The sequence below is a fragment of the Schistocerca americana genome, chromosome 3 (genome assembly GCF_021461395.2).
Source record: "Schistocerca americana isolate TAMUIC-IGC-003095 chromosome 3, iqSchAmer2.1, whole genome shotgun sequence".
Taxonomy (NCBI): domain Eukaryota; kingdom Metazoa; phylum Arthropoda; class Insecta; order Orthoptera; family Acrididae; genus Schistocerca; species Schistocerca americana.
Window position 1 is genome coordinate 961,937,191 of NC_060121.1, and position 68,164 is coordinate 962,005,354.

The 68,164-nt window shown below is 43.6% G+C and overlaps 1 non-coding gene across 1 annotated transcript; it reads left to right on the plus strand.

Annotated features, from left to right (window-relative positions):
• The first annotated feature begins 18,268 nt into the window (after positions 1-18,268).
• Positions 18,269-18,340, plus strand: Trnac-gca. Its single transcript has one exon. It is a non-coding gene; the product is annotated as a tRNA-Cys (tRNA).
• Positions 18,341-68,164: the final 49,824 nt, after the last annotated feature.

The window sequence follows — 68,164 nt, forward strand, 5'->3', positions numbered from 1 at the left end:
CTCCGGTTTTCCCACAGACCATGTTTCACTACCGTACAATGCTGCGCTCCAAACGTACATTCTCAGAATTTTCTTCCTCAGGTTAAGGCCTATGTTTGATACTAGAAGACTTCTCTTGGGCAGGAATGCCCTTTTTGCCAGTGCTAGTCTGCATTTTGATGTCCTCCTTGGTCCGTCCGTCATTGTTTATTTCGCTGCCTAGGTAGCAGAATTTCTTAACTTCATCTACCATGTGACCATCAATGCTGATATTAAGTTTCTCGCTGTTCTCATTTCTGCTATTTCTTATTACTTTCGTCTTTCTCCTTTTTCCTCTCAATCCATATACTATACTTACTAGACTTTCATTCCATTCAGCAGATCATGTAATTCTTATTCATTTTCACTCAGAATAGCAATAACATCAGCGAATCGTACCACTGACATCCTTCCGCCCTGAATTTTAATTCCACTCCTGAACTTTTCTTTTATTTCCATCATTGATTCTTCAGTGTACAGATTGAACAGTACAGGCGAAAGATTCTATCCCTGTCTTACACACTTTTTAATCCGAGCGCATCGTTATTTATTGTCCACTCTTATTATTCCCTCTTGGCTCTTGTACATATTGTATATTACCCCCTCTCCCGATAGCTTGCATCTATTTTATCAGAATTTCGAACATCTTGTACCATTTTGCATTGTCTAACGCTTTTCCAGCTCGAGAAATCCTATGAACGGGTCTTGATTTTTCTTTAATTTTGCTTTCATTATCAACCGCAACGTCAGAATTGCCGATTACTCTCTGTAAAACTGACTTGGGATTCCAACTAGACCTGGCGAATTACGTATTTTCGATTGTTTCAGTTGCTTGTCAACGCCAGGGATGTTTATTTGTATATCCTCAATACTCGTGTTTGTGGGGCGCTCAAACGACGATATGTCTATACGATCCACTTGCGTAAATGTTTTTATGAACGCGAAACGAACTTCAGTCTTCCTTGTGTTGTCTTTTGTGGTCACAATAGAGTGGCCTTCGAAGGCTTATCTCACGCCTAGTGATTTTATTAGGGCCAGAATTTTCTAGAACTCTTGCCAAAACCTTTAGCTAAAATATGACGGTCGAAATTGCATGCTTCGCACATGAGTCTTTTGACGGACTAATTTTTGCGTACCGACATTTGTGCGTTTTGAACCGTGAGTGCAACATTCGCTGTATTCTCACCATTTTCCGAATTTTGTTATTAAACAGTGGGTCTTTCCGTCCTTCATCCAGTTACGCGACACATAATTCTCCAAAGTGCGATTTACAGTGAGTTTAGACTTTGCAGATACTTACTCTGCTTCCACCATACTTAAACTAAATGACATCAGTTATTGTCTAAGTAGGACGCCAATAACGACTTATCTGCTCTTTCCTGAGTAAAAACCCTCCTAGTTTTCTTGATGGTTGGTTAACTTGATTATGATACCGTGATCACTACTCTCTTTCTCTGTATTGAAAGTGCTAAAGTGTCAGGACTGTTTGTATCTACTCGCTTTAAAATACATCCATTCCACGCGGGTTCTCGCACTAGTTGCTCAAGACAGTTTTCGGACAAAGTGTTCAGAATTTATTCGCAACACCCTCTGTACCACCTGATACGAATCCATAGCCGACCTAGGCTCTATCAGGTAGCTTAAAAGTCACGTCTAACTAAGACTGCGTGATATTTCCAAGTTACTAAGCTTAAGACTTTCTTTGAATGATTCTAAAACTGTTACAGCAGTATCGGGTTAACGGTGAAAATATCCGGTGATTAATTTGTGTTCGCCTAGACCGGATACACGCGTCCAGATAACTTCGTAATCAGACTCGATTTCGGCGTTGATAGATCTAATATTTATGTCGGTTACAATTATCACTCACTCTCCTATGATGACTAACCTGTATTTTCGACATATGTTCCTTGCTTTGTTACAGATATTCGGAGCTTTCTACTTCGGGTTCCATAGAGCTCTTTGTTGCAACGCTTCCTAATGATAGTTGAATGTGCTCGTCCTCCGACTTTGGTTGACATACGTAACTGTTTAACTGCGCAGGTCATATCCATTTTTAAGAAAAACTGTTGAAGGGATGCACGTAATTGTAAGTTTATATCGCTGACGTCAGTGCGTTGTAGAATTCTTGAACACGTTTTATGCTCAAGTATTATTATTCTTTTCGGAGACCGGAATCTTTCTGCACGAACCAACATTGATTCCACATACCCATCCTGTGAAACGAAGCTCGCTCTGTTTATCAACAAGACCAGAAGGCATTACATACTGGGGCCTAAGTTTATGCAGCGTTCGATGACTTCCGGAATGCGTTAGACGAGTTTTCGCACTATCCACTAATGAACAATATATGAGTGTATCGAATATGAGACCAGTTTTGTGACTCTGACGCAGAATTCTTGTAAATACATAGAACACATCATATCCTTTTTAACGGAGGGCAACCTGACCCTAAAGAAGCGTTGTAAGCCCATTCATTACTGTTCACAATACACTATGCTGACAGAAGTCATATGATACAAATATGTCGAAGGTCCTCCTTTTGCTCGGCATGGCATGGACTCGACAAGTCTCGTGAAGAAATACTGAGATTTGCTATTTCTACAGCCGTACATAATTGTGGTAGTGTTGCCGGTGCAGGATTTTGTGCACAGACTAATCTCTCGATTATGTGCCATAAATTTTCAATGGGATTCATGTCGGGCGACGCGGGTGGCTAAACCATTCGCTCAGATTCTCCAGAAAGGTCTTCAAACCAATCGCCAACGATTTTGGCCTGGTGACATGGCACTTTGTCATCCATAAATGTTCCATCGTTGTCTGGGAACACGAAGTCCATGAATGGCTACAAATGGTCTGCAAAAATCTGAACATGCAGAGGGCCCATCGAATCCATGTAAGCACAGCCCACACCATTATGGAGCCACCGCCGTCTTGCACATCGCCTCGTTGTCAACTTGGTCCCATGGCTTCGTGGATTCTGCGCCACACTCGAACCCTACCCTCAGCTCTTAGCAATTGAAATCAGGACTTATCTGACCAGGCCACGGTTTTCCAGTCGTCTAGGGTCCAACCGATATGGTCACGGTGCATGATACTTGCTTTCCCCACCCTCGGCAGGCATCCTCAATTTTATAAATGGGACCTGTACTATAGAAGACGCCGGCGGCCATTTGCAGCAACAAGCATCAACACTCAAACTAAGGTTTTATTCGGTGGTTTTGATCAAGTTAGAATTAGAATATTATTATAATGAAGTTTTAATACCACCTTACAGAATTTATTAAATGAAATATGCCCATGAGTGGGACATAGACAGGTGATTAACTGAAATACGCATACCAAATATTCTGTGAAACGATAAGGTAATATGGTGTGGCTGGGAGAAGTCACTGTAACATATTTATATAATAACACAATCACATTTATTCAATAAACATTACCATCTCAAATATTCCCTCTCACTTATCACGGAATGCTGGCGTGATACAATAGTACCATATCTAAGTAAACTTAGTTAAACATCGGGCTAACATGTGCCGTGAATCGACAATGACTACCGCCTGCACATTTCTATCATCATTTAGCCACGTTAGATAAAAGAGGAAGGTTCCCATACACTAAGTGGGACAACATTGGGAGAGAGCACATGGTTCCAACTGTAACTTTAATTCGGGCAAGTCCCGTCTTCACGTTTAACTAACTCCGCGAGTTTTACTGGATATTATGAAGGAACAATTAAATCACACGCGTGAATTTACGTAGAAGATCCAGCTCGATCACGAAATGCGATTACGTCGAGCTGAAGCTTCTCACCAAGAAATGCACGAGGTCTGCGGACCACGTGTTACCAATCTCTCCACAATCAGTGGTCAATAAACACATTTAAATAAAATACACTTTGCATATATACTTCACACTCACACTGAAATGCAAATTGAGCAATTCTGAGTATTACTCGGCAACGAGCGCCTGTTCACTCCCAAGTGCAGTGAACACAAATTCCCATGAAATTACTTGGCAAAGAAATCATCTCCCTATCATCTCCTACCCGAGATGATTCTAGGAAATACCATAGTGGCTTTCCTCAGCAGGGAAGCTGCTTCCAAGTTCAAAGTGAACATGGAATTCTAAATATTCGCTAACTATCGGAGCAATAGAGCAGAGCGTGCTTACTCACCCAGGTCTTCCAGCAACAACCTTGATACGGTCTCCCTCGTCCGGGTCCACACATCGTGGCCGCAAGGACTCAGAGATACCGCACGCTGTTATTTGCCAACCTAACGAGCGCTAATGACGCGCGTGGAGCTTATGCCTCTCTGGTCCAGTGCAGTCGCGCTCTACCAGATTCGAGGTTGGCTACACTTCCACTAAGCCTATAGCACACCCACAGCCGACATCTCACGCATACCTCATCATACGTTCGCATTCACACTTTGCAGACAGTTACCATATCTAATATTAAAATGATGGTCTATATTTAAATAACCCTATCTTACTAATTATCATCAGGCTCTTCCCTGAGTGTCGGAAGGGCACTCAGGTGTCTTTAGTTGTGGGGTTGAGGCATGTAGTGGCTTACATGGAGCCGTTACAACGGACCCAAGAGAGGTGCTGCAGGCGGTGTCCTGCTATCAGCAAAGTCTCTCGTGGCAGCCATCGGCTGGCACAGCCCATTAACACCAACTTTCGCCGCACTATCGTAACGGATACATTCGTCTTACGTCTCACTTTGATTCCTGTGGTTGTTTCACACAGTGTTGCTTGTCTATTAGTACTGACAACTCTACGCAAACGATGCTGCTCTCGGTCGTCAAGTAGAGGCTGTCGGCCACTGTATTGTCTGTGGTGGTAGGTAATCCCTGAAATGTGATATTTTCGGCACATTCTTGACACTGTTGATCGCGCAGTATTGAATTCTCTAACTATTTCCTAGCCGGCCGTGGTGGCCGAGCGGTTCTAACCGCTTCAGTCCGGAACCGCGTGACTGCTACGGTCGCAGGTTCGAATCCTGCCTCGGGCATGGATGTGTGTGATGTCCTTAGGTTAGTTAGGTTTAAGTAGTTCTAAGTTCTAGGGGACTGATGACCTCAGATACACTCCTGGAAATTGAAATAAGAACACCGTGAATTCATTGTCCCAGGAAGGGGAAACTTTATTGACACATTCCTGGGGTCAGATACATCACATGATCACACTGACAGAACAACAGGCACATAGACACAGGCAACAGAGTATGCACAATGTCGGCACTAGTACAGTGTATATCCACCTTTCGCAGCAATGCAGGCTGCTATTCTCCCATGGAGACGATCGTAGAGATGCTGGATGTAGTCCTGTGGAACGGCTTGCCATGCCATTTCCACCTGGCGCCTCAGTTGGACCAGCGTTCGTGCTGGACGTGCAGACCGCGTGAGACGACGCTTCATCCAGTCCCAAACATGCTCAATGGGGGACAGATCCGGAGATCTTGCTGGCCAGGGTAGTTGACTTACACCTTCTAGAGCACGTTGAGTGGCACGGGATACATGCGGACGTGCATTGTCCTGTTGGAACAGCAAGTTCCCTCGCCGGTCTAGGAATGGTAGAACGATGGATTCGATGACGGTTTGGATGTACCGTGCACTATTCAGTGTCCCCTCGACGATCACCAGTGGTGTACGGCCAGTGTAGGAGATCGCTCCCCACACCATGATGCCGGGTGTTGGCCCTGTGTGCCTCTGTCGTATGCAGTCCTGATTGTGGCGCTCACCTGCACGGCGCCAAACACGCATACGACCATCATTGGCACCAAGGCAGAAGCGACTCTCATCGCTGAAGACGACACGTCTCCATTCGTCCCTCCATTCACGCCTGTCGCGACACCACTGGAGGCGGGCTGCACGATGTTGGGGCGTGAGCGGAAGACGGCCTAACGGTGTGCGGAACCGTAGCCCAGCTTCATGGAGACGGTTGCGAATGGTCCTCGCCGATACCCCAGGAGCAACAGTGTCCCTAATTTGCTGGGAAGTGGCGGTGCGGTCCCCTACGGCACTGCGTAGGATCCTACGGTCTTGGCGTGCATCCGTGCGTCGCTGCGGTCCGGTCCCAGGTCGACGGGCACGTGCACCTTCCGCCGACCACTGGCGACAACATCGATGTACTGTGGAGACCTCACGCCCCACGTGTTGAGCAATTCGGCGGTACGTCCACCCGGCCTCCCGCATGCCCACTATACGCCCTCGCTCAAAGTCCGTCAACTGCACATACGGTTTACGTCCACGCTGTCGCGGCATGCTACCAGTGTTAAAGACTGCAATGGAGCTCCGTATGCCACGGCAAACTGGCTGACACTGACGGCGGCGGTGCACAAATGCTGCGCAGCTAGCGCCATTCGACGGCCAACACCGCGGTTCCTGGTGTGTCCGCTGTGCCGTGCGTGTGAGCATTGCTTGTACAGCCCTCTCGCAGTGTCCGGAGCAAGTATGGTGGGTCTGACACACCGGTGTCAATGTGTTCTTTTTTCCATTTCCAGGAGTGTATTAAGTCCCATTGTGCTCAGAGCCATTTGAACCATTTGAACAATTTCCAAAATGCTATGTCCTATGCGACTACCTACAACTACCATTCGGCGTTCGAACTCTTTTAGTTCCCAACGTGCGGCCATAATCACTTAGGAAACCTTTTTACATAAATCACCTACGAGGGTAATCAAATTAAAACTTTAAATATTTTTTAAATATTATTTATTGTGCAGAAGTGGTACAAAGCTATATCACTTTTCAACATAATCTCCCCCACGCTCAATGCAAGACCTCCAGCGCTTACAAAGTGCATAAATTCCTTTACAAAAAAAAAATTCTTTTGGTAGACCGCGCAACCACTCATGCACCGCGTGGCGTACCTCTTCATCAGAACGGAACTTCTTTCCTCACATTGCGTCTATGAGTGGTCCAAACATATGGAAATCACTTGGGGCAAGGTCTGGTGAGTATGGTGGATGAAGAAGACACTCGGTTGTTGGAACTGTTGTACGGGCAGTGTGGGGCCTTGCATTGTCATGTTGCAAAAGGACACCTGCTGACAGCAATCCACGTCGCTTTGCTTTGATTGCAGGCCGCAGATGATTTCTTAGGAGATCTGTGTATGATGCACTGGTGACAGTGGTCCCTCTAGGCATGTAACGCCCCAAAATGACGCCTTTTTCGTCCCAAAAGAGAGTCAGCATAACTTTCCGTGCTGATGGTTCTGTTAGAAACTTCTTTGGTTTTGGTGATGAGGAATGGCGCCAATCCTTGATCGCTCTCTTCGTTTCCGTTTAGTGGAAGTGAACCCAGGTTTCGTCCCCAGTAACGGTTCTTGCAAGGAAGCCATCACCTTCTCGTTCAAAGCGCCGAAGAAGTTCTTCACAAGCATCAGCACGTCGTTCTCTCATTTCAAGAGTCAGCTGCCGTGGCACCCATCTTGCAGACACTTTGTGAAACTGGAGCACATCATGCACAATGTGGTGTGCTGACCCATGACTAATCTGTAAACATGCTGCATTGTTATTCAGTGTCACTCGGCGGTTTTCCTTCACTATGGCTTCAACTGCTGCAATGTTCTGTGGAGTCACTTCCACTTAAGTCACACCATTCGCGAACTTCCTACTCCATTCGTAGACCTGCTGCTCTGACAAACATGCGTCACCGTACTGAACCTTCATTCGTCGATGGATTTCAATAGGTTTTACACCTTCACTACGCAAAAACCGAATAACAGAACGCTGTTCTTCCCTGGTGCAAGTCGAAAGTGGGGCGGCGATTTTTATTGTTGTATAGCCAGAGAAGGCCGAAATGCACGCGTTAAACCCAAGCAAGTTCGGAAGAATCGAATGCTCTATCCTCCGCAACAGGCAAACGGGACAACACATCGGCGTTTCCGTGCTTAGCAGTGGACCGATACAAGATATCGTAGCGGTACTGCGAGAGGAAAATAGACCAGCGAATGAATTTCTGCGCTGTACGTGGAGGTACAGGCTTGTTCGGACGAAAAAGCGATGTCAAAGATTTGTGGTCTGTGATGATGGTAAAGTGACGATCATACAAGAAATCGTGAAACTTTGTAACACCAAATACGAGAGCCAAAGCTTCTTTCTCGATCTGTGAATAATTTCGTTGCGCTGACGAGAGCAATTTGGACGCAAAGGCAATAGGGCGATCAAGGGAACCATCTTTGTGCGCAAGCACAGCACCGATCCCGAAATCCGATGCATCTACCATCAACAAAAGGGGTTTCTGGGGATCGAATGGCGTAAGGCAAGTATGAGAAAGCAACGCCGATTTCAACTGGCGAAAGGCGCGTTCGCATTCCGTCGTCCAGACGAACGGAACACCTTTACGGCGTAAGCGATGAAGCGGAGCTGAAATGGAAGAGGCATTGCGCAGAAAGCGATGATTGTAATTTATTTTACCCAGCACACTCTGTAGCTGCTTCAAATTCTGCGGCGAAGGCAAGTCTTGTATGGCACGGAGGTGCTCTGGACTCGGATGTATGCCTTGGGCATTGATTACATGTCCCAAATAGGGTAAGTCACGAGCAAAAAACACACATTTGTCCTTCCGCAAGCGAAGACCATTTTGTCGCAAGACCTGAAATAATGTTCGGAGGTTAGCTAAATGTTCTTCTTCTGTCTTTCCGGAGATCACAATATCGTCCAGATAGTTTGCTGCAGTAGGGACCGACGCACAAACTGTTTGTAAATATTGCTAATCCAATGTGCTTTGCACGCGTGGGTTCGAATCCCATCCTCGTCGCCAAATATGTTGTGTCTAGGCAAGACAGCCTAGACACAATGAGAGGAAGCCGAAAGGCACGCGCTTAAACTCACGCAGGCTGGCGTGAGGTCTGAAACAGGATACGTAATGAATGCTATAAAGAAAAGTACGTAGCTGCTGAAATACTTAACTTTAATCCACAACTGATGAACATTGGTCTTGTTACTGTACATGCTTCATTAGATACATAGCAAAGGAGAAATGGCGCCTTGCTAGGTGGTAGCCTTTTAAATCGGCCGCGGTCCGCTAGTATACGACGGACCCGCGTGTCGCCACTGTCAGTAATTGCAGACCGAGCGCCGCCACACGGCAGGTCTAGAGAGACGTGCTGGCACTCGCCCCAGTTGTACAGCCGACGTTGCTATGAAAGGTTCACTGAGAATTACGCTCTTATTTGCCGAGACGATAGTTAGCATAGCCTTCAGCTAAGTCAATTGCTACGACCTAGCAAGGCGCCATTTCTCCTTTGCTATGTATCTAATGAAGCATGTACAGTAACAAGACCAATGTTCACCAATTGTGGATTGAAGTTAAGTATTCCAGCAGCTACGTACTTTTCTTTATAGCATTCATTACGTATCCTGTTTCAGACCTCACGCCAGCCTGCGTGAGTTTAAGCGCGTGCCTTTCGGCTTCCTCTCATTGTGTCTAGGCTGTCTTGCCTAGACACAACATTTATACTGATACTGCGACGGTATGTGTGCATCTGCACTATGCTGCCACCTACAGGCCATTCTGTACGCTGTTTGTAGCACGCTTACCAACTTACAGGATAACGGCACGAAATTTCGATTTGTTATTACAGATTTAAGGTTTTCATTTGACTCACCTTCGTAAATACAAATGACAGATTCAGCAATTCAATGCCCTTTTCTACCTTGTGTATAAGATACTACCGCCATCAGTATAATGCATATCGCTATCCCATGACTTATCACCTCAGTATAAATGCAAATGACCTAGTGAATAACGTCGGAAGCTCCATGAGTCCATGACGCTGTCCGTGGATATTGCTGTTGTATATAGATAAGTTGTAACAACAGGAAATCGTAGTGAAAAGCAAGAGCGTAACCAGAGGATCGATGATTCGTACAGGGACCGGCAACTGACTCTCAGCTGCAACAAAAATAACTTACAACGCAAACATATGCAGATTGACCATGAAACCTTCCCGTCTCCTCTCTCTCTCTTTTGTTAATGATAACCTTTCCTTTTACAATAAGCTTATGAAACTTTTCCTTAGGATTTCTATCTCTTGCTTAATAATAACAAATGAAATCTTCCCTTTGAAATTTATTCTCTTTCTCAATCTTAGCATAAAATTTAATTGCTGCGTATTAAAAGAGATTTTCTGATTATTTCGACGAAACATCGAATGTGTCGTCGTCGTGGCCCTCAGTCGTTATCTGCAATAACCCAAAACTGTTCCTTACCTTTTTTATTGTTACTGGATCGCCATCTGACTGCTACATCGAACTGCGACATGAATATACTTACTCTGGTTTACTACATTAACTGCTGGTGGGCTGTCATAATAAGTGGCTGTATTTATTACCAAAGCTGACGTTATTCTTTAATTAATTTGACTGAAGTTACGTAATTCATAGTTATACTTTTTCTTGAGAACAATAAAATTTTTACAAAGTTTTACGTTGATGGTTTTTGGGTGGATTATAATCAGTAATGCAACATTGCTGGCAAAAATTAATTATATTCTGTAAACGCTTCAAATATTTACTCTTGGTAATGAAATGATTTTACAAACGTTCAAATGGGACTTGCTTTTTACAATAATCTTACAACTAGCATTCCGCAAACATACCTTCAGTAGTCTTAAGTTTCGCAAAGAAAATAATTCAATAATATTAGTTCCTCTTATGATAATAGTTAGTTGATATCTCTGTACATCCGTTTATAATCTCTTCTAAATCATAGCTGGTGGCTGGCAGGCACATTGCTCCTCTCAACCTCTCGCTTCAGACCTGCTACCAACTCGCTTCACATCTCGCTTACTACTGACTTCCTACGAATGCTAAACTGCGTTCTCTCCTGCCAACAATGCTTTCAGGTGCAGACAATCGCTGCTACCATTACAAAATGTATCAATGCGCGGTCTTTTCCGCTCTTTTCTTAAAATGTATCCATACGCGGTCTCTCCCGCCCTTTTTAAAATTAAATCATTGTGCGGTCTCTCCCGCCAACAGTACTTTGGTGCAGACATTCCCTGCTACCACAATTATTTCCAAAATAACAAATATTAATTATTCCTACTTAATCCTATTAATAAAATATAAACGTCTTTCATAAATTGTGGTCTGACAATAGACAATAGAAATATACACGTCTTACAACCAGTTATGGTTTGTTTTGTACAATTGCCGAAAAGTCACTGGAAACAGTTACATCCATTAAATATTACAAGCAGTGTATGGAGTGATTTAGAGTGCAGTTACCACCTATTAATAGGAAAAATGGTTCAAATGGCTCTGAGCACTATGCGACTTAACTTCTGAGGTTATCAGTCGCCTAGAACTTAGAACTAATTAAACCTAACTAACCTAAGGACATCACACACATCCATGCCCGAGGCAGGATTCGAACCTGCTACCGGAGCGGTCGCTCGGTTCCAGACTGTAGCGCCTAGAACCGCACGGCCACTCCGGCCGGCTATTAATAGGAAAGGCAGACGCCAGACTAAGATTCAATAACGGTTAGAAACTACGAAATAGATTCCCATATTGTGATTATACACTGACGTCGGCTGTTTACGAGACATGACAATTTTAGCCGCACCGAGACTCGAACCCGGATTTTCCTGTTATCACGAGAGGTAACCTTAACCACTTCGGCTATCCTGAGCACGAATACAGGACCGATCCCTAACTGCCATAGTCAGGGAGTCGTAGGTCTTATGCTTGCACAATTCGTGATTCCAGCACAGGGAGAGAAATATCATTTCGTCATTTTAGCCCATTAAGGCATGGACACGTCTTCGGTGTTCACAACGTCTATTGATACAGCGTGTGTATTTTCGCAATACAATGTCCTTGAGACAAGCATGCATGTGTGATGTAACAGACACTGTCACTGACGATTACAGCTGTGGTAAACATTACGAAATAGCTTCGCCTATTGCGACCGTACAGTGACGTCAGCTGTTTGTGGCACATGAAAATTTGTGCCCGACCGGGACTAGAGCCCGGATTCCCCGCTTATCGCTAACGGTCGCCTTAATCGCTTCGACTATCTGAGCCCGTCGCGTATGGAAGGTCGGAACTACATGGTCAGTGAAAGTTTTGACCGCTCCTGGAGGCGTGCTGGGGTAGCCGAAGCGGTTAAGGCGACCACTGATCTTAGGAGTAGCAGAAGCTTGGTTCATTTGGAGCCCAAACATTTCAAAGATATCTTTCAAAATAACTACCACTCCATGCCAGTTAAAAAACCAGGTACAAGTAGTAGCTGTCTGCTTGAAATGAATGAACAGGGTTCTCACGGCGAAACAGATAGTATCACCAAACACTGTTTTGAATTTTGCCAGTCAGCAGACACTCGGAATTCAACCAAAACAAATCCGATGACTGCCCCATATGAATCCACGGTGGTTGTTATACACTACTGGCCATTAAAATTGTTACACCACGAAGATGACGTGCTACAAACACGAAATTTAACCGACAGGATGAGGATGCTGTGATATGCAAATGATTAGCTTTTCAGAGCATTCACACAAGGCTGGCGCCGGTGGCGACGCCTACAACGTGCTGACATCAGGAACGTTTCCAACCGATTTCTCATACACAAACAGCAGTTGACTGGCGTTGCCTGGTGACACGTTGTTGTAATGCCTCGTGTAAGGAGGAGAAATGCGTACCATCACGTTTCCGACTTTGATAAAGGTCGTATTGTAGCCTATCGCGATTGCGGTTTATCGCATCGCGACATTGTTGCTCGAATTGGTCGAGATCCAATGACTGTTAGCAGAATATGGAATCGGTGGGTTCAGGAGGGTAATACGGAACGCCGTGCTGGATCCCAACGGCCTCGCGTAACTAGCAGTCGAGATGACAGGCATCTTATCCGCATGGCTGTAACGGATCGTGCAGCCACGTCTCGATCCCTGAGTTAACAGATGGGGACGTTTGCAAGACAACAACCATCTGCACGAACAGTTCGACTACGTTTGCAGCAGCATGGACTATCAGCTCGGAGACCATGGCTGCGGTTAACCTTAACGCTGCATCACAGGCAGGAGCGCCTCGGATGGTGTACTCAACGACGAACCTAGGTACACGAATGGCAAAACGTCATTGTTTCGGATGAACCCAGGTTCTGTTTACAGCATCATGATGGTCGCATCTGTGTTTGGCGACATAGCGGTGAACGCACATTGGAAGCGTGTATTCGTCATCGCCATACTGGCATATCACCCGGCGTGATGGTATGGGGTGCCATTGTTTACACGTCTCGGTCACGTCTTGTTCACCTTGACGGCACTTTGAACAGTGGACGTTACATTTCAGATTTGTTACGACCCGTGGCCCTACCCTTCATTCGATCCCTGCGATACCCTACATTTCATGAGGATAATGTACGACACCATGTTGCAGGTCCTGTACGGGCCTTTCTGGATACACAAAATGTTCGACTGCTTCCCTGGCGAGCACATTCTCCAGATCTCTCACCAATTGAAAACGTCTGGTCAATGGTGGCCGAGCAGCTGTCTCGTCACAATACGCCACTCACTACTCTTGATGAACTGTGGTATCGTGTTGAAGCTGCATGGGCGGCTGTACCTGTACACGCCATCCAAGCTCTGTTTGACTCAACGCACAGGCGTATCAAGACCGTTATTACGGCCAGAGGTGGTTGTTCTGGGTACTGATTTCTCAGGATCTATGCACCCAAATTGCGTGAAAATGTAATCACATGTCAGTTCTAATATAATATTTTTGTCCAATGAATACCCGTTTACCATCTCCATTTCTTCTTGGTGCAGCAGTTTTAATGGGCAGTAGTGTACTTTCGCTTCTTGAAAGGACCATCATGAGAAACGTGCGATCGTAGGACAGTGAAACTCTATGGTTACATATGTAGGTACATGCGGAAGAGAAATAACGAATAAATAATTGAAGGAAACAAATTTAATTTCTACATAAGAGTGTATCATTTGTTAATTGCGTACCATATATCCTACAAACTTTGCTCAATCTGACAACCATCTGCCTCCACGACAGCTTGGAACCGCCCTAGAGACAGCTCCTTTTGCTGCCCGACATATCTCAGGTGGAATGTTGCCTACCTACCTCGCTATGATCATCTTGAACCTCCAACCTGTGTTCGTGTCACTTTTACAAACACTGTCCTTCAGGTAATCCCGTAGCCAGAAATTGCATGGGTTCAAATCTGGTGATCGTGGTGGCCACGCCGTTTCGAACGATCGCCTAGTGACTTGGATTTTTACAAATGTGTGACGAAGTAACCTACTGACCTAATGGTCAATGTGAGGAGGAACTCCATGGTGCGTCAAAACAGTTGAGTCCAAAGCACTTCTCTCCCTCACATGCTGGCTAAGCAGGTCACAGTAACGTGTGCCGTTCAAGCTGCGTGTCCTTCGTCCTTGGGGTCAGACTTGCTGGTACCGACCTCTAACGGCAGGTCTTGACACGAACACTACTCACAAATCCGTCTGAACATAAAAAAAAATGGCTCTGAGCACTATGGGACTTAACATCTTAGGTCATCAGTCCCCTAGAACTTAGAACTACTTAAACCTAACTAACCTAAGGACATCACACAACACCCAGCCATCACGAGGCAGAGAAAATCTCTGACCCCGCCGGGAATCGAACCCGGGAACCCGGGCGTGGGAAGCGAGAACGCTACCGCACGACCACGAGATGCGGGCGCCTGAACATCATTCCCATAAAGTACGCGTACAGTAAATAATTTTACGTTTACAGCGACTCAAGTAGCGAAAGTTGAATTATGACCAACCTGTACATAGATGCGTACTTTAGTGTGCTTAAGGATACAGGGTACTTATAAATAGTGGAAAAATCGAAATTTTTATGACTAATAAATTCTGTAGTCTTTCCTGATTAGATTTATATATACGTTACAGAGTTTCAAATGAAGAATGACCAATATACACCGAATTTTAAAGTTACGGACATGTATGCCGCTACGCCCCCTTTATATCTGTTACAGAAACCATCTTATTTCGAAAAGAACTGTGAACTTTCTGTTCCCAGCACTTATGCGTATGATGCATTGCATATGTTGTTAACAGTGCAGGTTTCTAGCGTCTGTAAATGACTATCTTTGTTAGTATTTACTTTTGTTTCGCTGAAGCAGTTACGCACTTATACGTTTGTGACTATTACAGCGCCATCTGTCACAAAGCGAATAAAGTGGTCCAACTAAAACATTCATATTTCTTTACGTACTACACGAATATGTAATAAAAAATGGGGGTTCCTATTTAAAAAAAAACAACGCAGTTGATATCCGTTTGACCTATGGCAGCGCCATCTATCGGGCCAACCACAGCGCAATCTTGTTTGCCCCGTAAAGCTAGACAAGTTTCGTTCTTTGTAGTTTTTTCGTTTGACGCTTCTTTCGTGTGATTTTTGGCCCAGTCATGATCAATGGACCACCCTGTTTAGAAAACTCCATTTTTTACCTCTTGTACAACGTGGTTATTGAAACAGAACCGACCTTAGAAACCGTCAGAAAAAAAACACAAATTAAGACTAGCACAGAGCCCACACTGCCTTCGTCACTAAGTTACAACTCCTATTGCTCATCGTTTCTTGTGCGAAAACACCTTTCGTGTCTGAAACTGGACGCTAATAAAGTTTGTAGCTACAAATGTGGCATCGCCTTAAATGATATCAATAACAAATGTTTTGCAACCAGACTCACAACTTTTTCCAAAATTTAAACAAAACAGTTGTACCTGGATCATGGGTACTTAACTCATTACATACAAAGTATGTCGAACCCTTAAGAACAAGATTTGTATCACTACTTTTGTCACTGCCTTCCACAGTGACGCTGGAAGAAAGGGTTTAAGCTGAAACAAACGTTTCACACTCACAGTGTAACAGAAGTTTGCAGCTTAGAGAGAAATGGAATTAAGTGTAATACTTTAAATTTATGTTTCGTATTTTCAAGAAAAATTTTAGCAAGCAGTCTATTAGAGCTACACTCTTGGAAATGGAAAAACGAACACATTGACACCGGTGTGTCAGACCCACCATACTTGCTCCGGACACTGCGAGAGGGCTGTACAAGCAATGATCACACGCACGGCACAGCGGACACACCAGGAACCGCGGTGTTGGCCGTCGAATGGCGCTAGCTGCGCAGCATTTGTGCACCGCCGCCGTCAGTGTCAGCCAGTTTGCCGTGGCATACGGAGCTCCATCGCAGTCTTTAACACTGGTAGCATGTCGCGACAGCGTGGACGTGAACCGTATGTGCAGTTGACGGACTTTGAGCGAGGGCGTATAGTGGGCATGCGGGAGGCCGGGTGGACGTACCGCCGAATTGCTCAACACGTGGGGCGTGAGGTCTCCACAGTACATCGATGTTGTCGCCAGTGGTCGGCGGAAGGTGCACGTGCCCGTCGACCTGGGATCGGACCGCAGCGACGCACGGATGCACGCCAAGACCGTAGGATCCTACGCAGTGCCGTAGGGGACCGCACCGCCACTTCCCAGCAAATTAGGGACACTGTTGCTCCTGGGGTATCGGCGAGGACCATTCGCAACCGTCTCCATGAAGCTGGGCTACGGTCCCGCACACCGTTAGGCCGTCTTCCGCTCACGCCCCAACATCGTGCAGCCCGCCTCCAGTGGTGTCGCGACAGGCGTGAATGGAGGGACGAATGGAGACGTGTCGTCTTCAGCGATGAGAGTCGCTTCTGCCTTGGTGCCAATGATGGTCGTATGCGTGTTTGGCGCCGTGCAGGTGAGCGCCACAATCAGGACTGCATACGACCGAGGCACACAGGGCCAACACCCGGCATCGTGGTGTGGGGAGCGATCTCCTACACTGGCCGTACACCACTGGTGATCGTCGAGGGGACACTGAATAGTGCACGGTACATCCAAACCGTCCTCGAACCCATCGTTCTACCATTCCTAGACCGGCAAGGGAACTTGCTGTTCCAACAGGACAATGCACGTCCGCATGTATCCCGTGCCTCCCAACGTGCTCTAGAAGGTGTAAGTCAACTACCCTGGCCAGCAAGATCTCCGGATCTGTCCCCCATTGAGCATGTTTGGGACTGGATGAAGCGTCGTCTCACGCGGTCTGCACGTCCAGCACGAACGCTGGTCCGACTGAGGCGCCAGGTGGAAATGGCATGGCAAGCCGTTCCACAGGACTACATCCAGCATCTCTACGATCGTCTCCATGGGAGTATAGCAGCCTGCATTGCTGCGAAAGGTGGATATACGCTGTACTAGTGCCGACATTGTGCATGCTCTGTTGCCTGTGTCTATGTGCCTGTGGTTCTGTCAGTGTGATCATGTGATGTATCTGACCCCAGGAATGTGTCAATAAAGTTTCCCCTTCCTGGGACAATGAATTCACGGTGTTCTTATTTCAATTTCCAGGAGTGTATTTTAGTTCAATCTTTCTTCCTTTCCACCTAGACGCTAGATAAAAAAGCGTTAGTCAAAAGCAGGTGGTATTTGCTTTCCATAAGTGTAAGCTTTTACTGTTATCAAGAAGGAGTTTTAAATAAGAAAAGCGAAAACAGACAAACAGAAGCAGGATACTCGTAGACTTTGATTTAAAATAGATTTTAGGGTTGATAAACAAGAACTATCCTAAGAATATTCAATGACAGAGGATGATGATCAAAAAGGAGTGAATTTTAGAAATACATTAGTTTGTGTTTGGTATTAACAAGGAAATTGTTTTATCAGACAAGCCGTTTAAGGCTTTTCCTTGACAAATTTCAACAGAATAAAAAGCATTACATTTAAAGAGGTAGGAATTTGTGTTTTGTAAATGTTATCAAGAGACAGAACTTCAAGTTAGAAATAAGGAAACACAGGCACAAAGTAAAAGATTCAGTGCAGTAGAAAGAAAGAAAGAAAGAAAGAATGAAAGACCTTGCTATTACAATTCCTTTCAACCTTGGAAAACAACGTAGAAAAAGGAAAAAATGTAGGAAAAATTACCAGTAAGACTGATGGGTAAGTTGGCATCCGTTGCTGGCAGTGCCCGGGGGTGACGTGTCGCGTCTGTCGTCATCCTTAGCCCGTTACAGGCGGTTCGTGATTCACGTCAGCACTGCCTTTCATTTATCAAAGAGTACCGACATCAGCGTCTCAAATCTCTTTTCACGTCGGAATACATGAAAATATAAAAACCACACAACTTACTTACTGAAAGTCTCAACGTATAAATAGAGCATAAGCACGACGAATGCCCACGTTGGGGGTATAGCTCAGTGGCAGAGCATTCGACTGCAGATCGAGAGGTCCCCGGTTCAAATCCGGGTGCCCCCTTCCGTTTTATACTTCCCAATCTCACAAAATTTATGTACGTGGTTCCGCTTGAGACGTCGTGTAGCTGGGACGTGTTATGACTATGCTCCGTCGTAGCGGCGTACCTTCCAGTACTAGATGTTTACGCTGTCTTCTATGTAAACGTTCAGTGAATTCTCATTGTCGTTCTGTTCTGGATTTTTTTGTTGTTCTTCGTTAGTATTTCCAGCCGCTAACCAATCGTGATGAGGTGAAGAATGTTCCCTAGTAAATGCACCCTCTGCTTCGAATTCGACAAGGCAGCAAGACATGTTCAACCACGTTTATTAGAGGTGGACTAGTGGTATGTGGAACTGTTAAGCCTTGTAGTGATCTAAAGGATTCTACTCAGCTGTAGAGGGAAGGCTGAATTCCGTCCTCGTGACGCCTTGGTGAGTTCTGTCATAATTTCTAAAACTGACTTGCACTGTAAAAATGTATGTGTGTTTAATCTACCTCCTGAGGTTGAAAAATATCATTTAAAAAAGAGTTTAACCAAGTATGTGAAGGTAAAACAAATTCGTAACGAACGCTTGTCTAGACATTTGAAATTGAAGTGTTTTAGCCGTGTCAGATCTGTTGAAATCCATGCCATGCAGAATATTCTCTCTCATCTCGACTTGGTCTCTTAACAAGTAATCCTGAGCACCACCACGGATACAGGGATTAGTGACCACAAGATCATGTAGCGACACTGAACACCGTATCGTCAGACTCACTACAGCTCGGGGTAGCCGTGCGGTCTCAGGCGCCTTGTCACGGTAAAGGCACCTTGTCACGGTACGTGCGGCTCTCCCCGTCGGAGGTTCGAGTCCTCCCTCGGGCATGGGTGTGTGTGTTGTCTATAGCGTAAGTTAGTTTAAGTTAGATTAAGTAGTGTGTAGACTTAACGACCGATGACCTAAATAGTTTGGTCCAATAAGACGTTACCACAAATTTCCAAACTCATTAAAACTGAACGCAGAATGTATCTATTTAAAAAAGCAGGTAAAAAAGTCAGTTAACACCTACCTAAGAGACTGTCTCCTCCGAACTAACTATGTAAGCCTAGACTAGATGTGGCTTACATTCCAAAAAATAATATTGACAGCAGATGTGGAAGTTATGCCAAATAAGAGACAGAACTGATCCCCCACGGTACACAAAACAGGTCAGAATACCATTGCAGAAGCAACGTAAAAAGCGTGTCAAATTTAAAAGAACACAAAATGCGCAAAATAGGCGAATATTATAGAAGGTCGATATTTACTATCTACTTCAATGCGAGATGTTAATAGTTTGCGCAACGAAACTCTGTCTCAAAATCTGCCAGAAAATCTGAAAAGATTCTGGTCGTATGTATAGTACAAACAAAAACACACTTATTCTATAAAAGCCTCAGTGCTACTGAGAACGCTGTTTAAAAGAACTGTTTATCTCAGACCAATCTGTCGTTCTCTACAACGGTGCGTGTGTAGAACAGCATTCGACGTCTGAGCGTAGTACTACCAAACTACAGACGTAGGATAAAAGTAGACTCCCGCAGCACTGTGGGCACGGTTGGACGTGTGCGTCCTCTCCTCTAGCCAGTCCTTACTGGAAGACATTCCCTGATCTGCTGCGTGAACTTTAACAGTATCTAGGACGCAGTGCTGATAAAATATCTCGCCACTTCGCTCACAGATTTTATTTTTATTTTATTTATTATTTAAGTAAAAAATGTTCAAATGTGTGTGAAATCTTATGGGACTTAACTGCTAAGGTCATCAGTCCCTAAGCTTACACACTACTTAACCTAAATTATCCTAAGGACAAACACACACCCATGCCCGAGGAAGGACTCGAGCCTCCGCCGGGACCAGCCGCACAGTCCATGATTGCAGCGCCTCAGACCGCTCGGCTAATCCCGCGCGGTAATATTTAAGTAACAACCCTACTTTACACTACCAGAAAATTACTAATTATATACAGGCTGGCGCACGAAATGTGTTACCAATTGTTTCTTTCACAATTTACGACGCACATTAGATATCCCGCTGCGATCTCTACAGCAGTACCAGCAGAGCTTGGAAAAACAAATGAGTTACGAAATGACGTGTAATTCACTATACTGCCGCTAGGAGACTAGTAAGCAGCAATGGCTGACAATGGAAGACTGACGACACAGCAACGATCGGCAATTGTGTTGCTTTTTCAAGAAACGAAAAGCCTTATTGTGACCCAGAGGCGCTTTCAACAACAGTTTAACACATGATGGGTCCCTTGCAAGAAGACCTTCCACAGGTTGTACGATAAATTTGTACAGGAAGGAACAGTACTGGAAGCGAAGCGACCTCGGCCTAAGCCTGTTTGTTTGCCGGAGAATATTGAAGCGGTGCGAGTTGCTGAACAGAGAAGACCCGGGAAATCGTGTAGAAACGCAGCAGTGCAACTGGCAGTATCCAGACGCTCCGTTCAACGCATTCTTAAAAGTGACCTCGATATGTAACCATACAAGATGAGCTGTGCACAGAAGCTCACTGAAGAACACAAGCAGCAGAGACTACTGTTTGCTCAGTGGGCGGAGGATAGGGAAGAAAGTCTCAGCAACGTTTGGTTTTCAGACGACGCGCATTTTCATTTAGACGGTGTGGTTAACAAACCAAACGTACGCTTTTGGGCCACTGAAAACCCACAAGTGTTTCATGAACGACAAAATTATGCTCCGAGGATTACAGTGTGGGCACCAATTCCCAGTATGGGCTTATTGGACCCTTTTTCTTTGAAGAAACGGTGGACATATTGAGCATGTGCTGAGTTAGAACAAATCTCCATGGACGGCTCTTGATTGTAGTATATGTCCCTTTCAGATCGTATTGACAATAAAGTTTATATTCATAAACAAAATGGTAACATATTTCGTGTGCCACCTTGTAGATAACAATTCTCCATCCTGACAAGTGCTTCCTCTTCAGGCGTTCGTACCTAGCAATCATCAAAAAAAATCCTAATATGTATTATCCAATATTCTACCTATCATACTCAGGCACCACGTCTGAACTAAACATTAAAATACGGTCCCTTTATTATTTTCCTGCGTATTTACATATGCATAAACAAATACATCACCACAATCCAGGCCTGACTCTGGCTTCATTCTCAGAATAAAAACTCGGATAGATCATCTTCTATAGGCCAAGGAGCGTCTTTGAATTTACTCCAATCAACATAAAAAATGGTTCAAATGGCTCTGAGCACTATGGGACTTAACTTCTGTGGTCATCAGTCCCCTAGAGCTTAGAACTACTTAAACCTAACTAACCTAAGGACATCACACACATCCATGCCCGAGGCAGAATTCGAACCTGCGACCGTAGCAGTCCCGCGGTTCCGGACTGCGCGCCTAGAACCACTGGACACCGCGGCCGGCCAATCAACATAATCGTCGCGGCGGTTATTGTTAGTGATCAGATGTTCTCTGACTGATGATGTCGATGCCTGGGCGCTTCTGTGATCCATGTTATCGCTGGTAGGTGGCTCTGCTGTCTGTTCAGCTCTCTCATGCAACACAATAATTACAACTGCAATTAACATAAGACATAAATTTATTCTTTTCCTAATCTTGCAAAAATTTAACTAGCGGCTTGACATTCTGACTGGTGGAAATGTGTAACAACAAAGACCCACAGAAATTAGGGGAACAAAATCGTATCTTACGCAGTGAACATGAAACTGAAGAACGATGAGTTTTATCAGCCAGTTATGGAAATCAACGAATCGAGATGCCGATTACAAGACGAACACTGGCGAGGTGAATCGTGTTAAAATTACTTATCAGGGCTAGGGCAGAGAATTATGAAAGTGCACAATTTTCCCTTTGAGACTGACGTGATAAGCATTAAACAGGCCTTTATAATGTTCGGTATCGTGTATAGCGTAACAGCTGGTCGAGAGTCTGGTGACATGCATTACAGGGCAGATAACGGCGTGAGGGCGGTCAAAGTTAACCAGGAATACCATGCGCTGCCTTCAATAAATAAAGCGTCGTGATTAATGATGGTCAGCCTAGGACGTTTTCGGTTTGGAGCTCGACCACTCACTTCAGGGCGGAGTGCACGCACAGCTAACACTGCGTCCACAGTAGCACCGAGTCGGTGGATTCCGACGACACTGTTGTAGCTTTGCATATTCGCTGAATTATTCATTCTTTCTTTTGATGGAAAAACCATCAGTAGTTTTTCTGTTAGCTGAAACGTGTTCATTCTTTTAACTGAAACCGCTCTTCAGTTTTTCAGGAGATTGAGCTATCCATTACTCTTCTGAGGGACACCAAACCGCAGTAATTTAACTAGTTGAACTACAGCAGTGCTACATTATACTGACAGAGGGTGGTCCTAAGTTAAGACGTATCTCAGGGGTATGCCAAATTTAAATTAAGCAGTATACAGGTTCATTTAACTATGTCCAGAACAGAGTAATTTTTCTTTTCATCATTTCAAACTGATTCATATATTGCTGTGGATTAAATGATTCCAGGTACCTTTAGTGCGTAACTATAGTTCAATTCTTTTATCTTGGCGTCTCGCGCATGCCCGCCCAGACGCGGGAGATTGCTGCGTTGCCAGTGGCAAACGACGCACGCGCCAAGAGAAGCAGCGCCGTAGTATAGTATAGTTCCCAAACTTACACTAAGGGGAGAGCGCGTAGTTTATGAAGTAAAGCCACCACGGCCGCATTAACCCTTTCGCTGCTACAGGGACGTACTCCGCATTCCGCGCTGTGCGCGATTTTGTCATCACTGCACTGCTCGCCTGTGCAGACACATGGTGTCCCGACTGCTTTGACACTCTTATCATTCGCTTTCACAAAAACCATGTGGCCCAAAAATTTGATTTTTACACATCTTCTTGACTGATATCTTCCCCCCATAAATACTTTTGTCAGAGACTTGGCTCAAACCAAGTATTCCTACAACTTCCGTAAACCTAGATGGCTATATCTTTCTCAGGCACGACAGATGCAACAGACGAGGGGGCGGAGTAGGGGCGTACATACGCTCTGATTTGTCACCTACAGTACTACACACATCCAACAACAATGTAGATAAACAAGTGGAATATATGTTCATAGAGATCAAATCACTTAACAGAAAGTGCTTAATATGTGTCCTTTACAAACCTCCTAAAGTAGGTGGGTTCGCCTGCTTCGAAACTGCCCTCTCTAGTCTCGAATCGTCATGTGAACATGTAATTATAGCTGGTGACACTAACATTAATTTTCTGTGCAATAGTCCTTCCACTGGGAAATTTAAGAGGATGCTTTCTTCCTCAAATATGACGCTACTTCACCTGGCGCCTACTCATCACACGACTACCAGTCACACTTTCATAGATATATTCGCAACGAAATCCCCGAACAGAATAATCCGCACCTCTCAAATATCTGCGCCTGGCATGTCTGCCCATGACATCATTTCCATGACGTATTCACTAGAATGCCCTAGAAAGAAACAAAAACTGTCTACATACCGAGACCTCAAACGCATAAATTTGCCTGAACTCGAAACTGAGGCACAAGAAATAGTTTGGGGGATGACCTCTACTCCCCTCATGGACATAAACGACAAACTCCACGATTTCACTAACAAAATTACTCAACTATATGACAAATATGCTCCAATAAAGACCAGAAAAGCAAAAAGGCAACCTGCACCTTGACTGACTGATGAACTAAAACAGCTCATGAATCTCAGAGATGCTGCACATCGAGCATACAAGATACACCCTACACCTGAAAATCACGCTGTATACAAGCAGAAACGAAACAAAGTCAGTCAAGCGGTGAGAAACGCTAAGCTCAGACATGCACGTACATTAGTTGACAATAGATGTAGACCAGCTATCCTGTGGAAAAATCTCCGTAGTCTCGGTTTAGGCAAAATAAAAGTTGCAGAAAATCCCATGGTCCCAGCTGAAGAACTAAACCGATTCTTCACATTACCTGCAACCAAAATTGATCCGCAAAAAAAACAGAGAATCATTGATTACTTCATTGGGATGAACGACTGCAGCAAAGAAAAATTCTATCTACAGCACGTCACTTGCAGTACTGTCAAGAAAGCCATAATGCGGATTAGATCAGCATCTACTGGACATGATGGTATCACTATCCAGATGGTAAAACTTATTATTGACCAACTACTGTCCTCTATAACAGACATTTTCAACGATTCATTAATCACAAGTGTTTTCCCTGAGGCCTGGAAACTGGGACAAATTAAGCCACTGCCTAAAAAGGACATCGCCACAGCACCCTCTGACTACCGCCCCATCTGCCTTCTTCCTGCACTATCAAAGGCCTTAGAATATATAGTTCATGACCAGCTCACCAACTACCTAACTACTAACAACCTATTAGACGAATACCAATCAGGTTTCCGTAAACATCGAAGCACAACATCCGCTCTGATAAAGGTGACAGATGACCTGAAACTTGCCATGCACAGACAAGAAGCGACTATCATTTGCTTCTTAGATTTCAGCAAAGCATTTGATACTGTCGACTTCGACATCTTACTAGCCAAACTTAGCGGTCTAAATTTCTCACCAAGCGCAGTGCAATGGTTTCGCTCATACATGACGTCTCGTCAGCAACGCGTCCTGTCTGGGGATATAAAATCACAATGGCGGCAGGTAGTGTCAGGCGTTCCCCAAGGCTCAGTATTAGGTCCTATACTCTTCTCTCTTTATGTCAATGATGTGTCATCGGTCCTGACCTATTGCAAATACCATATGTATGCTGATGACCTTCAGTTGTATCTAAGTGCGAAACCAAGCAATCTCAAGAAAGCTATTGAAAATTTCAATACTGACCTCAACGCACTGTCAAAATGGGCACAGGACATAGGTCTAAAACTAAACCCATCTAAAACCCAAGCGGTACTTGTTGGTCACTCTAAGCTTATTAGCCCAAAACATCGGGAATCCGTACCACCTCTTATCCTAAATGGAACAATTATTAACTTCTCGCCCTCAGCAAAGAGTTTGGGAGTAATAATAGATGAAAATCTAAATTGGACAGAGCACGTAACTGCAGTGTGCAAAAAAGCATCAGCATCCCTTCATGTCCTACAAAAATATAAAAAACTCTTCCCTTTCGATCTGAAAAAGAAATTAGTACAAACGCTTATACTCCCAATCATTGACTACAGCGATATTATCCTACAAGGCCTCTCTCAGGAAAATTCCCGACGTCTAGAACTGGTCACGAATGCCTGCGTCCGATATATCTGTGACGTTCGACTTTTTGATCACATTTCACCAGCATATGCAAAATTGTCCTGGCTGCGTGCAGACAAACGCAGAGATTTCCATACACTCTGTCTCATCTACTGCCTTATAAATGTACACTGTCCCTCATATCTCTCCTCGTCCCTAACACTCATGTCGGAACAACATGACAGAAACACACGTTCCTATCATAATTAAATCCTCTCCGTTCCACTGCATCGCTCAGTCACCTTCTCCAAGTCCTTTACAGTAGCGGGAACCCGACTCTGGAATAACCTCCCTCGTTATGTTAGAGAACTTAAAAACATGACCGGCTTCAAAAAACAATTAATGACGCATCTACTTAAGCAACAGTAATGCCTTCCTCTGTACATGAGTGCACTTCACCTCATTACTTCCCTCTCTCCCCCTCCTTAAACCTCCCTTACCCAAAACTCGCTATACTAGTAAACATCTACTTTACACACCAAAATATTAATGTACATCTGCACAAACCTTCATTACTATTGCGAATCTTTCTCATGTTTGTCATTATTATTTGTTTTTTTTTTACTGTTATTATTATTGCTTTCACCATAATCTGTATGTATGGCACCTGATGTAAAAATACTGCCAGCATTTACTTTATTAGGTCTTAGTCATGTTTATCATTATTATTTGATTTTTTGTTTTACTGTTATTATTATTGCTTTTATCATAATCTGTATGTATAGCAACTGTTGTAAAAATACTTCCGCATTTACTTTATTAGGTCTTAGTCACTAGTCTTTATTCATATTGTCACTAGAGTAAGCTAATTTTCTCATTTAAACTATGTTCATGATGTTACTCTGATGTGTGAAATGCTGCATGTGTGGAACACTGGTCCGGTGTAAGAGAGGGCCTGATGGCCCTAATCTGATCAGGTTAAATAAATAAATAAATAAATAAAATAAATAATAAAATAAATGGCTTAATTTTGTTTCGATGTTCAATGCAGTTATTGTGCAGCATAAAATGTAGTAAACCATTGCACGAAATTTTGAAGAGTTTGCAGAGGTCCATAGCGTATACTTTCCATATGGTCGATTTTAGTTGCCACAATGTTGAGAATGAAATGTGGACAAGATACCTAAATTTCATATAAAACTTACTGTGTAACAATATCTCATTTAATTTAAGTACCAGATAGGTGTCGTATGTAATATTGAGAAATATTCCGTCCTTCGCGACTGTAATAAAAATTTTATTTACACCGGCCACGTTTGGCTTTATTTTAAAGCACTTCAGCCAATCAAAAGGAAGTAGACAAAATACATTAAACAAAACTGTGGACTTACAAAAGCATGTCCCCGGTTAAAATGAACCACTTTATAACATAAACAGTGTTTATAAATTGGGAAACTTTTATTTATACCAGAGTCATTTCGCTTTTTTCCAAAACGTTCTGGCTAAAAAACAAAGTTGGCGAACTAAACAAAATCGAATTGTGGACGTAATAAAACATAGAAACTAAAATATATTGTCAGTGAGGTGCAGTGTGCAAACAATTTGTGTTTGTCACAACGGACAGCAAATACATGCCAAAACATAGATCAGTCGACGAAAACATTGAATATGATGTTACCAAAGCAGCAAAGCAAAGAATTGCGTCAGACAATCAAGTAGCTCGGCAACGTACGAGCCGAAGTTCTGCTCTAAATAATACTTTTAGTACTGTCGCAAAAGAATATATCTCAATATGAATAGTAAAACAGCGACTGCGGAAGAGAAGATATACAAACAAAACCGATAACATGAATAATGTATGTGTGCCTTTTCATTGTTTTTAATTGCTGTGAAAAGAAATATTGGAGGACAAAATTAGAAAAACCGAAAACTTATAATTTTTCTAATGAAGAGACAAAGCACTAGAAATTTCAGAAAATTACATTCAAACAAATAAAATTCATGATGTAAGACACTTCGATATTGTTTTTAAATAAAGAAAATGTTAAGCACTGAGCAAGGTTTCGAACCCAGGACCTTTTTTTTTTTTTTTTAATCTCATTTTGTTCGCATTTGTTCGTTGAATCTGCTCTGGGCGGACGTCATAAGACATCCATTTAAGTTCGTTGTTGATCGATTAACTTAGTTTTTTTTTATTACAGAGTGCAGTTAACCCTCTGACCGAACACGCTGAGCTACCGTGCCGGCTCAATCACCTCAACCATTACGCTAACCCAACTCATTATTCAATAAAAGACGTGGAGGTGTTTATCACTCAAAAAACCGACAAACACTGTTGGTATGACTATGAATTAGTCACGTTTCGTCGAAGTACAATAGGAAATAAACAATTACCGCTGTTCTTTATTGCGAAAAAGCGGTTCGTGAGAATGATAACAAACACCTTTCCTTGCTATCGCCTGAATTAGGAGGCTTATTGCTTGTTTGGTTTAATTAATTGATAGAATATGAAGCAATTGGTATAAAGAATGCTTTGTTCAAACTTTCTATAAAGAAAGTCTCCTATCAAGACATTGCTTTTGTTCAATTACTTTCTTTGTGACTGAATGTTTCTAAAACTGAAGACACTCGTCCTTGCAGTCGAGCTCAGGCGATGTCGTTCTCTGTTCATTGGCTGACTGTGTTTTGTGATGTCATATGCGCAGAACGAACCTAAAATCGGCTGCCGTCGTAAATGACGCGCACTATAATTAACCCGACGTATCACTGGAGTAGACCTGCTGTCACTTAAATTGCCGATCCCACACAAAAACTTCGAAAACCCGAGACATCTGGGTAAATCCGGACTATTTTCCTGGACACAAACAGTCTGCAGACGATAAGCTGGTCAATGGTTATGCTGTTGCAGGGAGAGTGGGAACATCTCGCGGTGACGATAACGCCTGCAGACGCAATCAACCGTCTAAGCAGCAGATATAAATTACACATGAGAGTGACAAGTATTTGTGAAAGTGCATTATAGAAACGTTTATGTTCATACAAAGTACTAATCTGCAGTAAGGAATATGAACGTAAATGAAACCAGTTTTATACAGCTCAATGAGCAGAAGGCAAATGACGTTTAAGATACTCATTTGGCTGGCAGCCAGGGCGACGCCGCGGAGTACTCGATCGCCTATTCTCGGCGGCTTCACAATGTTGGCAGCTTTTCATGTCACGATAAAGAAGTATGGAAAATACAGAGTGTTCCAAAATTGTCTTTACAACTTCGATCACATATATTGCAGAAATGAGGAAAGGTGGAGAAACGCGGTTTGTGTCTTAATGTTCATACATACCTAAGGTTCTAGGAGCCACTTTTGATATTGCAAATCAGTCTTAATTGAATGTAACAACCGCAAACTATCACTTAAATTTGTTACAAAAAGTACATTAATTTATATTTTACTAGTACCTTCAAAGCACCTTGCAGGCAGACACACAGTATTCATCAGAGTTCTAAATTTTCTTCAGTATATCTGTACTCTTCAACAGCATTATGAAAACATCAATTTCACCATAGTTATAACCATTGCTTTCATAATATCTTCAACAAATTGTGTATTGCGGCTGGTCGGTACATTAATCAATTAGGGAAATATCCTTTCAGTAACAGCATACCGTTACAGATGAAGTAACATGTAATTCGGGGTAAATCGTTTCATAATTGTCAAATCCAGGACAAATAAGTGTCCCGAATTCGGTGCAGAGCTAGGAAAATCGTGACTGTCACGAAAACAGATGGGACGGGCGGACGGATGATCACCTCAAATGTGTGTGCCGTCTATAGCACACAGGTTACCTAAGTGATTTTCCATTTACGACCTAGGATGACCTCGTTAAAGTGTGCTGTTGCTGCTCTCCGCAGGACATGGGTGTCAGGTATTGTCTTTACCAACTATTCCATACGTTGTGCCAAGTGCTGGAGGGTGGCCAGTCAATATCTAATATGGGAAAAATAAGGAAAAAAACTCAGCTTTATGTATGTATGAACATTACGACGTAAGCCGTACCTTTATACCTATTCTCATTTTTAGAATATACGTGATAAAAGTTGTAAAGATCATTTTGGAACATACTGTATGCGTATATGAGAGCGTCTAAGCATGCTCGCCACTGCGTTTTTAATAGACTAAAACGAGGACGCTATCAATGGTTCGGGCCTATTTTATTGAGTTTTAACTAAGGTTTCTTACAATCTGTTTCCAGTTAATAGAATTTCCACAGACACGAAGAAAGGTCCAGGTTTATCCTGGAGGCCGGCCGGAGTGGCCGTGCTGTTCCAGGCGCTACAGTCAGGAGCCGAGCGACCGCTACGGTCGCAGGTTCGAATCCTGCCTCGGTCATGGATGTGTGTGATGTCCTTAGGTCAGTTAGATTTAATTAGTTCTAAATTCTAGGCGACTGATGACCTGAGAAGTTAAATCGCATAGTGCTCAGAGCCATTTGAACCATTTTATCCTGGACAGTTGTGCAAATATCCTTCCAGCACGCATCTGGACGTCCTCAAAATTAAGACCAATCTGGGGATATCCGCACGTACTGCAGCCATAATTGGAGATGCAAAGATGAGCGCAATGGTGCCCTTAATGATATATGAAGAAAAAGTGAATTTTGCTTCGTTTTAGAGACTTTTTCAATCTGTTTTATAGGCAATGTGTGATTTTGTCCATAAATGCAAAATCATTCGACTATTCAGCCATTTATTTGAGTGGAAGGAAAATATTTTGTACAGAAAATTACGTCACCAAGTACATACTTGCCCCAGTCGTTTTCAGATCTACAGGTAGTTTCCTAGCTATTAATAATTCACAAGCACAAATTTTCAGGACTATCTGAATGATGTCAGGAATCTGTATGGGGTTAGGAAAGATTATTTAATATTTATTAATTCGTTTTAAAAGCATTTTATATTAAAAAGTTTATTTATTTAAACTGTTATCTTCTGATTTTTAGTCTTGTGTGTGTGAAGTTCTTCAAGTGATGAGATTATAACAGAGGCATATGGTACACTTCAGGTTTCTTTTAGTTTCTCTTCAAATGAGTGAACCAATATATTGCTTCCTCATGGGCCATTCTCACGAAAAGACCACGAATGTAAAAATGAGAGAGAATCGAGCTCACAGGGAACCTTAGCAGCAATGGTTCTTAAATGCCAAACATTCGCGACTGGAACCTTAGTTAAAATACACAGTGTTCTCGTTTTAGTCCATTGAAACGCAGGGGGATCTTTCCTAGACGCTTTCCTATATGCCTATAGTATATTCCAAGATGATATTTCCAACTTTTATAACGTATAGTTTAGAAATGAGAATAGGCAAAAAGATGCGGCTTACGGCGTAATGTTGACACACACCTAAATCTGATTTTTTCTTGTTTTACCATGTTAGTTATTGGCTGGCCACCCTCCAGCAGTTGGCGCAATGTGTGGAATAGTTGGTACAGGCAACATCTGACACCCAGCTCCTGCAGAACCCTGCTACATTTTTTTTTTTTTTTTCCTTCCTGTGGGACTTGCACGAACTGTGAGCTCACATCAGAGCAGTAATAGCACACTTCAATGAGGACATCCTATGTTGCCATGGAACTGTAATATCGCTTATACAGCCTCCGTGCTACAGACGGCACACATATTTGAGGCGATCATCCATTCCTCCGCCCGATCTCTGTCCCGTCTTTTTTTGTGACAGTCACGATTTTCCTAGCTCGGTCCCGAATTTATCGGAAAGCAATTAGGGACACCTACTTGTCCAGGATTTAACAATTATGAAACGATTTTTCCCGAATTATAAATTCACTTCACATGTACCGGCATGCTGTTACTGAAAGAGTATTTTCCCCTAATGAGTAGTACATGGAGCAGTGACGAAACAAACTTTATTGTGGATACTATAAAGGCAATAATAGTGACAAGAGTGAGTCTGTAACGCCGGAAATGCATATCCTCCTATTTCCATCTATTGTACTATAAATTCATTTCCTTTATTTGTTACCTCAAGATATGACATTTCTGTGTCTTTATATATTGTAATTGTTTTACTATTTGTATATATACAGGGTGTTTCAAAAATGACCGGTATATTTGAAATAAAAACTAAACGAGCAGCGATAGAAATACACCGTCTGTTGCAATATGCTTGGGACAACAGTACATTTTCAGGCAGACAAACTTTCGAAATTACAGTAGTTACTACGATATTTTCCACATATCCACTATGCGTAGCAATAATATGGCGTAGTCTCTGAATGAAATTACCCGAAACCTTTGACAACGTGTCTGGCGGAATGGCTTCACATGCAGATGAGATGTACTGCTTCAGCTGTTCAATTGTTTCTGGATTCTGGCGGTACACCTGGTCTTTCAAGTGTCCCCACAGAGAGACGTCACAGGGGTTCATGTCTGGCGAATAGGGAGGCCAATCCACGCCGCCTCCTGTATGTTTCGGATAGCCCAAAGCAATCACACGATCATCGAAATATTCATTCAGGAAATTAAAGACGTCGGCCGTGCGATGTGGCTGGGCACCATCTTGCATAAACCACGAGGTGTTCGCAGTGTCATCTAAGGCAGTTTGTACTGCCACAAATTCACGAAGAATGTCCAGATAGCGAGATGCAGTAATCGTTTCGGATCTGAAAAATGGGCCAATGATTCCTTTGGAAGAAATGCCGGCCCAGACCAGTACTTTTTGAGGATGCAGGGATGATGGGACTGCAACATGGGGCTTTTCGGTTCCCCATATGCGCCAGTTCTGTTTATTGACGAAGCCATCCAGGTAAAAATAAGCTTCGTCAGTATAACAAATGCTGCCCACATGCATATCGCCGTCATCAATCCTGTGCACTATATCTTTAGCGAATGTCTCTCGTGCAGCAATGGTAGCGGCGCTGCGGGGTTGCCGCGTTTGAATTTTGTGTGGATAGAGGTGTAAACTCTGGCGCATGAGACGATACGTGGACGTTGGCGTCATTTGGACCGCAGCTGCAACACGCCGAACGGAAACCTGAGGCCGCTGTTGGATCACCTGCTGCACTAGCTGCGTGTTGCCCTCTGTGGTTGCTGTACGCGGTCGCCCTACCTTTCCAGCACGTTCATCCGTCACGTTCCCAGTCCGTTGAAATTTTTCAAACAGATCCTTTATTGTATCGCTTTTCGGTCCTTTGGTTACACTAAACCTCCGTTGAAAACTACGTCTTGTTGCAACAACACTGTGTTCTAGGCGGTGGAATTCCAACACCAGAAAAATCCTCTGTTCTAAGGAATAAACCATGTTGTCTACAGCACACTTGCATGTTGTGAACAGCACACGCTTACAGCAGAAAGACGACGTACAGAATGGCGCACCCACAGACTGCATTGTCTTCTATATCTTTCAGCGCCATCTGTTGTTGAAAATTGTAATTACTGTAATTTCGAAAGTTTGTCCGCCTGAAAATGTACTGTTGTCCCAAGCATATTGCAACAAACGGTGTATTTCTATCGCTGCTCGTTTAGTTTTTATTGCCGTTTCAAATATACCGGTCATTTTTGAAACACCCTGTATATATATATATATATATATATATATACATATATATATTTATGCATTTATGTCGATGTATAATTGGTTTGTTTTGTAAATATTATTTGTATTTTACGCTGGGTCTTCCCTAGGGAAAACTATGCTATCGAACGAATACATCGATAGGTCGTGTGAAGAACGAAAGTGTTTAGGATCTTTGGTAGTGTTAACTCTGCCGCGTGGAGCGCGGGCAGAGAGAGAGTCTGGCTGGAGTAGTGCAGTGGAGCAGGTGTGTTGTGTGACGCTCCCGCGAGTTGCCGCGCTTTCGGGGTTTGGCAGCATGTAATTGCGCTCGACTTGCTATGTTAGCCTCTGACATGGTGTCGCGGACGGGAAGCGTTAGCTGGCACACATCAAGAGCCCGTTTCGGCTGGAGACCGAGTCGAGAAGAAGGCGCGCCAGCATCCAGCTTCTGCAACAGCGACGGCCGACAATGAGTGACTGTCGCCACCTCCTTGATCGACGACTTCAAACCTTCAGTCAACCAACAAGGAAGACTAAAAGCACGTAAAGTTTCAGAACTGTATGGCAGACCTCAGCTTTTAAAATTGTTGCATCACAAAATTACAGCAACTTAGCATGAACCTTTGTTGCTCATTGTCCCAATTGCATTGCCAAGCAGGGTCCCTTCCTTTTCCGAAATTAACCCGAGTGTCGTTGAAATTCAAACGCCAGCATTAAAACAATATAATTCGATTTCACTGCTTTAATTTCAAAGTTCAGTTAAAGTATTCGTAGATGGCTACAATATTTAGATTACACGAGCACAAATTAAGAGTGCGAGTTTTGTTAGCATATTTTAGCTTACCTGTGACTGCAGCTCAGCTTGGTACGTACTAAATTTTACTATTGTTAATTGTTCAGAATCATTTAATTCAAGTTCAAAGTTAAATCTCTTATTTCTAAATTGCGTAGATTCAAGTAGCTTTTGAAATGATTGTTGAGCTAGCCCAAGACTAACCTTATTTTATTGAATTTCGTAGTGCTTCAGAAACAAAGTTCACTATTAATTTCAGTCACTAAATTAACTTTCAATTTTCCGTTTTTATTAATTCTTTTGCTAAATTAAGTCAGAGTGTAGCGAAATTTATTACTTCTGACAAACATTCAGTTTTCACACAACACGTGTCAACCTTCAGTTGCCATGCTTTTGGTGCTAATTATATGTGCAATAACCTTTCTTTTTCAGTTATTATATTAGTTGTCCACAGGACTGGCGACCATAATTTTCCCCAAATCTCAAATATCTAATTAACGCCAGTTAATTGTTAACGGAACTACCGCACATTTACTTTCTTTATTAACTTTACCCCTTTTCAAAATTAATTTCCACCTGTTTCATTTGCATTATTCCTTTCATTTAGATGTAACCCTTTCCTCCCTCTTTACCGACAGATTAACTTCGGTGACGATTGCTTTTCCCAAATTTCCATTAGGTACACGCGGTTTAATTTTTCACAGTCATTAAGGTCGATAAGTGAGGGGGAGTTTACACGTGGCGACCTGGTGACAGGATAATCTTCAAATTTGAGGTTGTTCTGGACACGAATTTTGCATTGTGCAAATCTCGTAACAAAGTGCTGGTTACGAACAGGCCGTCACGTCAGCGAGAATAAGTAATGGTTGTAATCTTAATTATATTTGAGATTTGGCATTTATATTGAAAATTATTAAAATGGGTGAAGGCAACAATTACCAAAATTTGGTAGACTTGGATACGGAACAATAGGTCGAACAGTGGGAAACACGAACCGCGGAACCCATTGTTCAGGGGCAGGCGGCTAGCATGAAAGACGCGACCGGCGGAACGCAACAAAGAGCAGAAATGGAATACCAAACTTTAGAAAATGTTTCGGAATCGAAAGCGAAAATCAAATCTGTACCCCTTGATGACGAATACGGGGGAACATATATAGAGGAACCAGCTACGCTAGTAAAACCGGTAGTTTCCGGGAATTTAACTGATTTATTGAATGTTTTGATTAATGAAATCAAGAGTCAATCGGCAGAAATTAAAGCTCAGGCTGCCAAGCAAGAAGCTCAGTAAGAAAAAATTTAACGGAAGCTAGACAATCAGAACAATGCTGTTAATGTTCAAAATGGCTCTGAGCACTATGGGACTCAACTGCTAAGGTCATTGGTTCCCTAGAACTTAGAACTAGTTAAACCTAACTAACCTAAGGACATCACAAACATCCATGCCCGAGGCAGGATTCGAACCTGCGACCGTAGCGGTCTTGCGGTTCCAGACTGCAGCGCCTTTAACCGCACGGCCACTTCGGCCGGCTGCTGTTAATGTTGTTAACAACAATGTTGGAGTTGTTAACACAAAAGTTGATAGAATCAAAGAAGATATTGTTATGATTAATACCGAAATCGGTAATCTTAAACAGGAAATGATAGGAGTTCAGGCGGAAATTGCGAGCAAAAACACTCGTTTTAATTCCGAAATTAGCAGAATCGAGAAAAGTGCAGGAGAAGCTGTTGCTCTGATCATCGAGAATAAGGAGTCGGAACAAATTCAATTAGTGAAAAAAGAGGATCAACAGAAGATGGAAACTTTAAAGGCTTTAGTGTCCGAAGTAGATACTAAAGTGAGGAAGCAGGCTAATACCTGCGAAGAGAAAAAGAGGGAAGTGGAAACGCTTGCGACAACCACTTGCCAAGTAATTACGAGAGTTTCGGAATTTGAAAAGAAACTTGACGAAAAACAGAGCTATGTGCCAATCTGTGCACATAGTTCGGAATTGTTGACGAAAGAGGAGTGGTTCGACCCCTTGAAAAAAGGCGGTATACACCCGACGGATTTCATTAAAAATTGTGAAAGAGTCTTACCCAGATCATGGACTAATGAGAGAAAAATTATTGCGGTTATTGATGTGTTGGCTGATGATGCCAAGCGTTGGGGCTTAAACCTCAATATTACGAACCTGACTTTTGACGAGTTTAAAGATTTGTTTCTGGCTGAATACTGGTCAGAGCAAAAACAACGAAGTATCTGGTGCGAATTTGTCGTATCGAGGCCTTTCGATGCGAATTCGCGCGGCTCGATGAAGGAGTTTTGTGAGGGCTGGATCCGCAAGTTGGAATATTTGCGTGATCGCCGCACGGAATCCGAAATAGTCTGGGAACTCTACAAGAAGTTTCCAGATGATACAAAACGCTACGTAGGAAGCAATTACAGGACAATCAATGATTTCCTGGAAAGAGTTGAGGACGAGGACAATTGGCGCAATAATCGCGACAGTGGTAGAGGCCGTGGTAACAACAACGGGTACCACAGCAACCACAACAATGATAACTATGGGAATAATGCATACCGCAATCTTGGCAGCAATAACAATAGTGGTTCGGGCCGTGATGACAATCGGTACAATGCAAATAATAACAGGAATGACGGAAACCAGTATCATACTAGCCTGAATAGTAATAACGCCAGAGCGTGTGATTAGCCGCCTCAGCAGCATCCAGGGAGCGTATCTGCTGGGACGAGACAGGGAAACCATTAGCCGCGCCGGGGAGGGGCCGACCGGGCGTGGAGAAATTTTGGCGGCCCAATAACAGGAGAAAACCCAGGTGTTGTCGTTATGAAAATTCCGTGTGGAATAATCAACGGCTGGAGAGTGTGCCAGTGTTAGGAGAAATGAGTGTGCCCACAGCTGTAGACACGGCAGTAGAAAATACATTCACTGTCAGTGAGAACAATTTAAGTAGTGTTCCGGAAATCGATTATAAAGTGGCAGCTGTAACACGCACAGTGGAAATGGAGATTGAGTTTAAGAATGATTCGCAATTGTTGAGAGAAGATCAGATGTTGGATAACACGTTCGTCATTGAGCGAGGGGATGCAGAGAGGGATGAGGTCTGGTTAAGGCAGTTCGGTCGCTTATACGACGAACTAAGAGATAATAGGGGCCTGTATGGGAGAAGTGTTTATGGTGAGCGCGTGCAGGATTTGCCGCGTCTCGTCCCGCAGGAAGGTAGTGTTTGTGAAGTGATAGAAAGTTCTGGCCCTAACCGGCAGACTTTACCAGAAATAGTTGATGTTAATGGGGAGCACGAGCAAGATTCGTCTTGTTTCATACCGCAAGAGTTGGATGTTGAAGTAGTAACGGGAAGTTCTGGCCCTAACCGGCAGACCTTACCGAAAGCTGTAGTAGTAGAAGTAGCCGACCCACCCGACGCAAACCTCCAGTTTAAACATTGCGAGAGTATTAAGGAGGAAGATTACGAAAATTTTAGTGATAGCCGGACACGATTGGTAGAAAAGCACATAGATTACAGCGTGTATGACGTTAGAGCTGACATGATACGGTCAGACGATAGCAGTGTGGGTTGCGCAGATCTAGAGGAAGTAATTGCAGATACTACTGGGCACATTTCTCCAGGTAGATTGGCAGATGAGATCAATCTGATCAAAGAGGAATCAACGAAGGTGACAATTAGTGAATTGATAGCAAAGCAACACTCACTAGTTGACGAGTTACAGGAAAAGGTTTCGGTATTGGAGGCGAAGCTACAGACTAAGCCTCAGGACAAACGTGTTGAAATTAAAACTGTGTGTGAACAGAGGCTGAAAAGGCCGCCAGATAAGCCGGATTTTGGATCAAAGCCGGATGGTTTTTTCTGGAATGACCTGGATATAGACGAGGATTTACTGTGGGAAAATAAAGAAACAGTCGAGGACAAGTGTAGACAGATAGTAGTGTCTGTTAATATGCACGACCTACAACTAAACGTGTTGATTGACACCGGTGCAGAATTGAGTGCTGTATCTGGGAAAATATTTGAGTTACTGAAAGACAGACCTGGCATCGTAGTTATGCCAGTAACAGGAGTGAAAATTATCGGTGCTACTGGGAAGGCCAGTAAACCGGTCACAAAACAGTTAATTGTTGACGTAACGGCCGCACATTTACTTTCTTTATTAACTTTACCCTTTTTCAAAATTAATTTCCAGCAGTTCCATTTGCATTTTTCCTTTCATTTGGATGTAACCCTTTCCTCCCTCTTTACCGACAGATTAACTTCGGTGACGATTGCTTTTCCCAGATTTCCATTAGGTACACGCGGTTTAATTTTTCACTGTCATTAAGGTCGATAAGTGAGGGGGAGGTTACAAGTCATGATGAAACATAAGTTCAATGTTTTAATAATTCTGTTGAAGAACACAGACAGAAGAAAATTTACAGCGTTGATGAATACTGTATGTCTGCCTGCAATGCTTCATCTTAGAAAGTACTAATAAAGTATAAATTAATGTACTTTTCGTAATAAATTTAAGTGATAGTTTGCGTTTATTACATTCAGTTAAAACGTTTTTTGCAATATAAAAATTTTTTAAAGTGTCCCGAATTTGGCTCTAGAAAATATGACCACCTTAACACACTGAACTGTGTTAAGTGGCTACAAGAACACTAGGTATTTATCAACATTAAGACACAAACAAAAGTAGATTAAAACTGAAGAAACTGCAAAAAGGTGGGAATTTAAGGAGATGGGACCTGGATAAACTTACTAAACCAGAGGTTGTACAGAGTTTCAGGGAGAGCATAAGGGAACAATTGACAGGAATGGGGGAAAGAAATACAGCAGAAGAAGAATGGGTAGCTTTGAGAGATGAAGTAGCGAAGGCAACAGAGGACCTAGTAGGTAAAAAGACGAGGGCTAGTAGAAATCCTTGGGTAACAGAAGAAATACAGAATTTAATTGATGAAAGGAGAAAATATAAAAATGCAGTAAATGAAGCAGGCAAAAAGGAATACAAACGTCTCAAAAATGAGATCGACAGGAAGTGCAAAATGGCTCAGCAGGGATGGCTAGAGGACAAATGTAAGGATGTAGAGGCTTATCTCACTAGGGGTAAGATAGATACTGCCTACAGGAAAATTAAAGAGACCTTTGGAGAAAAGAGAACCACTTGTATGAATATCAAGAGCTCAGATGGAAGCCCAGTTCTAAGCAAAGAAGGGAAAGCAGAAAGGTGGAGGGAGTATATAGAGGGTCTATACAAGGGCTACTCGAGGACAATATTATGCAAATGGAAGAGGATGTATATGAAGATGAAATGGGAGTTACGATACTGCGTGAAGAGTTTGACAGAGCACTGGAAGACCTGAGTCGAAACAAGGCCCAAAGAGTAGACAACATTCCATTAGAACTATTGACGGCCTTGGGAGAGCCAGTCCTGACAAAACTCTACCATCTGGTGAGCAAGATGTGTGAGACAGGCGAAAAACCCTCAGATTTCAAGAAGAATATAATAAGTCCAATCCCAAAGAAAGCAGGTACTGACAGGTGTGAAAATTACCGAACTATCAGTTTAATAAGTCACGGATGCAAAATACTAACGCGTATTCTCTACAGACGAATGGAAAAACTAGTAGAAGCTGACCTTGAGGAAGATCAGTTTGGATTCCGTAGAAATATTGGAACACGTGAGGCAATACTGACCCTACGACTTATCTTAGAAGCTAGATTAAGGAAAGGAAAACCTACGTTTCTAGCATTTGTAGACTTAGAGAAAGCTTTTGACAGTGTTGACTGGAATACTCTCTTTCAAATTCTGAAGGTGGCAGGGGTAAAATACAGGGAGCGAAAGGCTATTTACAATTTGTACAGAAACCTGACGGCAGTTATAAGAGTCGAGGGGCTTGAAAGTGAAGCAGTGGTTGGGAAGGGAGTGAGACGGGGTTGTAGCCTATCCCTGATGTTATTCAATCTGTATACTGAGCTAGCAGTGAAGGAAACAAAAGAAAAATTCGGAGTAGGTATTAAAATGCATGGAGAAGAAATAACAACTTTGAGGTTCGCCGATGACATTGTAATTCTGTCAGAGACAGCAAAGGACTTGGGAGAGCAGTTGAATGGAATGTGCAGTGTCATGAAAGGACGGTATAAGATGAACATCAATTAAAGCAAAACGAGGATAATTGGAATGTAGTCGAATTAACTTGAGTGATGCTGAGAGAATTAGATTAGGAAATGAGACACTTAAAGTAGTAAAGGAGTTTTGCTATTTGGGGAGCAAAATAACTGATGACAGTCGAAGTAGAGAGGATATAAAATGTAGACTGGCAATGGGAAGGAAAGTGTTTCTGAAGAAGAGAAATTTGTTAACATCGAGTATAGATTTAAGTATCAGGAAGTCGTTTCTGAAAGTATTCGTATGGAGTGTAGCCATGTATGGAAGTGAAACATGGACGGTAAATAGTTTGGACAAGAAGAGAATAGAAGCTTTCGAAATGTGGTGCTACAGAAGAATGCTGAAGATTAGATGGGTAGATCATATAACTAATGAGGAGGTATTGAATAGAATTGGGGAGAAGAGAAGTTTGTGGCACAACTTGACTAGAAGAAGGGATCGGTTGGTAGAACATGTTCTGAGGCATCAGGGGATCAGCAATTTAGTTTTGGAGGGCAGCGTGGAGGGTAAAAATCGTAGAGGGAGACCAAGACATGAATACACCAAGCAGATTCAGAAGGGTGTAGGTTGCAGTAGGTACTGGGGGATGAAGAAGCTTGCACAGGATAGAGTAGCATGGAGAGCTGGATCAAACCAGTCTCAGGACTGAGGACCACAACAACAACAGGACACAAACCGAGCTTCTCCACCTTTTCTGATTTCTGCAGTTTACGTGATCGAAGTTGTAAAGACAATTTTGAAACACTCTGTATTTTCCATACTTCTTTATTGAGACACGAGAAGCCGCCGACAACGGATGATTGCATACACCATGACGTCACCCTGCCTGCCAGATAAATGAATATCTTAAACATCGTTTGCCTTCTACTCACCGAGCTGCATAAAACGTACTGCAGATTAGTACTATGTGTGAACATAGAAGTCTCTGTAATGCGCTTTCACAAATCCTTGTCATGTGTAATTTATATCTGCTGGCCAGATGGATGCGTGCTCCTGTTGGTGTTGTCTGCCCTGAAACGCAAGCGAGAGAACTTCCCTCCATTTCATGCCCCCACTCTCTCCACAACATCATAGTCCTCGACGAACTTATCTTCTACAGACTGTTTGTGTCGGGGAAAATGATCTGATTTGACCCAGATGTCCGGAGTTTTCGAAGTTTTTGTCTTGGATCGGCAATTTAAGTGATTGCAGGCCTACACAGTCATACACCAGGTTAATTAGTTATGTGTTAATGGCACCTGAAAAAATTTAGTCCACAAGAATACATGAATCAGTATGAAATGATGAAAAGAAAAATTAATTCATTCAGTACGTAATTGGTTCAAATGGCTCTGAGCGCTATGGGACTTAACATCCGACGTCATCAGTCCGCAGCTCATGGTCTTGCGGCAGCGTTCTCGCTTCCCGCGCACGGGGTCCCGGGTTCGATTCCCGGCGGGGTCAGGGATTTTATCTGCCTCGTGATGAGTGGATGTTGGGTGTTCTTCATCATCATTGACTCGCAAGTTGCCGAAGTGGCGTTTATTAAAAAGTGCTTGCAATACGGCGGCCAACAATGCCATATGGTCATTTTTTTTTTCTGAGGTCATTAGTACCCTAGAACTTAAAACTACTTAAACCTATCTAACCTAAGGACATGAGACACATCCATGCCCGAGGCAGTATTCGAACCTGCGACCGTAGCGGTCGTTCGGTCCAGGCTGTAGCGCCTAGAACCGCTCAGCCACTCCGGCCGGCCAGTACGTAATTAGATGAATATGGATACTGGTTATTTTAAGTTTGACATACTCCTGAGATATGTCTCCACTTAGGATCACCCTCTGTCAGTATAATGTAGCACTGACTTAGTTCAACTAATTAAATTATTGCAGCCTGGTTTTCGTCAGAAAAATGAATCGATAGGTCGATCATCTAAAACACTAAAGAGTGGTATCAGTTAGAAGGATGAACACATGGTTCACCCGACACCCAAAATACCAGTGATTGTGAAACTTCCTGGCAGACTAAAACTGTGTGCCCGACCGAGACTCGAACTCGGGACCTTTGCCTTTCGCGGGCAAGTGCTCTACCAGGAGAGCTTCTGTAAAGTTTGGAAGGTAGAAGACGAGGTACTGGCAGAAGTAAAGCTGTGAGGACCGGCCGTGAGTCGTGCTTGGGTAGCTCAGTTGGTAGAGCATTTGCCCGCGAAAGGCAAAGGTCCCGAGTTCGAGTCTCGGTCGGGCACACAGTTTTAATCTGCCAGGAAGTTTCATATCAGCGCACACTCCGCTGCAGAGTGAATATCTCATACCAGTGATTGTTTTCAATTGAAAAGAAAGAATGAATAAGTCAGTCAATACGTAAAGTTAGAACAGTATTGAATCTTTTCATTCGATTGCTACCACTGACCGCTTTCACTCGAAAAATGTAAATGAATAATAATCCAATCCATAGGTAAAACTAATCAAGTGACGATTGATTTCATTGAAGATTGGTTTCACTCAAGGAATGAATAAGTAGTCCGACCAACAGAATGACTGTTTTCATTCGGTTGCTCCCACAAACTGGCTTCACTCAAAAGAATGAATGAGTAATTCAACTGTACATGTAACTACAACACAATCAGTTGATATTTTTCCAACAACCGAAAGAATCGATATTTTTATTCAGTTGTTCCCATCACTATGTTATATATTGGAAAATGAGCTTCATTATAAACGGTATAGTAGAAAATATACTTGTAATTGCGCTCTTATATTTTGCTGGTAGGATCAGTGATTGCCGCGCGAGGTAGCCGCCCGGTCTTAGGCGCCTTGTCACGGCTCGTGCAGTTCCTTCCGTCGGAGGTTCGAGTCCTCCCTCGAGCATGTGTGTGTGTGCGCTGTCCTTAGCGTAAGTTAGTTATAGTTAGATTAAGTAGTGTGTAAGCTTACGGAACGATGACATCTGCATTTTGGTCCCATAAGATCTTACCACAAATTTCCAAATTGCTTAGTGATTTTTTTCACATTGTTTATTGTTGACCACTAAAATCAACCGTACTCTGATTGACTTTAGTATTGTCTTCATGATCAATTACATCGTCATCATCCTCAGAGTCAGAGATAACTTTACCCACACCCACGGAAGCAACTACGTTCGAACAACCTCGCAGTTGTCAGCTGGAAAATAAAAGCAAACCTTAGTGCCACAGAACTGGTTCATAAATGCCACCAAGTGGCCTGTTATTATGCTTACTATCACGAATTTTCTTCAGTCCCTTTCTATATGAGTCCTGTAAGCTTCGTAATTTATTTATTTATTTTTCTTGTTTTTGTGCATCAAAATCACTGTTCACTTCAGGTTCAAAATGGTTAAAATGTCTCTGAGCACTATGGGACGTAACTTCTGAGGTCATCTGTCCCCTAGAACTTAGAACTACTTAAACCTAACTAACCTAAGGACATCACACACATCCATGCCCGAGGCAGGATTCGAACCTGCGACTGTAGCGGTCGCGCGGTTCCAGACTATAGCGCCTAGAACCGCTCGGCCACTCCGGCGGGCTTCACTTTAGGGAAAACTAGTATACAAAACACACCAAATTATTTTAAGCTTCAGTCCTCTTCTTCTATCCTTATTTGTATGGTCCTTGGATTCAATTTCCACAAGCATTTTCGGTCTTTGTACGTATTTGTAAAGTCCATGCTCCAGCAGCCAGAGTCTCCCATGATCTTGTCGCATTCTTAGGTAACTGAGAAGATTATGCAGGATGACGCGTACTGTGGGTAACTGACGAAGAATCTGCTGTACAGCGCCAACAGCATGCGTGAGAACGCCGCTCGTCAGTCTCTTGTTAAAACTCGCTGGAGGGCAGGTACCGGGCGTATCTGACTGGCAGCTTAACCGCATAGCTACCTGCTTAATGCGACTACGTTCACACGGGCATTCTTGTATGCGGAACTGCGCGGTTGGGAATGTCTGTGTGAGGCCTCTGATGTCTTTTACACTACTGGCCATTAAAATTGCTACACCAGAAGAAATGCAGATGATAAACGGGTATTCATTGGACAAATACGTTACACTAGGACTGACATGTGATTACATTTTCACGCAATTTGCGTGTATAGATCCGGAGAAATCACTACCCAGAACAACCACTTCTGGCCGAAATAACGGCCTTGATACGGTTAGGCATTGAGTCAAACAGAGCTTGGGTGGCGTGTCAGGTACAGCTGCCCATGCAGTTTCAACACTATATCACAGTTCATCAAGAGTAGTGACTGGCGTATTGTGACGAGCCAGTTGCTCGGCCACCATTGACCAGATGTTTTCAATTGGTGAGAGATCTGGAGAATGTGCTGGGCAGGGCAGCAGTCGAACATTTTCTGTATCCAGAAAGGCCCGTAGAGGACCTGCAACATGCGTTCGTGCATTATCTTGCTGAAATGTAGGGTTTCGCAGGGATCGAATGAAGGGTAGAGCCACGGGTCGTAACACATCTGAAATGTAATGTCCAGTGTTCAAAGTGCCGTCAATGCGAACAAGAGGTGACCGAGACGTGTAACCAATGGCACCCCATACCATCACGCCGAGTGATACGCCAGTATGGCGATGACGAATACACACATGCAATGTGCGTTCACCGCGATATCGCCAAACACGGATGCGACCATCATGATGCTGTAAACAGAACCTGGATTCATCCGAAAAAATGGCGTTTTGCCGTTCTTGCACCCAGGTTCGTCGTTGAGTACACCGTCGCAGGCGCTCCTGTCTGTGATGCAGTGTCAAGGGTAACCGCAGCCATGGTCCCCGAGCTGATAGTCCATGCTGCTGCAAACGTCGTCGAACTGTTCGTGCAGATGGTTGTTGTCTTGCAAACGTCCCAATCTGTTGACTCAGTGATCGAGACGTGGCTGCACGATCCGTTACAGCCATGTGGATAAGATGCTTGTCATCTCGACTGCTAGTTGGGATCCAGCACGGCGTTCCGTATTACCCTCCTGAACCCACCGATTCCATATTCTGCTAACAGTCATTGGATCTCGACCAACGCAAGCAGCAATGTCGCGATTCGATAAACCGCAATCGCGATAGGCTACAATCCGATCTTTATCAATGTCGGAAACGTGATGGTACGCATTTCTCCTCCTTACACGAGGTATCACAACAACGTTTCACCAGGCAATGCCGGTCAACTGCTGTTTGTGTATGAGAAATCGGCTGGGAACTTTCATCATGTGAGCACGTTGTAGTGTCGACACCGGCGCCAACCTTGTGTGAATGCTCTGAAAAGCTAATCATTTGCATATCACAGTATCCTCTTCCTGTGGGTTAAATTTCGCGTCTGTAGCACGTCATCTTTCGTGGTGAAGCAACTTTAATGGCCAGTAGTGTATTTCCTCATCATCAACATTTGACGTGGGCGTCATCATTATCAGCAGTAGTGCAGTGGCCCTGCTAGATAAAACTCCCCATTTGACTTTTTTTCCATGCATTGTGGCCTTCAACGATACGTGTGCATGGTGCTGCATGGTATTAATGTTACCGACCCACTTTCCATAGGTCATCGTTCCCCTTTGCTCTTAGCTGTTGACACTCGTTAAAGAACTTCCTTGGTTCGTCTGCACATCACACTACCTTCATTTTATTTTCATTAGTCACAATTACGTCTCGCACATCAGTTTGTTTTCTGATCTGTTTGTTCGTTATCCTGTTTCTACTCGTAATTCTCAACATTCATATCTCTGTTGTTCACTGAGTAACTGTAAGTTTTTGTGTGGGTTGTTGCTTTCTAAGTTGACATCTTATTGCAGTACGTCAAGATCAGTACCATATTCTGGTCATTTGAAAATCCTATTTAGTTTACTAAATGAACTTCAGGCTATCTTTACTGTTTTTTTTTGTTTTTTTTTTTTTACTTATTCTCCTGACCATCCAGTCATTGTCTCCACATGCTCTTATTTTCTCAGGGCCAAATGATTTCTATCGCTGAAAAAAAATCTGTTTGCTGTAACAGGAAAAAATGGACATTACTATCAGAAAATATCGAACAGAATTACAGAATATACTTTCATTAACCTTTTATAGAAATTTCATTGTAATGGACAGACAGTATCAACGGTTGTTGTTTCCCACATTATGAAACACTTTAAAATAGTTTTGACTTTGACAAAACATTGGTGCACGTGACTTTTTCACAAAATATACGAATTTTATTCTTGCAGTTAGGCAGCGATACATTACAAAAACGGAAGTAAAACAACCAATCAGGCCAAACGTCCTTTACAATGGGCACTAGTTTTTTAATGTGGGTCACACAATTATTTTCCGGAGTCGGTAGCACGTTTTACTACAAAAATGAAGAAAGTATGTGCCTCTAAACTTCAGGCACGTAACGTTGTCGGAAATACGCTTCCGCTGAGTGCCATCTTGTCTCACACAACGTCCGAATCCTTCGTCACTTCACCACTGGATGGCAGGATTGCCAAGCAGGATGCACCACAAGACTTCCATTAAGGCCTACAAGGAGTATTAAAAACAACAATCTTCCGAGATATAAGATACTACGCTCGGAAAGTAGTGTTCATTGTTCATTTGTATTTTCGACGCGCAGGTCGCCGAAGTGGCGTCAAATCGAAAGACCTGCACCAGGCGAACGGTCTACCCGACGGGAGGCCCTAGCCACACGACATTTCCATTTTTATTTGTATTTTGAAGGATGGTTGTATGGCGATGGCAAAATGACAATAACGAAAAAAATCCAATTCTTTTTCTTTCGTTAGGTTTGTTATGATTAAAATTTGGATAGTAAAAATTATAACGTTTTAGCAAAAAAAATTATGCTTCCAGAAACTAACTTTCGAGCAGCAGCATGTTCGTCCGAGAGAGTAGGTATTTACATGGTCTTTGTTTGACACCGGGTTCACCTGAACAAGCGACTTCTGCAGTTCTCAAGCTGGTCTAATAGAAGAATAAGTGGTTTTTCCTTGTAATATATATGAAGTGAAAAGTCGGAAGTTTGGCGTCTATAAAGGATAAGATTAATATCAAAACAACAGAAAATAATGGGATGGAAAATATAATTGTATTCAGTAGATTTATTCAAATATTTATGCAATAAAAGAGATACATTATAAATGCAGATCATACGAAAATAATGACGTTCCAGAACTGATGCCAGATGTGTTGAATAAAACCATTCATGCTAAGAAAGGAAAGGCGCCTGGAGATCATTGCGCTTTAGTAGAGGCCAGTAAACACCGATTCTTTAAAGAATCGACCTCCGCCATATACAAAAGCTTCAAACGTCTGATTACATTTCATGTGAGTCTTTTGTTAAACACTAACGTTAAGCATTTAAGTGAGAAAACGTTTGAAAGTCGGCAGTCGCTAAGTGTTCTCATTATGAAACGCTGGATGATTATAGTCGGGGTAATTTGCGCTCCACTTAAAACAAACTTTTTTCACGCATTTCAATCTCCTGAACTATGTGTCGTAAGATTATACAGTATAATATGCAGGTACATTCAGTGATATACAGGGTTATTACAAATGATTGAAGCGATTTCACAGCTCTACAATAACTTTATTATTTGAGATATTTTCACAATGCTTTGCACACACATACAAAAACTCAAAAAGTTTTTTTAGGCATTCACAAATGTTCGATATGTGCCCCTTTAGTGATTCGGCAGACATCAAGCCGATAATCAAGTTCCTCCCACACTCGGCGCAGCATGTCCCCATCAATGAGTTCGAAAGCATCGTTGATGCGAGCTCGCAGTTCTGGCACGTTTCATCATAGAGGAGGTTTAAACACTGAATCTTTCACATAACCCCACAGAAAGAAATCGCATTTGGTTAAGTCGGGAGAGCATGGAGTTGAATTACTGATCATGATCTCCACCACGACCGATCCATCGGTTTTCCAATCTCCTGTTTAAGAAATGCCAAACATCACGATGGAAGTGCGGTGGAGCACCATCCTGTTGAAAGATCAAGTCAGCGCTGTCGGTCTCCAGTTGTGGCATGAACCAGTTTTCCAGCATGTCCAGATACACGTGCCCTGTAACGTTTTTTTCCCAGAAGAAAAAGGGGCCGTAAACTTTAAACCGTGAGATTGCACAAAACACGTTAACTTTTGGTGAATTGCGAATTTGCTGCACGAATGCGTGAGGATTCTCTACCGCCCAGATTCGCACATTGTGTCTGTTCACTTCACCATTAAGAAAAAATGTTGCTTCGTCACTGAAAACAAGTTTCGCACTGAACGCATCCTCTTCCATGAGCTGTTGCAACCGCGCCGAAAATTCAAAGCGTTTGACTTTGTCATCGGGTGTCAGGGCTTGTAACAATTGTAAACGATAAGGCTTCTGCTTTAGCCTTTTCCGTAAGATTTTCCAAACCGTCGGCTGTGGTACGTTTAGCTCCCCGCTTGCTTTATTCGTCGACATCCGCGGCCTACACGTGAAACTTGCCCGCACGCGTTCAACCGTTTCTTCGCTCACTGCAGGCCGACCCGTTGATTTCCCCTACAGAGGCATCCAGAAGCTTTAAACTGCGCATACCATCGCCGAATGGAGTTAGCAGTTGGTGGATCTTTGTTGAACTTCGTCCTGAAGTGTCGTTTCACTGTTATGACTGACTGATGTGAGTGCATTTCAAGCATGACATACGCTTTCTCGGCTCCTGTCGCCATTTTGTCTCACTGCGCTCTCGAGCGCTCTGGCGGCAGAAACCTGAAGTGCGGCTTCAGCCGAACAAAACTTTATGAGTTTTTCTACGTATCTGTAGTGTGTCGTGACCATATGTCAATGAATGGAGCTACAGTGAATTTATGAAATCGCTTCAATCATTTCTAATAGCCCTGTATGTAGATTTCGGTGGCGCACCCTGCTTAAAGCGCCGATAGACGACCGTCACTGGGCTGCATCATTTGAACTCGGGCGACTCCGCACTACCGCCTGGCGACTTTCGGACCGCAGCAAGAATTCGGCCGGGGGCCGTTAGATGGCAACACTATAAGACACGTTCATAGCCATAGTCGCCGGCACTGTTGCCACCCTCCTGAAAACGGGTGCTTTTGGATTTTGAGAAATTTTCAACGCTAAGTATCTGTGATGGAAATGGATTTTAGCTCAGAACCAAAGCAGAACATACGCTACTGAGCCAAAGAAACTGGTACAACTGTCTAATATCGTGCACGGACCCTGCGAGCATCCAGAAGCGCCGCCAAACGACGTGACATGGACTCGAATAATGTCTGAAGTAGTGCTGGAGAGAACTGACATAATGAATCCTGCAGGACGAACCATAAATACGTAAGAGTATGCGGGGGTGAAAATCTCTTCTGAACAGCATGTTGCAAGGCATCCCAGATATGCCCAATAATGTTCATGTGTGGGAAGTTTGGTGGCCAGCGGAAGTGTTTAATCTCAGAACAGTGTTCCTGGAGCCACTCTGTAGCAATTCTGGACGTTTGGGGTGTCGCATTGTCCTGCTGGAATTGCCCAAGTCCGGCGGAATGCACAATGAACATGAATGGATGTAGGTGATCGGATAAGATACTTACGTACGTGTCACCTGTCAGAATCGTATGTAGACTATCAGGAGTCCCATATCACTCCAACTGCACACACCCCACACCATTACAGAGCCTCTGCCAGCTTGAACAGTCTCCTGCTGACGTGAGGGTCCATGGATTCATGAAGTTGTCTCCATACCTGTACACGTCCATCCGCTCGATGCAATTTGAAACGAGATTCGTCCGACCAGGTACGATGTTTCCACTCATCAGCGGTCCAATGTCGGTGTTGACGGGCCCAGGCGGGGCTTGAAGCTTTGTGTCGTGCTGTCATCAAGGGTACACGAGTGGGCCTTCGGCTCCGAAAGCCCATATCGATGATGTTTCGTTGAAGGGTTCTCACGCTGACACTTGTTGCTGGCCCAGTACTGAAATCTGCAGTAACTTGCGGAAGGGTTGCACCTCTGTGACGTCGAACGATTGTCTGCAGTCGTCGTTGGTCCCGTTCTTGCAGTATCTTTTACCGGCCGCAGCGATGTCGGAGATTTGATGTTTTACCGGTTTCTTGATATTCCACTAGTGAAATGGTCGTACGGGAAAATCCCCACTTCATCACTACCTCGGAGATGCTGTGTTCCACTATAACACCACGTTCAAACTCACTTAAATTTTGATAACATGCCATTGTAGCAACAGTAACCGATGTACCAACTATGCCAGCCGTTTGTTGTCTCACATAGGCGTTGCCGACCGCAGCGCCGTATTCTTCCTGTTTACATACATCTGTACCTGAATACGCATGTCTATACCAGTTTTTTGGTGCTTTAGTGTACTACGCACCAGGGTAGTGTCATTGCTCTTTTTTTTTTGTTCCAAATGTTGTCAGAGCTTCCTGCTAAAAACTGGCAAATTTTTTTCTTTGGACCTCGACACATCAAAAAGAAGTTAACTTTTCGCAGAGTATTTAGAAAAATTTTATTTCTTTCTCCGATTCAAGCATCTGGTCAATTTCTTTCAAAGTTCTTTCAAATTGCGTATCAATACACTTGTTAAGTGGCGTTGCCTCCTGGTCTCAGTTTTTGGAAGATGTGTTGTGCATTGCGTTAGTAGCAAAGAACGAATAAATTAAAACATCATGCCTGATGTTGAAGTATTTTTCGGCCTTATTTTTAAGCTGAAGTTTTTTCACATATAAATGTCTATTGCGTCGTATCACCTGAACTATGTGTCGTACAATGATACAATTTTTCAGGTACATTCAGTGATATACGTGGCTACAGTCTGCAAACTGTATTTCAGATACAGACAGTAGTAAAAAAAAACTTGTAAATTACGTCATGTGTGTGCCGAAGTTTTACTGCATGAATAGTGAAAACTAGTAAGCGATAATTTTTTTTCATTTCTTGATTTTATAGGGGTGTCAGCAAGGAGAAGTTTCGTAACTATTTGAAATTATGTGTGAAGTTCGCTGGAAGTCGCTAAATGCTTTCATTCTCCAATACCGGATGAATAAATTCCGAGTATTTCCGCGCCGTCAGTTAGCTTACACTCCGTCATTCGAAACGCAGTTTCCAGAGGTAATGGTTGTTGTGGTGTCACCGCCAGACACCACACTTGCTGGGTGGTAGTTTTAAATCGGCCGCGGTCCATTAGTACATGTCGGACCCGCGTGTCGCCACTGTGTGATCGCAGACCGAGCGCCACCACAAGGCAGGTCTCAAGATACGGACTAGCACTCGCCCCAGTTGTACGAACGACGTAGCTAGCGACTACACTGACGAAGCCTCGCTCATTTGCCGAGCAGATAGTTAGAATAGCCTTCAGCTAAGTCAATGGCTACGACCTAGCAAGGCGCCATTAGTAACATTGCATGTATCTAAAGAGTCTCACTGGTATCGCCACAATCTCCAGATGTACCAAAAGGATGGATTAAAGTTAAGTATTACAGAAGCTACGTACTTTTCTTGATAGCATTCATTACGTATCCTGTTTCAGACCTCACGCCCTCCTGCTTTAGCTTAGCGCGTGCCTTTCGGCTTCCTCTCATTGTGTCTAGGCTGTTTTGTCTAGACACAACAGTTGTATTGTTGTGTTAAACTTTCAACACAAGATTATACACGCATTAATGAGTAGGTCATGACAGCATTTTAAATTTTTAAAGTCGACCAACAGTTTTGCGAAATGCTGAAGTTCAAAATTTTGTTGTGTCTTTAGGCCATTAGATGGGCAACCTGCAACTGAGACCGGTTGCCGGCATAGTCGCTTCGTAATATGGATACAAGCAAGGTACTTCTAAAGAAACACGTACAATTATTTGGTTGTCTGCAAATGGAAAAAAATTAAATCTTACCCAAAGTGGAACAAAGCTGTGTAGCTGACGCACCTAAGACAGACCACACCAAATGTATACACAGTGAACGACTATATCGAGATGCGGTTATCACCAAGTAATAGTGGAAAATTAGCAAATTTCCTGACATTCGCAAATAATCATCATCATTTATAGTCTCAAACTTACGCCACCTTCTTAGTTTTTTTAATGGAACTATACATATTTTTATGTGGCATTTGAAAGAAGTTTCTAAGAGAATTTCAACGACATAACTTCTATGGGATTGATCAAATAATATCTAGATAACAGTCCCGCAAACCACTACCCCACACTTAGGAGAAAATATTCCACAAACGTCTGTTCTGCTTTACAAAATGTAAGCAAACATTTAACTCTGATTCGGTTCTTGTGTTAACCTGTGTGTTGGGAGCCCATCAGTCTGTGTTGTGCTGTTGTAAATCTTTTGAGACATTCACAATGTATACGACAGCCTAAAAAGTGAATATCGTTTATGGCGAATGTCGTCAAGCTGTTACAGCAGCGATGCTGCATTACGCTGAAGAGTATCCAGGTTGTACCAGAAACTCACGATCTGTCTTTATAAACATTACAAAAAAAGTTCTAGAAATTTGAAGTGTGGGGAATAAAATTCGCCAAGGAAAAAAAAGTGCAATTGAAGAAATAAATTAAACTAACATTTTAGATGCAGTAGTATACAATCCAAACGTCACTAACAGGCATCCCGGGAGTACGAGAGTGATAAAGGGAACGAGTATTCTGCGAACACTATATTCTATTCCATCTCATCTTCTTCACATTTCGCTGCGTTTGCAGCTTCAAGCAATGACTTGCAAAATTGGTTATAGTTCTCCGAATTTTGTCTACGAAAAGTGCAAAGTCATGCGGTATATACAGGGTGGTCCATTGATCGTGACCGGGCCAAATATCTCACGAAATAAGCGTCAAACGAAAAAACAACAAAGAACCAAACTTGTCTAGCTTGAAGGGGGAAACCAGATGGAGCTATGGTTGGCCCGCTAGATGGTGCTGCCATAGGTCAGATATCAACTGCGTTTGTTAAAATAGGAACCCCCATTTTTTATTACATATTCGTGTAGTACGTAAAGAAATATGAATGTTTTAGTTGCACCTCATTATTCGCTGTAATAGTCACAAACATATGGTTCACAATTTTAGACGAACAGTTGGTAACAGGTAGGTTTTTTTTAAATTAAAATATAGAACGTAGTTACGTTTGAACATTTTATTTCGGTTGTTCCAATGTGATACATGTACCTTTGTGAACTTATCATTTCTGAGAACGCATGCTGTTACAGCGTGGGTGACTGGGTGTTGTGTGATGTCCTTAGGTTAGTTAGGTTTAAGTTGTTCTAAATTCTAGGGGACTGATGACCATAGATGTTAAGTCCCATAGTGCTCAGAGCCATTTTTTGTTACAGTGTGATTACCTGTAAATACCACAATAATGCAATTGATGTGTCGACAGAAGTGCCGACACAGTGTTATTTTGAGGGGGCCGATAGGCACGCTATCTAACGCAGACGGGCGTGAATTCTGGAACAGGATAACTATTGAATGGTAGCAAGAAAAGTACGTAGCTGCTTTATACTTAACTTTATTCGTGGATGAATACAGCGTTCTTCTGGAGACATTTATACTATAACTTTCAAACTATGTAAGGCTAATGGCGCCTTGCTAGGTCGTAGCCATGGACTTAGCAGAAGGCTATTCTAACTGTCTCTCGGCAAATGAGAGGAAGGCTTCGTCCGTATTGTCGCTAGCAATGTCGTCGTACAACTGGGGCGAGTGCTCGTCCGTCTCTCGAGACCTGCCTTGTGGTGGCGCTAGGTCTGCGATCACACAGTGGCGACACGTGGGTCCGACATGTACTAAATGGACCGCGGCCGATTTAAGCTACCACCTAGCAAGTGTGGTGTCTGACGGTGACACCACATTCCTCCCCTGCAAATCGGCGAACGGTCGTGTTATAAGGCTTCCGCCCGCCGTGGGGAGGACCCCATGTTGACGTATGCGATGAGGTGGGGAGCCTAACAACAGGCGAGGCTGTGCCACCCGCACCCGGCCATTCGGTCCGAGGGGAGCTAGGAAACGCCTGAAAACCTAGTCCAGGGTGCACGTCAACATGCGGGGTAAGCGCCCGTAAAGAGACAGGAGGGGCCGAAGGGTCGACCTCCATTACGTCAGGGTAGCCGACGCGCGATGACGTCATGTGGTCCGGAGCGGGCGGGAGTTCCATGGCGGAGGACAGCTGGTCACGGGAAGCGATCGGCGGCGCGTGACCCTGGGAGGCGCTTGGCGGCTGCAGTGAAGCGTCGAATGCGGGCGGCGCCGGCTGGAGTACCGGCGGCTGCGGTGGCGGCGGCGGCGGCTGCGGCGGCGCGTCGCCATGGGGCAAAATGGAAGGCATCGTCGGTAACACCTGGGGATGAGGCGAGCCAGTAGATGGGTCCCCAGGGCGCTGACCGGACGGCACCGTCGCTGAAAGCAGAAGGGGAGCGGCAGATCCCGTGCGGCGACAGAGGCGCAGCTGATTGAGATGCCGACGCACCTCACCAGAGGCCCCCAACACCAAATACATCGCGCGGCCGAGGCAGCGAAGAATGCGCCCTGCGAGCCAACGCCGTGAACCTCGATAGTTGCGATAAAATACAACGTCGCCTGGAGCAAAAGCAGGAGTCTGCCGCTGCACAGGAACCTGATGCGGCGGATGCAGCAAAGACATCAAGGTTCGATGAGGACGACCATGGAGCAACTCAGCCGGGGAGCGACCATCGCGGGGCTGAGAGCGATACGATGACAAAAAGAGCAACAACGCGTCCTCCCGAGAATGCAACGCTTTCAACTTCAACATCTGTGACTTGAAAGTCCGGATCAATCGTTCAGCGGCACCGTTTGACTGAGGCGAAAACGGCGCGGATGTCAGATGTTGAATACCATTGGCCTGGCAGAATGACTGAAATTCTGCGGACATGAATTGTGGGCCATTGTCGGAAACAATAGTCTGCGGAAGACCTTCAATGCAAAAGATAGCAGACAACGCTTGGATGGTCGCGGAGGACGTCGTGGAAGACATCCGGACAACAAAAGGAAAATTACTGAAGGCGTCGACCAGAACCAACCATCGAGCATTCCAGAATGGACCAGCAAAATCAATGTGCAAGCGTTGCCAAGGGGAAGTGGCTTTTGGCCATGCAAAGACTTTCCGCGGCGGTGCGGATTGTTGTTTGGCACACGCCATGCAAGAAGAACACATATTCGTAATCGCAGCATCGATTCCGAACCAAGTACAGTGCTGACGAGCAAGTTGTTTCGTTCGCACTATACCCCAATGTCCGTGGTGAAGAAGCCGTAAAACAGAGGACTGTAACGAACGTGGGACCACTACTCTGGACTGATCATTATCAGAACACAACAACAAAACACCACGTCGAACAAAAAGTCTCTCCTTGTGAGCAAAAAATCGGCGAACCAACTGAACCTCGATCCGAGACTTTGACAAAGGCCATTGCGTAGCAACAAAACGCAAAACAGTAGCAAGGACAGGGTCAGCAGATGTGGCGGTAGCGACACGACGAAAATCAATCGGAAACGATTCGACCACTTCATCGGTTTCCGAATCAATGAACAGGCAAGCAAGTTCAGAAGAATCGAATGCTTGATCCTCAGCAACAGGCAAACGGGACAACGCATCAGCGTTGCCGTGCTTAGCAGTGGACCGATACAAGATATCGTAGCGGTACTGCGAGAGGAAAATAGACCAGCGAATGAATTTCTGCGCTGTACGCGGAGGTACAGGCTTGTTCGGATGAAAAAGCGATGTCAAAGGTTTGTGGTCTGTGATGATGGTAAAGTGACGACCATACAAGAAATCATGGAACTTAGTAACACCAAACACGAGAGCCAAAGCTTCTTTCTCTATCTGGGAATAATTTCTTTGCGCAGACGAGAGCAATTTGGACGCAAAGGCAATAGGGCGATCATGCGAGCCAACTTTGTGCACAAGCACAGCACCGATCCCGAAATCTGATGCATCTACCATCAACAAAAGGGGTTTCTGGGGATCGAATGGCGTAAGGCAAGTATCAGAAAGCAACGCCGATTCCAACTGGCGAAAGGCGCGTTCGCATTCCGTCGTCCAGACGAACGGAACACCTTTACGGCGTAAGCGATGAAGCGGAGCTGATATGGAAGAAGCGCGCGGCACAAATTTATGATAATAATTAACTTTACCCAACACACTCTGTAGCTGTTTCACATTTTGAGGGGAAGGCAAATCTTGTATGGCACAGAGGTGCTCTGGACTCGGATGGATGCCTTGGGCATTGATGACATGGCCCAGGTATGTTAAGTCACGAGCAAAAAACACATAATTGTCCTTCCTCAAGTGAAGACCATTTTGTCGCAAGACCTTAAATAACGTTCGTAGGTTCGCAAGATGATCTTCTTCTGTCTGTCCGGAGATCACTATATCGTCCAGATAGTTTGCTGCAGTAGGGACCGACGCACTAATAGTTTGTAAATATTGCTGAAACAATGCAGGGGCGGAGGCACACCCGAACGGCAGTCTTTTGAACCTGTACAATCCAAGATGCGTGTTAACCACCAATACGCGCTGGGATTTGTCGTCCACCGGTATTTGCAAGTACGCATCGGCGAGATCCAACTTCGAAAAATATTTTCCCGGGCACAGTTTAGCAAAAAGATCTGCCGGGCGGGGCAAAGGAAAAGTAGCTGTCACTAGTTGTGGATTCACTGTGGCCTTGAAGTCCACGCAAAGTCTCAATTTTCCGGAAGGCTTTGGCAAAATTACTAAGGGTGAGGCCCAGAGAGAAGCTTGCACACATTCAATTACACCCTGTGATTCGAGATCGTTTAATGTTCTTGCGACCTCATCACGCAATGCGTGGGGAACATTGCGCGCTCTGAAAAATTTCGGTTGCGCGTTTACTTTCAGTTCCAAATGTGCTTCATAGTTTTTAGCGCAACCTAAGCCTGGTGCAAAAATGTCTGCAAATTCGTCACATAAGCGAGAAACACTGTCTGAAGGCACAGTCTGATTCACTGATAGGACCTGATTTACAATAGACATGTTAAACAACTGAAATAAATCTAAACCAAACAAGTTCACTGCAATAGAAGAACGAAGAACGTAAAATGACACAAGTTTTGTTTGTCCCTTATATGTTGCAAGAAGAGTGCACTGTCCTAACACAGGGATCGGCTGTCCTGAATAACCTTGTAACTTAACATTTGCGGCACGCAACGGAGGTGCGCCCAGTTGTTTGTACGTGTCGTGATTGAGCAATGAAACTGCAGCTCTGGTATCGAGCTGGAACGGTATGACCTTGCCATTAAAGTCCAAATCTACAACAAGTTTATTGTCCTGCTGACGACAAGAGCGACTGTTTTGTGCAATTGGAACAGACACTTGTACAGAATCACTTGCTAATTGACGTGATGTCCGGCGACGTCGACGCACAGTTTTTGTGGGACGAACACAGTCACTGTTAGAGAAAGTGTCACTGGACGAATCGGAATTAACTACATGAATGTCCATGGGCGAAGGTCCACGATCCTGAGTGTCCTTGGTTCGATTCCGGCTCGAAGCAAAGGGCCTGGAATGATGGTGATTGTCTGATCGGAGCTTTTTCTGGCAAACACTTTGAACATGTCCTTTCCTATTACAGAAAAAGCAAATAGCTTGGTGTGACGGGCAATGTTCACGCGAATGTCTAGTAGCACACCGCGGGCATGATTTCACTGCATTTGTGTGCTGGCGCGGCACACCTGGCTGAGAGCGCGGCGGCAGCTGTGTCGAAGTGTGCGAGGCCCGGTTACCGGGCCGCGCAGCGCGTCCAGCGGGCCGGTTAATGTTACACACGGCTGGCGAAGTTTCAAAAGATTCCTGAGCACAGTCAAGTGTGTCTTGTCTATCTAATATGTCTATCACTTGTTGAAGGGAGGGATTAACTAGTTTCAAAATTTGCTCCTGTATGTGAACATCAGAAACGTTCTGTGCAATTGCATCACGTACCATTGTATCTGAATAAGAAAGGCCACAGTCACAGTCAAAGGCACAGTCCCTAGTAAGTCCTTGCAATGTTGCTACCCACTCCCTATTAGTTTGACCGGCTGTACGTTTTGTACGATAAAAGTATACCGTTTTGCAACCACATTAACTGTTTCTTTGAAATAGGCATCTAAAGCAGACAAAATTTCCTCGTAGGACAGAGTTGCTACGTCGCGTCGGGGAAACAATTTCACTATCACATGGTAGGTGGACACACCGACACAAGAAAGCAAAAACGGCTGCCGCTCATTACCTTGAATTCTGTAGGCGGCTAGATGAAAGGCGAACTGGCGGGACCACTCGGTCCACGACTCGTGCCCCGGGTCGTAGTGCCTAAAAGGCAGTGCAACTGCATGTTGTGGCTGCGGTAGCGTTGAAGCGGCGGCTGCCGCATCGGTTTGAATGGCACGTTGACCCTGGACGAGCTGTCCAAGGGCATCCAATAACGCCTGCGTCTGCTGATTCTGCAAGCGATACAATTCGGACAGTACATCTGGCGAAGCCATGACACAAATAAATGTAAGCAATCAGAAAGAACACTTCACTCGTCGCCAAATGATGTGTCGACAGAAGTGCCGACACAGTGTTATTTTGAGGGGGCCGACAGGCACGCTATCTAACGCAGACGGGCGTGAATTCTGGAACAGGATAACTATTGAATGGTAGCAAGAAAAGTACGTAGCTGCTTTATACTTAACTTTATTCGTGGATGAATACAGCGTTCTTCTGGAGACATTTATACTATAACTCTCAAACTATGTAAGGCTAATGGCGCCTTGCTAGGTCGTAGCCATGGACTTAGCAGAAGGCTATTCTAACTGTCTCTCGGCAAATGAGAGGAAGGCTTCGTCCGTATTGTCGCTAGCAATGTCGTCCGTACAACTGGGGCGAGTGCTCTATCGTATATCGAGACCTGCCTTGTGGTGGCGCTAGGTCTGCGATCACACAGTGGCGACACGCGGGTCCGACATGTACTAAATGGACCGCGGCCGATTTAAGCTACCACCTAGCAAGTGTGGTGTCTGGCGGTGACACCACAGCAATAAATGCTCAAAATTATGTGCGTCAACGTCAATGCATTTGGCAATACGTGTAACGAAAGTCCTACCAACAGCGAGTAGTTCGCCTTCCGTAATGTTCGCACATGCATTGACAATGCGCTGACGCATGTTATCAGGCGGTGTCGGTGGATCACGGTAGCAAATATCCTTCAACTTTCCCCACAGAAAGAAATCCGGAGACGTCAGATCCGGTCGACGTGCGGACCACGGTATGATGCTTCGACGACCAATCCACCTGTCATGAAATATGCCATTCAATACCGCTTCAACCGCACGCGAGCTATGTGCCGGACATCCATCATGCTGGAAGTACATCGACATTCTGGCATGCAGTGAAACATCTTGTAGTAACATCGGTAGAACATTACGTAGGAAATTAGCATACATTGCACCATTTAGATTGCCAACGTTAAAATGGGGGACAATTATCCTTCCTCCCATAATGCCGCAACATACATTAACCCGCCAAGGTCGCTGATGTTCCACTTGTCGCAGCCATCGTGGATTTTCCGTTGCCCAATAGTGCATATTATGCCGGTTTACGTTACCGCTGTTTGTGAATGACGCATCGTCGCTAAATAGAACGCGTGCAAAAAATCTGTCATCGTCCCGTAATTTCTCTCGTGCCCAGTGGCAGAACTGTACGCGACGTTCAACGTCGTCGCCATGCAATTCTTGGTGCATAGAAATATGGTACGGGTGGAATCTATGTTGTTGTATCATTCTCAACACCGACGTTTTTGAGATTCCCGATTCTCGCGCAATTTGCTAATGATGCGCGAATTAGCCGCGACAGCAGCTAAAACACATACTTGGGCATCATCATTTGTTGCAGGTCGTGGTTGATGTTTCACATGTGGTTGAACACTTCTTGTTTCCTTAAATAACATAACTATCCGGCGGACGGTCCGGACACTTGGATGATGTCGTCCAGGATACCGAGCAGCATACATAGCACACGCCCGTTGGGCATTTTGATCACAATAGCCAGTCATCAACAAGATATCGACCTTTTCCGCAATTGGTAAACGGTCCATTTTAACAAGGGTGATGTATCACGAAGCAAATACCGTCCGCACTGGCGGAATGTTACGTGACACCACGTACTTATACGTTTATGACTATTACAGGGCCATCTATCACAAAGCGAAAAAAGTGGTCCAACTAAAACATTCATATTTCTTTACGTACTACACGAATATGTAATAAAAATGGGGGTCCCTATTGTTTTTTTTTAAGCCGTTGATTCCGTTTGACCTATGGCGGCGCCGTCTAACGGGCCAACCATAGCGCCATCTGGTTTCCCCCTTCAGGCTACACACGTGTCGTTCTTTGTAGTATTTTCATTTGATGCTTATTTCATGAGATATTTGGCCTGGTCACTATCAATGGACCACCCTGTATATGCAAAATGTTGTTTAAGGAAGAAGCTTTGTTTACAAACTATGGTCAGGTCAAACTTCGCAATATACAGTAATCGTCATTCCAGAATACACGCATACTCGAGGAAGTGGATAAAAACAGAGCTCTTCTGTTGCAGTTATTGGAAGACATGTCACTGGACTTTCGGCAGTCAGTGTGGTACCACGTAATGGCAGAGCGTCTTAAGAGAATATTTGGAGAGCATTGAAAAAAAAAAAAGTAAGGAAGGAAGCAAGATTGAGTTAGTTTCGTCGACATTGACGTTATTAGAGGTAGGGCACAAGTGCTTTTCGTGCCAAGACGGTGGAAGGAAATCGGCCGTGCCCTTTCAGAGGAACCATTCCGACGCTGGCGTGGAGTGTTTTATGAAATCACGGAAAACCTAAATCTCGATCGCCGGACGCGGGTCTTAACCATCGTCCTCCCGAATGCGAGTCTACTGGAGAGCATTGGAACGGCCGTTCAGGAAACGCAAAATGTTCTGTACCCTCACCAAACTTAACAATTCTATACTTTTATCTATGGCGAAAATTAATACAAGAGGTGTATTAGGAAACATCGATTATTCCTGAAAGCATGAAATGCCTTGTAACTCGGGCCTGTGCTGCCATTAACTCGACATGAAATTCAACATGCGGTATTGTTCCTCCAGAATCACTTTACAGCTTGTAGCATGGTCAAGGTCATCATTTTGAGGACTTTGTTTGACAGCCGTGTTAATAAACATATGAACCATACCTGCGTTACGTGTTTCCTTACATTTGGTATAGCAATGCAGACGTTTGTGAAACCTCTTTTCCTGACGGCGAGACAGTGTTTGTGGTGCCGTTATGTTAATACTATTCGATCAAGCGCCATACATACGTGTATTGTGCCGTTGAAATTCTCTCAGAAGCTTCTTTCAAATGCCGCAGAAAAAAGTATATAGTTCATCATCATCATCACCATTTAAGACTGATTATGCCTTTCAGCGTTCAGTCTGGAGCATAGCCCCCTTATAAAATTCCTCCATCATCCCCTATTCAGTGCTAACATTGGTGCCTCTTCTGATGTTAAACCTATTACTTACAAATCATTCTTAACCGAATCCATGTACCTTCTCCTTGGTCTGCCCCGACTTCTCCTACCCTCTACTGCTGAACCCATGAGTCTCTTGGGTAACCTTGCTTCTCCCATGCGTGTAACATGACCCCACCATCTAAGCCTGTTCGCCCCGACTGCTACATCTATAGAGTTCATTCCCAGTTTTTCTTTGATTTCTTCATTGTGGACACCCTCCTGCCATTGTTCCCATCTGCTAGTACCTGCAATCATCCTAGCTACTTTCATATCCGTAACCTCAATCCTGTTGATAAGGTAACCTGAATCCACCCATCTTTCGCTCCCATACAACAAAGTTGGTCGAAAGATTGAACGGTGCACAGATAACTTAGTCTTGGTCCTGACTTCCTTCTTGCAGAAGAGAGTAGATCGTAGCTGAGCGCTCACTGCATTAGCTTTGCTACACCTCGCTTCCAGTTCTTTGACTATGTTGCCATCCTGTGAGAATATGCATCCCAAGTACTTGAAACCGTCCACCTGTTCTAACTTTGTTCCTCCTATTTGGCACTCAATCCGTTTATATTTCTTTCCCACTGACCTTACTTTCGTTTTGGAGATGCTAATCTTCATACCATAGTCCTTACATTTCTGATCTAGCTCTGAAAATTGCAAACTTTCAATCGAATCTGCCATCACAACTAAGTCATCCGCATATGCAAGACTGCTTATTTTGTGTTCACACATCTTAATCTCACCCAGCCAGTCTATTGTTTTCAACAAATGATCCATAAATAATATGAACAACAGTGGAGACAGGTTGCAGCCTTGTCTTACCCCTGAAACTACTCTGAACCATGAACTCAATTTACCGTCAACTCTAACTGCTGCCTGACTATCCATGTAAAGACCTTTAATTGCTTGCAAAAGTTTGCCTCCTATTCCATAATCTCGTAGAACAGACAATAACTTCCTCCTAGGAACCCGGTCATATGCCTCTTCTAGATCTATAAAGCATAGATACAATTCCCTGTTCCACTCATAACACTTCTCCATTATTTGCCGTAAGCTAAAGATCTAGTCCTGACAACCTCTAAGAGGCCTAAACCCACACTGGTTTTCATCCAATTGGTCCTCAACTAATACTCGCACTTTCCTTTCAACAATACCTGAGAAGATTTTACCCACAACGCTGATTAAAGAGATACCTCTGTAGTTGTTACAATCTTTTCTGTTTCCATGTTTAAAGATTGGTGTGATTACTGCTTTTGTCCAGTCTGATGGAACCTGTCCCGACTCCCAGGCCATTTCAATTATCCTGTGTAGCCATTGAAGACCTGACATTCCACTGTATTTGATGAGTTACGACTTAATTTCATCCACCCCAGCTGCTTTATTGCACTGCAATCTATTGACCATTTTCTCCACTTCCTCAAATGTGATCCTATTTCCATCATCATTCCTATCCCATTCTACATCGAAATGTGAAACATTACTGATCGTATTTTCACCTACATTGAGCAACTCTTCAAAATATTCCCTCCATCTGCCCAAGGCATCCACAGGATTCACCAGCAGTTTGCCTGACCTGTCCAAAATACTTGTCATTTCCTTCTTACCTCCCTTTCGAAGACTGCTAATTACACTCCAGAATGGTTTTCCAGCAGCTTGACCCATAGTCTCCAACCTGTTTCCAAAGTCTTCCCAAGATTTCTTCTTGGATGCTGCAATTATCTGTTTGGCTTTGTTTCTTTCTCCAACATAATTTTCTCTGTCTACCTGAGTTCTAGTATGTAGCCATTTTTGATACGCCTTCTTTTTCCTTTTACAGGCTGCCTTGACTGTGTCATTCCACCAAGCTGTTTGCTTCATCCTACTTTTACACACTACTGTTCCAAGACATTCTTTAGCCACTTCTAGTACTGTGTCCCTGTACCTCGTCCAATCCTTTTCCAATGACTGTAATTGACTACATTGAACTAACTGGTACCTTTCTGAGATCGCTGTTATGTACTTGTGCCTTATTTCCTTATCCTGAAGTTTCTCCACTCTTATCCTCCTACATATGGACCTGACCTCCTGCACTTTCGTCCTCACAATCCCAAGTTCACTGCAGATTAAATAATAATCAGTGTCATCAAAGAATCCCCTAAATACACGTGTGTCCCTCACAGCCTTCCTGAATTCCTGATCTGTTATTATATAAATGACAGATCTGGTTCCCCTGCCTTCCCAAGCATACCGGTGAATGTTCTTATGTTTAATTATATAGTTCCATTAGAAAAAGACAAAGTGGATGCCGTAATTCGATGACTATAAACGATAAAAATTACTTGCGAACGTTTTTAGAAGGTGACTACAACAGCCGTCAAGTAATGTATATAATGCTTGTTTGACCATCAGCTGCTTTTATTTTAAACCCAAATATCGACCGGTTTTAGTCATGGACCATCTTCACTGATAAGGGTTAAAATTGTTTAAGCCACAACATTACACTCGTCATTACATAAATGATTTGTGGAGCATGTCATGAATATCAATATACGACACAGGACTTTTAGAAGCTGTCATTCCACCACCACACGCAGTCTTTTTATTTCTCTCTTTCTGCTATTCACCCCCCCCCCCCAATCCCATCCCCACCTCCTCCTTACCCCCACCAAGTCACCATTCCCATCATGCACTGGTGCTGCTGCTCGTAGTGTGGTTTCAGTTGCCTGAGACTGCAGTCGTGTGTTTGTCATCTGTTGTTGATGAAGGCCATAATGGCCGAAAGCTATAATTGTGAGTCTTTTTGTTGTGCGTATCTGCGACTCAGCATCTCAGCTACATGGTGAGTAGCAACTTTCCTTCTCATCATCATTTAACAGTTCCAGTTGCCCAGGTACTGGTAATGAGCCACTTCCACTTTGTCCTGTCACACCTGTTCACACAGAACATCATCCACTGTCCATCCTCTGGTCACTAGATCAGCCTTAATCAAGTACATTCATTGGGTTCGATGTCTTCCTTGAGGTCTTTTCCCATCCACCTGTCTTTCCAAATTTCTTTTGGCTGCTCTAGTTCGCTTCATTCTCATCACATACCCGTGCCATCGAAGTCTAGATGCGGCAATAAGAAAGTCTCTATTCCGGTTTCTTTCCTCGTCATCCCTTAACAAGTCTTCTGGATGGCGGATCTAAGAAATTTCATCTCTGATGCTTGCAGCCTTGATGATTTTCTTTTTGTGAGGGCGCATGTTTCAATACCATAGGTCAATATTGGTATGAAATAGCTATTAAACATGATCAGTTTGGCCGGGTTTTGGAATCAAGTCATCCCATAAAAGTGATCTTACTTGTTGGTAGAATTCATATCCTTTTTGCACTCAGTTGGTGATTTTATTTCTGACCAAATTATCACTGGAGATGACACTTCCAAGGCAAGGAAAACTGTCCACACAATCTAGTTGGTGGTCTCCCAGTTTTACACTTGCTAGTTGTCCATCTTTGTTGACTGGCATCACCACTGCCTTGGTCTGGCTGATGTTGACGTTATATTTCTGGAACTGAGATTTCCATTCATCAAGTCTGATCTGTACTTCCTCTTCAGTTTCACCCTATATCATGATGTCATCAGCAAAGGCAAATGCATTCAGTTCACCTGACTTCTCCTTGACGTTCTTCATTATAGTATCCATAACAGTGATGAATAGTAGTGGGGACAGTGCACTTCCTTGCTGAACTCCACTCTTGGTCTCAAACAATGATGATCGTCCATCCCCAATTTGTACACAGCTAGTACAGTCTTTGCACAACATCTGAATTTTTCTTATCAGTCCTTCAGGTACATTCTTTTTCCTCAGGCATTCCCAGATTTTATTTCTTATAGTACTATCAGGGGCTTTTTCCACATCCAGAAATAAAATGACCAGGTTCTTGCCTTTCTCCCAATACTTAACCATCAACATGCGGATGCTAAAAATTAGATCTATTGTTGATCTGTTATTTCTAAAGCCATATTGTTACTCGTCCAGCTGTGGTTCTATGATAGTTCTCAATCTCTTTTCTGTGATCTTCTTAAGTATTTTCAGCCCATGAGACAATAGGGTTATTCCTCTACAGTTGGTGGATTTCCGCCTGCTACCTTTCTTAAACAAGGGAGTTATTTCACCGTTGCTGCAATCCGCGGGTATTCCATTACCTGCCCACATGGCACTGAGTACTCGGTGCAGCCATTGTATGCTTTGGATACCTACTGCTTTTATCATGTCTGCGTTCATTTCATCTGCACCCGAAGATTTTCCTTTAGGCATAGATTTTAAGGCTGCCTCTCTTTCTGTCCAGGCGATGGGAGTTTCCTCATTGTTAGTTTGGATTTCCAGTTATGTATTTGGTTCTTCTACTGTTTTTGTCCAGGTGATGGGAGTTTCCTTGTTGAAAGTGTGCATTTCCAGTTCTGTATTTGGTTCTTCAACTGATCTATTTAATAGGTGGTCAAAATGGTTTTTCAGGACTTCACTCATGTCACTTTCTGTCCTAACCAATAATGAATGATCAAAAACATTTACTTACGTTTTGAGAAGCAGTCATGTAGAACATAACAAGCATTTCCAGTCTCTGAATAAAGTCTTTTGTCAGCCCAACTGAAAATTATCTTTCACCTGCGCCGGTTCTTGCAGATGTCGGCAGCTGCTGTCCTGTGGATCTGAGCTGTCGAACTGAAGAGGCGATCTGCGCTGACGAATTGGTCCCTGATAATCGTCACCGGCCTTCTTTATGCCTGCGCCTGAGAGGGCGTTGGTGTCGTGAAGTCTCCCCAGGGAGGGGAGGTGCGGGCCTGATTCGCATGAACCGCCACGCTGGCGCCACTACGCGGAGTCCGCAGCTACCGACGTTCGTGCCGGCGAGCTTTGGACGGCCAGCGTACGAATGGTGTCGTACGATGACACCACTAAGATTCTTCCTATGAATCTCAGTCTGGCATCTGCTTTTCCCACTATCTGTTTTATGTGTTCCTATTGTAATTCTGTCAGAGACAGCATAGGACTTGGAAGAGCAGTTGAACGGAATGGACAGTGTCTTGAAAGGACGGTATAAGATGAACATCAAAAAAAGCAAAACGAGGATAATGGAATGTAGTCGAATTAAATCGGGTGATGCTGAGGGAATTAGATTAGGAAATGAGACATTTAAAGTAGTAAAGGAGTTTTGCTATTTGGGGAGCAAAATAACTGATGATGGTCGAAGTAGAGAGGATATAAAATGTAGACTGGCAATGGCAAGGAAAGCGTTTCTGAAGAAGATAAATTTGTTAACATCGAGTATAGATTAATGCGTCAGGAAGCCATTCCTGAAAGTATTTGTATGGAGTGCAGCCATGTATGGAAGTGAAACATGGACGATAAATAGTTTGGACAAGAAGAGAACAGAAGCTTTCGAAATGTGGTGCTACAGAAGAATGCTGAAGATTAGATGGGTAGATCACATAACTAATGAGGAGGTATTGAATAGAATTGGGGAGAAGAGGAGTTTGTGGCATAACTTGACTAGAAGAAGGGATCGGTTGGTAGGACATGTTTTGAGGCATCAAGGGATCACCAGTTTGGTACTGGAGGGCCGCGTGGAGGGTAAAAATCTTAGATCGAGACCAAGAGATGAATACACTAAGCAGATTCAAAAGGATGTAGGTTGCAGTAGGTACTGGGAGATGAAGAAGCTTGCACAGGATAGAGTAGCATGGAGAGCTGCATCAAACCAGTCTCAGGACTGAAGACCACCACCACATATACTTTACGGTAGCTTTTCTATTGTGTGATCGGTTATCTCAGTATCTGCCATTTCGACATTCATACGACGATTGAAAGGAGAGCCTGATTATGATCTTCAGTAGTGAACCACCTTGGGAAGAGCGAATTCAGTATTGCAGCCTTCTCTGTCATCTTTCGTTTTGGTACCAGTACGGTCTCTGAGTGACTGAACAGATGATTTCGTTCTGTTTGCTGATTTTATATAAGACCAAAAGCTCTTAGTTTTCGTCAAATCGGATCGCAAAATTTTACTTTTTTAGTCATTGAACGCTTCTCTCTTTGCCCTCCTTATGCTAATTTTTGCTTCAATTTTTGTTCGTCAGCTGGTTTTAGACTTCTCTTGGATCTGTGATGAAACTTTCTTAGTTTATGTAGCAGTTTCGTAATAGAGTTATTATACCACGGCGGGTGTTTCCCATCCCTTATGATTTCACTCATAACATATTTGTGTAAGGCTTATCAAACAATCATTTTTAATTTTATTTTCATTTGTCCTCTATATCTTGTAATTGGCTTTTTCATTTTATTAGTGGCTGAAATCTAGGTATTGATTGGAAGAGAGGAGAGGAGGCGTGTTGAATTTTTTTGGGTAAATCATTCAGATGGTTCAGGTACTTTTGAAAACTGCCCGAAAGGGGTTACATTATAATTAGTTCTTTCATTTTAATGGTGTCTAAAGTACTAGGCTATGTTTGGAGGAGAGGAGTTACATTATGTAGTGTGTGTGTGTGTGTGTGTGTGTGTGTGTGTGTGTGTGTGTGTGTGTGTGTGTGAAATATCTTTGTTATATGACCTTGTCAGTTTTACATGTCATTTTTTTACTATACTGTGATTGGCTGGAAGAGGTATAGAAAGGGACCCCGTG